The sequence below is a fragment of the Palaemon carinicauda genome, unplaced genomic scaffold (genome assembly GCF_036898095.1).
Source record: "Palaemon carinicauda isolate YSFRI2023 unplaced genomic scaffold, ASM3689809v2 scaffold120, whole genome shotgun sequence".
Lineage (NCBI taxonomy): Eukaryota > Metazoa > Arthropoda > Malacostraca > Decapoda > Palaemonidae > Palaemon > Palaemon carinicauda.
This window is the reverse complement of record NW_027168705.1, coordinates 148828-220916: the sequence shown is the minus strand read 5'-3', so window position 1 is coordinate 220916 and position 72089 is coordinate 148828. Positions and strand designations below refer to the sequence as shown.

Below are 72089 nucleotides of genomic sequence, written 5' to 3'. Positions count from 1 at the left end.
ACCTTCCCATGTCACAACCCCTAGTCGGGGCAAGCCCCCAGACCCCCCTTCCAGGTCACAAACCTTCCCAGGTCACAACCCCTAGTTGGGGGCAAGCCCCCGGACCCCCTTTCCAGGTCACAAACCTTCCCAGGTCACAACTCCTAGTGGGGGGGCAAGCCCCTGGACCCCCATTCCAGGTCACAAACCTTAGCCAAGGTTCTACCTGCAAATATATAAAACATCTAAATGCTAAAAACATTAAAATAATGTATTTTAATAAAAACAACTATTATTTATCGATTTCTAAGGGTTTGCTGTGATATTGTAGGGGATTCCAGTATTTTCCTTGGGATTCCAGTATATACCTGGGAATTCCAGTATTTTCCTTGGGATTCCAGTAATTTTGAAATAAAATCTAAAAGATGGTCAAATAAGTCTTCATAGTTTGTATATTAGGTAAAAATATAGTTGTAAAACCCAACATTATGATATATTTATATACGACAATCTTTTTTTAATGTTATTTCTTGACAATTTCCACTGTTCCCATTAATTAGTATGATCAGAATTAAGGTATATACGCAAAGTCATCAATTTTCAAACTTATTAGGTTCAAAGAAGCTATTTGTAAGTCGTATTTTGTAGAAATTTTGCTTGTGGTGGCCTGGTGGTAGCGTCCTTGCCTGGCGATTGCCAGACTGGGGTTCGAGTCATGCTCAAACTCGTTAGTTCCTCACCGTCCTTGTGAGGTAAGGATGGTGGTTTGGGGGAGCCTCTTAAGTCTATCTGCTGTGTCATCAGCAGCTATTGCCTATCCTTCCTTGGTCTTTGCTTGGGTGGAGAGGGGCTTGATTGCTGATCATACGTAATATGGTCCGTCTCTAGGGCATTGTCCTGCTTGATAGGGCAACGTCACTGTCCCTTTCCTCTGCCATTCATGAGCGACCTTTAAACCTTTATATGTCTGTGTATTATTATTATTATTATTACTTGCTAAGCTACAACCCTAGTTGGAAAAGCAGGATACTGTAAGCTCAGGGGCCCCAACAGGAAAAATAGCTCAGTGAAGAAAGGATAAAAGGAAAAATAAAATATTTTAAGAATAGCAACAACATTAAGATAACTATTTCCTATATAAACTATACAAACTTTAACAAAACAAGAGAAAGAGAAATCAGATAGAATAGCGTGCCCGAGTGTACCCTCAAGCAAGAGAACTCTAACCCTAGGCAGTGGAAGACCATGGTACAGAGGCTATGGCACTATCCAAGACTAGAGAACAATGGTTTGATTTTGGAGTGTCCTCCTAGAAGAGCTGCTTACCATAGCTAAAGAGTCTTCTACCCTTACCAAGAGGGAAGTAGCCACTGAACAATTACAGTGCAGTAGTTAACCCCTCGCGAGAAAAAAAATTGTTTGGTAATCTCAGTGTTGTCAGGTGTATGAGGACAGAGGAGAATCTGTAAACTATATGCCAGACTATTCGGTTTATGTGTAGGTAAAGGGAAAGTGAACCGTAACCAGAGATAAAGATCCAATGTAATACTGTCTGGCCAGTCAAAGGACCCCATAACTCTCTAGTGGTAGTATCTCAATGGGTGGCTGGTGCCATGGCCAACCTACTACCTAGAATATAGGGAGCTATAAATACTGTATATTTGAATACTGAAACATATGAAATTACAAAAAATTTATGTAATGTATAGATTGAACACCTCTCATGGAGAGTCGTCCTCTTGTATCGGACGGAACTGAAACGAGATTGGGCGGGGGAAATGGCTCTTTTAAAACATTAATCCAGGAACTTGCTCATGAATTAGCTGTCATTTAAAAACAGACACAGTTTAAAAAGAAAAATCAAGCTAATGTCATTGTCTGTAAGTATTGATATGGAACTGCATGCTTGAAGCAAGCGATCTTGAATAAATCACTGCTCTAGTGTTAAGATTTGTAAATGACGTCTGGGTAGGCGTGTCGGTAAAATTTCTCCTTGCAGTGTCTAAAGGTCTAAGCCTATGTAATGGCATGCGTTAAAAGGATTTGACCTTATTTTTACCTCTAGAATACCTTATGAATCTGAGTATTTAAAAAAAAAAGGTTTTTACTGTAGGAACAGGCCTTTTAATTATACCTGTTACTAAATATCTGGATATGAAAGATAATTTGTTGCCATGCGGATATAAACCTTCTCCATTTATATGGCTTAGTTCTGAACACAGGTTTGTTACGACCAGATTGAAGAATTATCAAGGGTCTGGTATGGCTGCCTCTTGGGCCCACCATGCACTTCGGTGTCATGATACTAACGGCTGCGTGTTCACTCTGCCTCGCTCTGCTCTTTGTAACGATAACATTTAATCATTCGTTACTGACCTCACAGTGTTATATCAATGTTTTCTTATAACTATTATGAGTGTTAAGCAAGTGCTTATGACAACTTGCCTGGGCCTTGAAGGTCACCCTTTTGGCACCTTCATGAGCAGAGTCGACATAGATGTCTTATGAATTTGCCTCGTGGTTCTTGCAGCGAGTAGTCGCCCTCGCAATGGGAGAAGTTCAGCTGCTGTAGGGATAAGAAGGCTAAGAGGGATCATTCCCCTCCGTCTGCTTCTAATTCTAAGGAAGGCAAGGAGTTGAAGTGTCTTCTTCAAGTCCTGAGCTTCCCTTGTCCGATCCTTCGTTGTTGGAGTTCCGGTACCGAAGGATGGTGACCAAAGCTTTGTGAACGAATTTATTGACGTAGTGTCCCCTGCCCTCTTTAGTGAGGCCAAGGATGCTGCTGTGGATTACGATCCTTCAGCATCAGTGTTTATCCTGATGTAGGATTATTATTATTATTATTATTATTATTATTATTATTATTATTATTATTATTATTATTATTACTTGCTCAGCTACACCCCTAGTTGGAAAAGCAGGATGCTTTAAGCCCAGGAGCTTCAACAGGGAAAATAGCCCAGTGAGGAAAAGAAAAAAAAATATTTTGAGTAACTATAGAAATAAATATCTATATAAACTATAAAAACTAACAAAACAAGAGGAAGATAAATTAGATAGAATAGTGTACTTGAGTGTACCTTCAAGCAAGAGAGAACTAACCCAAGACAGTGGAAGACCATGGTACAGAGGCTATGGCACTACCCAAGACTAGAGAACAATGGTTTGATTTTGGAGTGCCCTTCTCCAAGAAGAGCTGCTTGCCATAACTACAGTCTCTTCTACCCTTACCAAGAGGAAAGTGGCTACTGGACAATTATAGTGCAGTAAAATTCTTTTTCACCCACAGGTTAGCTACTGAACTATAATTGTTCGGTGGCTACTTTCCACTTGGTAAGAGTAGGAGAGATTTTAGCCAATGCAAGCTGCTCCTCTATCGGAAGGACACTTCAAAATCAAACCATTGTTTTCTAGTCATGGGTAGTGCCATAGCCTCTGTGCCATGGTCTTGGGTTAGAGTTCTCTTGCTTGAGGATACACTCAGGTGCACTATTCTATGTTTCCTTATTTCCTTTCCCCACTGGGCTATTTACCCTTTTGGAGCCCCTTGGGGTTATAGCATCCTGTTTTTCCAACTAGGGTTGTGGCTTAGCTATTAATAATATGCTATTGTTTACGTAAAGTACATTCAGAACCCCAGTTTGTTTATCCGACATTAGGCATACACTTTGCTCTTTCCGTGTTTTATCCAAAGCCCAATTATCCTTGAAAAAGGTTAGTTTATTAAGAAATATATTTAATTTGTGTAGAAAACAGTAGCAATTATTTGATAAACTTTTTCATGGCATTATTTAGAGGTTAGTTATAATGCTGGTTGCTTCTGAAAGATGCACTACTTTAGTTTCTCAATTTCATAGCTCATTAAACTTTGAAGTTAGTGTTTAAAAAATCACAGTTAAGGAAATCTTTGTCAATCTATGCTATGTCATTATCTGCGACTAAGTATTACTGTACTTAGTATGAATCTGCATGCCTCAAGTAAGTGATATCGAACAAATCACCCGTGGCCGGGTGGTAGCGTCCTTGCCTGGTGATTGCCAGACTGGGGTAAGCGTCCCTCTTAAACCCGTTAGTTCTTCTGGTCGCTGCAACCTCACCATTCTTGTGAGCTAAGGATGCGGGGTTTAGGGGAGCCTATAGGTCTATCTGCTGAGTCATCAGCAGCCACTGCCTGGCCCTCCTTGGTCCTAGCTTGCGTGGAGAGGGGGCTTAGGTGCTGATCATATGTAATATGGTCAGTCTCTAGGGCATTGTCCTGCTCGATAGGGCCATGTCACTGTCCCTTGCCTCTGCCATTCGTGAGCGACCTTTAAACCTAAACCTAGTGTTATTTAAGTTTGTTAAATGACATATGTGTACAGTAAGTGTATGTTAGTATAGTTTGAGAGCTAAATCAGGTAAAATGTGTCTCTGCAGTATGTTAAATGTTGATAAATATCTCTTATAAATGTCCAAACCTCTTGTTCTCTTGCTTGTGGGTACAGTGGGGCACACTTTTCTTATTTCCTTTCCTCTGTTTTATTCAAGTTTATATAGTCTTTAAATGGAAGATCTATTTTAATGTTACTGTTATTAATATATTTTGTTCAATATTTCTCTTAGATTATTTCTTTATTTCCTTTCTTCACTGAGCTATTTTCCCTGTTGAAGCCCTTGGGCTTATAGCATCCTGCTTTTCCAACTGGTGTTGAAGCTTAGCAAGTAATAATAATAATAATAATGGTGATGATAATGACATGTATAAAAAAAGATTAGTGTTTTTTTTTGGCCACTTTATTCTACATTACTTTATATGTTTGACTGTTGAGTAAAAAGCTTTTACTATTGGGGCAGTCCTTTTAATCATGCCTGATGTTACTCCATATATCTGATGTAGGCAATGAATTTCTACATTTTCTTAGGTTCAAAACTTGACGGCTATGATCAAAGCAGCTACTAGGCTATAGAACGGCCATCACTGTCCTTTATTTATTAGTGTTATCTACATGTAAAGATTTAAAGACTGCTCATGAATAGCAGAGGCAAGGGACAGTGGCATTGCCCTATCAAGCAGGACAATGCCCTAGAGACTGAGCATATGTACTACATATGATCAATGCCCAAGCCCCCTCTCCACCAAGATAGGACCAAAAATGGCCAGGCAATGGCTGCTGATGACTCAGCGGGTAGACCTATAGGCTTCCCCAAACCACCCATCCTTAGCTCTCAAGGGCGATGGGGTTGCAGCGACCAAAGGAAATAACGAGTTTGCGCGGGACTCAAACCCTAGTCTGGCAATCACCAGGCATGTACTCCCGTAGGTGGGAGTGCAGGCATTGCTAGAGGAACATTTCAGTCTTCTACTTAACTTTTGTTCCATCTAGTTCTTTTGAATCTTGCCATCCAACCTCTCCTAGTCTTACTTCAGTCTAACCAGCGGGAGATTCGCCCAGTTGAACCTATTCTGAATTAACTTTCGGACGCCAGTTCAACGTCAAATGCCCCAAATTTATAAATCTGTTTCATATTCAAACGCTAGATGGAAACATAAGGGGTAGATGGAGATGGTTTGGGGAATTAGTCCGCCAAATGTTTAACTGGGCTCCACCAGGTACGAGAGGCAGGAGATCGGGAATGGAGAAGTATTGGTTTTAAAACTCAAGGTAGTGACGACTGGTAAAATCTAATGAGGCCCTTTGTATCAGTAGGCGTAGGAGATGATAAGATGGAAATATATATCTATTGTATGCATATATGTATAAAGATATTTTTGCTGTTATTTTCTTAATACAGAACTGGGCCCAGAACATTCACTGCACTGTATTATACAAGATTATTCTGTGTAGAACATTCTTCTGGTTTTTACTCTGGGACAGTAAATGGAATTAGAAATCTTTATTGTACATTTGTTTATTTTTATTAATATTTTTCCACATTATAATGTATATTTCATCTTTCTACCCACAGGTATCCACAGATACGTTCGTGATGGTATAAGCGCACAGAAACGAAAGGTTAGTTTGGGTGGACTGTTTTATAGTCGCGCAAATTCAAGTCCTGCATCAATCCTCCACCCCGGAAGAGGTTGAAGGCGCAAGAACCCGAGGATTTAGACTTCATTGACTGCGAATATTAAGGTAAACCTCTGTAACTTTATTATTACAATGTGGTTAAGATATCATTTAGAATGCTGCCCATCGCTTTTTTGTGTAGGAGAGAGACCTACGAAGGGGGTCTGGATCTTGCCCCCGGCTAGGGCTTGTGACCCGGGAACTACTAGGTTAGGTTAGGTCGGTTTGTGGTGCTTGTATGATAGCGGCAGTGTTGTATGTCTCTACTTCCCAGAATTAAAGAGGCCTTATGTGTGCTTTTAGTATTTTACTTCAGTTTCATCCAGGCTGATCTACTGAACTATATCTGCCTCAAAGTTACCGAGTTACTGGACCTCGGTTTTGGGCTGGTACTCGAGTTCGGATAAATTATCAAGCAAATTCATGTGGTGTTTTTCTATGGAACCAGAGTTTCTAGATTCATATGCATTTGGTATTTCAGTGAATCTTCCCTAAGTTCGTTGCTGATCCTCTTCTGGAAAAGACAGCTCTGACTCATAAATTTAGAAAGAAAAAAATGTTGTAAGCTCTCCTTATCCAAACAGTTTACTGGCTTGTTTATTTTTCCCCTGCCATGCTATTATTATTATCACTGTTATTATTATTATTATTAGCTAAGCTACAACCCTAGTTGGAAAGCAGGGTGCTTTAAGCCCAAGGGCTCCAACAGGGAAAAATAGCCCAGTGAGGAAAGGAAATAAGGAAATGAATAAACTATGAAAAGATATGAAATATTAAAATGAAATATTTTAAGAACAGTAACAACATCAAAACAGATCTGTCATACATAAACTATAAAAAGAGACTTATGTTAATCTGTTCAACCCAAAAACATTCGCTGCAAGTTTGAACTTCTGAAATTCTACCAATTCAACTACCCGATTAGGGAGATCATTCCACAGCTTGGTCATAGGTGAAATAAAACTTCTAAAATACCGTGTAGTATTGAGCCTCATGATGGAGAAGGCCTAACTGTTAGAGTTAACTGCATACTTAGTATTACGAACAGGGTGGTACCGTCCAAGAAGATCTGAATATAAAGGATAGTCAGAATTATGAAAAATCTTATGCAACATGCATAACGAACTAATTAATCGACAGTGCCAGGGATTAATATCTAGATCAGGAATAAGAAAATTGATAAACCGTAAGTTCCTGTCCAACAAATTAAGATGAGAATCGGTAGCTGAAAACCAAACAGGAGACCAATACTCGAAACAAGGTAGAATTAAAAAAATTAAAACACTTCTTCAGAATAAACTGATCACCGAAAATCATGAAAGACTTTCTCAATAAGCCAATTTTTTTTTGCAATTGAAGGAGATGGACCTAATGTGTTTTTCAAAAGTAAATATGTTGTCGAGAATCATTCCTAGAATTTTAAGTCATACAGGGTTAAAGTAACATCTATGTTGAGATCCAGATGTTGAGTAGCAACTGCCCTTGACCTACTTACAATCATACTTTGAGTTCTGAGGTACAGGACTTTATGGAAATTCATTTCATAGTTGGATAGAAAGTTATGAGAGCTGGGAAGAAAAGCAGGCATAAGGCTGACAAAGGGATTCAGGGGCAAGACCCTTCGGATTTGACGTTAGTGATGGGCTTGGTGTCCCATAATAGTCTTGCCACCCAATCTTGGACCAAGCGTATGTTCACCACCCATCGGGAATATTGCTTCTGCGCCTAGGCTATCTAATGCGGGTCATACCGTCGACAGCCCTAACCGCTCGACTGTGATAGCTAATCTTTCAGAGGAATGAGCAGCTCGCCATTATGGTAAGAATGGGATTCACACCTTGTCAAGAGTTTCTGAATTGCTGGAAACTGACTTAAATCTTTGAGAATTGCATGCTGGAAGGAGAGAGCAAATTACCTCTTCTCTAACCATCCTTTACCTTCAGATCTCCCTGGACAATTCTATCCTGTTTGTAATACTAGGCAGGCAGTTCATTCTAATAGCCAGGCCTTCTCCATCATGAGGCTCAATACTACACAGTATTCTAGAAGTTTTATTCCAGATGTGACCAAGTTGTGGAATGATCTTCCTAATCTGCTGGTTGAATCAGTAGAACTTCAAATGTTCAAAGTTGCAGCAAATGTTTATTTGTTGAACAGGCTGATATAAGTCTTTTTTTATAGTTTATATATGACATATCTGTTTTGACATTACTGTTTTTAGAATGATTTATAGTTTCTGCTACTCAAAGTGTTTACTCCTTGCTTTGCGAGTTCATGGCCACGAACAAATTCATTTCATAGGCTGTGCGGGACCTAGAAATACCTTCATAACAGGTTATTATGCAATATGATCCTGGAGAACTGAGGTCTTTTTGAAACTGAACATTGCATTGAAGGTTTTGGGATCGTACGGAAGTACGTTCTGTGGTGTTGGACTTTCTTTACAACCCTTATATAAAAAAAAGGAGCCTTGGCAGTCTTACTCGGGTCTTCTATCATCACGAGGGTATAAACACTCAAGAGCTTGCATTGCCTAAAGTGGAGGGACCACATTAAATTTCAAGAACTTTTCTTTTGATAAAGCGTCAGAGGTAACTCAGTAAAATGCCTCATATTTTTGCATGCATTATCTGTTTAAGGTAGAGGCAGAATTTTTGGATGGCTGGTCTCTAGTACATATAGTAGTAGGGGAAGACCTATTCAAGTAATGGTTACAAAGTCCAGAGTAGAAAGCGAGTGGTAGGAATAGGAATAATTTAGAGAAAGATATTGGTTTCACTTTGGGCCCACTATGGTGTGGTATGCTGAGGACAGAGAACAATCTTGGAGGTTGCTCACTCAAGGCACTGTTAGCGGTACTTTCTATGACCGTTGGGTGCGTGTGGAACAATTCTCGCATCCACGTCTTTAATAAGAATACTCCAAATGCAGGACTGTGGAAATATTCAATCACTCTAGATTTATCAGCTAAATATGTTGTCTTTGAAAGGTTTCTTGGAAAAAAAACACTGTAGCAATCAAGGGAAGAAAAGTGAGGCTTTATATTGTCAAATCTACACCAGCAAACCAAGGACTATAATAGTCTTTTATTAGTAATGCTGAAGGTATTTCAAGGTGCAACCCTTCTTGGAAAACAGGTTGCTATAGCCCTTATAGTTTTGATAAGCAAGGCAGTATGGATTGGATAAAAACTGAAAATATCTACCAAAATTTCTATACTTACTACAGTATATAGCATTTTGAATGATTTTTTTATTGAATTAAAAATCTATTTTCATCATTTTTTATTAAATTTAATTATGGTAAACATGCTGGCAAGCTTGGAGATGTAAGTCGTACCTCTTATCATATAGGTAGTAATATTCATGACATAAAATCTTTTACGGAATAGTATTGGAATATTTATTCCAAGATGATGTATGATATAGTTGAATAAGAAATGTCATGGGACCTATAGTTCAGGAATCGGAGCCTCCATCTGTAGATAACGTTTTTACATTTCCAATTGACTGGATATGTCTATAACCTCTCGTGATGTGTACCAAAATTCACGAAGTTAACCGTACAGTACATATTTTTCACATGCTGTTATGTAATATAATTCCTAAGTTGATGCAACCATATGCCCTTTGACAACTGTAATGTCTGTTTGTGGTAAAATAGGAAACTTAGAGTATAATTTATAAGGTATTGTATTTTGGTACAAGGACTTCCATTATCAGATACTGTACTCGTGCTTGATAGGTGCATTGCAAATTGCAATAAAAGTACTAGAGAGAATTTATAGAATTGTGTGATTTGTAAATGATGGTTGCGCTAAACATCGTAATTGCTGTGATGAGTAGCAATATGTAAGCAGGGGAGCCCATGAATTTGTAGCAAGCCCTTCACCATCATCATCATCTCCTCCTACGCCTATTGACGCAAAGGGCCTAGGTTAGGTTTTGCCAGTCGTCTCTATTTTGAGCGTTTAGTTCGATGCTTTTCCATTCATCTCCTACTAGGCAGTATATCTTAGCAATCCATGTTTGCCATTGGTTATATAAGCAAGCCATTACAGAAAAAAATTCTGGTAAAAGGGATGGAAAAGATTACAGTAATATAGTAAATAAAATTTTCACTACAATATGACCACGATTGAATAAACCTACTCTACATTGAATGTAGGATTTACAGGAAACCTGCTGATATAATCGTACACAAATTTGTAGCCTGAAACGAGGGCATTGTTCATGTCAGACCATTGGTTTTCAGGAAGCCAGTCGGCAGAGTTATGGTACCTTGGATATCCCAGTAGGTATAAATAGCGACACAGTTACTCCAATTAATTGAGTAAGACATATTCGCAAGAAAAGGAAGTTGAACTGTTCAGCTCTTGGAGGTGTAAATGTTTTAATTCAGTCATAATGTCTTTTTACATTACACAATTTTCTCTCAAATTTCCACCTTCACAAAACCATTTGCTCATTACTCATCCTGTCATTTTGCATTTTCATGCTGCCCGTTAACTACACATAATGGAAATTTCTGAAAATGAGAGTTTTCATTAGGTTTGGACATGTAAGTTTGGCTAAAGTGCACACAGACTTTGTACAGTACTGTATTTACTTTACTGCAATGCACAAGTAACAGTCAGTATTGTAGTACTGCAAGTTTTTATACTGTTTTTTTTCAATATTAAACTTACCCGATAATCATGTAGCTGTCAACTCCGTTGCCCGACAGAATTCTACGGAAGGGATACGCCAGCGATCGCTATACAAGAGGGGGGTGTACTCACAAGCGCCACCTGTGGCCAGGTACTGCAGTACTTCTTGTTGACACCACTTCAATTTTTCCTCTGTCGTGCTTCCGGCAAGACGTTCATGGATACGCTTATAATTTTGGAGTCTTGTTCACGGTTTTTGGTGAAGTATTGCTCTAAGATTTCAGCTTTCGCTATTCAGGAAGTTTTATTATTAGCTTAGCTAACTTTTGGAATTAATTTGATTAATTATGGTGACGAAGAGAGTATGAACTCTCTTTCACCTTTAAATGGCCGACCCTTCCCTTAGACGGAAGTGTTGGTGTCTAAGAGAGTATAGACTCTCTTTCTTAATTTTGCTTAACAAAAGTTATAGATTTATTTTATATCTCTCCGCCTTTTATAGGCCTCTTCGATTAACTTCCTTTTATTATAAACTTATTAAAATTAATTTTTATATTTGTTTATATTCGACCTTTCCTAATAGTAGGCGGTCTTTTCTTGGTACCGAAGTTAATTAACATTGAGCCCGTCATTTCGGTTTTACCTGTTAACATATTATGCTATTTTAATGTTTTTGAAAGAATTTCTTTGATAGTCTCGTACTGTTTTCAAAGTTGAACTAACGTTTTGTTTTGTCTCTGCAGTTGTTGACGTTCAGAACGTTCAACTTGCGCTCTATCGTTACGATAGAGAGAGAATTTTCACGGTGTCACGTTGCAGTAAGAGTAACCGTGTCTAGCGTTTTGTTCATTCTTTCTTAACTTAATGGTTTTAATTCTAATAAAGGAACTTTTCATTTTGGGAAATATTTCAGTTTTTTCCTTTAACAATAATATGTTTTAACGATATATATGATTGGGCTCTTCTCTCAGGTTCTAAGTCAAGAGAGAGAGAGAGAGAGAGAGATAGAGACGGAGGGAGAAAGAGGAGGATAAACGTTTCGTTCAAGCGAGTAACGTTGTTATCGTTTTTGCTCTTCTCCCTAGTCTCTTTAGGGGAAGAAGGTAAACGTTTCTAGAGTTTTTTCTTGTTCTCAAGCTTTATGCGGTGAGAGATTTTAAACGTAGTTTATTTGATCTAGTGTTTAGTCTCTTTCCAGCCACTGAATTATTTATCTTTCATTAGATTTTTCTGTTACATTGTAATTCTGTTTTCGCAATCACTAACTTTTGAGAAAGGATAGAATTGCGTGTTTCAGGTACAAACCACTTAAAGTTTCGAGTTCAGTGAAATAAGTGCAAACAGAAAATCAAAAGTGATAAGTGATTAGCGCAAAGTGTGTCAGTGTTGTGCGTGAGGGTACTTCTGTGCGTGCCAGTCGTCCTCCCAGTCCGGGACCTCTTGCAAGCTCCCAAGCCCAGGGGAGAAGCAATGTCGAAGGGCAAAAGGGTTCGGCAGGCCTTGATCGGCGCACAGAAGTATCCTTGGTGGTTGCGGGCTTGTCTTACAGAGACCGTCACTCCCACCCGCAGACGATTGAGCCCTTATTTTGCTCGTCTGCAGAAGAAATTTCGGGGAGAAAACGCTGGTCTCAGGTCTCAAGACCTCTTAAACGTAAAGTCCAGACCTATGCCAGACGTACGAAGTTAGAGTTCAACAACCCGGATGCAGTCATTGGGTTAGCTCTGACTCTCCTCAGTCATCAGGTGACTGCACACCGCCTAAGAGAGGTAAGGCGATGCCTCAACAGACCTCATCTTCTATTAAGGCTTTGCCTCAACAGACCTTATCGTCTGTTGATCCCAAGACGACTTTGCTGCAGTCCATGCAGTCGCAGCTTGCGGTCTTAATGCGTGAGTTTCAGGCTGAGAAGGTTACACCTCCTCCTGCGAACGCTCCGCCTCTCCGCAGTCCAGTCTGCCAGGCGTACGAAGTTGAGGTTCCTCAGGCTACCTTACCGCGTTCTGAGTTGCCAGTTTCCAGCGGTGTGCAGCAACCTCCGCCTCCTCCTGCGAGAGCTCCGCCTCACCGCAGTCCAGTCTGCCAGGCGTACGAAGTTGAGGTTCCTCAGGCTACCTTACCGCGTTCTGAGTTGCCAGTTACCAGCGTTGTGCAGCAACCTTAACCTTCCTTAAGGCAACCTCAGCAATGGGAGCAGGAGTCTTATGCCTTACTTCCTCCGCTTCCGCTTGCGGTTCCACCAGCGAGGCAACAATCTCTTGAGGTACGACAACCTCTTCCATCAATGAGGCAGCCACCTCATCACTTTGCTGTAGCGACCTCACTCAAGGCAAGAGTCTCAACTCCTTAGGCTAGCACCTCAGGAACCTCAACTCGCGAGACAAGAACTGCGTTCTGCGCAGCCGCTACCTCAACTCTCGCAGCTCACACCTCAGGAACCTTAACTCGTTCCTCAGGAACCTGCTACTGCGCATCCGCAACCCTTACAGCAAGCGCAACTCTTGAGGCAGCAACCTCATGCTATGAGTCAGCCACCTCAACGCATGCATCTGCCACTTTTTCCTCAACTTGAGCTTCTTCCCATTCAACTTGGGAATAACAAATGACAATAATAACACCTCATTACTTTCATAACTTGCATTTGTAATCATATACATGTATGCCTACACAAACATTATGATAATGGAGGTTATTTGTATTACTTATATAAAAATATATATGTATTCCTTGCAATATATTTTTAACAAATCGCAAAATATGGCAAAAATATCTTCTAAACAAAAATGAATCATGAGTTATGAATGTAAGGTAATATTATGTTGATATTAAACCCCATGCAAGCATACATGAAGTAATGCAGTGTTGCCAACAGGGCGAGTTTCCCTTTCCTGAGGTGAAGTAGATTATAGTACATTTAGTGTAGCTTAATTCTACGATTATCATGCCGGCTATCAAATTCATCAACAAAACAGTCTAAATCAATTCCCTCGGCACGTGCACTTTCAATGGACGGTAATGCGATATTACTCACTCTAGCACTAGTCATGGAATTTCTGAGAAATGTTACACGCCATGTAACACGCTCTGCTTACCTTACAGCATGCTCTACATACAGCATGCTCTGCATACAGCATGCTCTGCATACAACATGCTCTGCATACCGCATGCTTCTCAGTCACACATCTTTGGTTGTTGCCAACTCACTAGACTGTCAAGCAGTTTCATAACGTTGCCTTCTAGTCTGCTGCTTTTGCACCAGTGAAACCCTCACTGAGAGAACTTAGCTTTTCTCGGATATGGTCCCTGTAGATGAGAAAGTGCTTTTCTCCCTCATTCTGATATTCCCTTGAGGACTCTGTCATTTGGAGAGGAGCCTTTAGCTGTGTAGCCTCCTATGGACTTTTATTTAAGCATAACATGCTCCCAGGGAAGGTAATGGTTCCACTTCAGTCGCTAACCCCGTCTGTTACCACACCTGCTCCCGTAGACCTTGAGCTGTGTTGCAAGACATGCAGTCCAAGCTTAGTCCTTGTTAGAGGATTTTTTTTGTTTACGGAGTCAGTGTGTCACTGGGAAGACGTTCAACAACCAGCAGAAGTGACTTGTTGTGACGCAGTGCGGCAACCTCAGCAACCCGATAAGGAGTTGTCTGTACGACCCAGACAGTCTAGACAGCTTCGGGTTGTCACTGTACTTCCTCGCTTCCCCATGGTTGACAGTTCACAGACTGTGCAGCAGTACCATGATCTTGTGTCCGGCTCCGTCAGACGACTGGCTTTTAAGAGCTCCCACAAGTCGTCGCTGTCTGGAGATTCTCAGATGGACTATGGATCTGACCAAGGAACTGAGCCTCCTGGTCAATTTTGAGGAGTCTCAGCTCGTCCCATCCCAGACCATTGTCTCCCTGGGTATGGATCTTCAGAGTCGAGCTTTTCGGGCTTTTCCGTCGGCCCCAAGGATCTTCCAAGCCCTAGAATGCATCCAGAGCATGCTGAGAAGGAACCGATGCTCAGTCAGGTAGTGGATGAGTCTAACAGGGACACTTTCATCGCTGGCCCGGTTCATCGTGTTAGGGAGACTCCACCTCCCCCCCTTCAGTATCATCTAGCTGCTCACTGGATAAAGGACATGACGCTAGAGACGGTCTCAGTTCCTGTTTCCGAAGAGAGGAGGTCTTCTCTCGCGTGGTGTAAGAACAGCTTTCTTCTTAAGGAAGTCTATCTTTGGCTGTTCAGAAACCCGACCGCCTTCTCCTCTCGGACGCATCAGACACGGGCTGGGGTGCGACTTTGGACGGACAGGAATGCTCGGGAACATGGAATCAGGAACAAAGGACACTTCACATCAATTGCAAGGAGTTGTTGGCGGTTCTTCTGGCCTTGATAAACTTCAAGTCCCTCCAGCTTAACAAAGTGGTGGAGGTGGACTCTGACAACACCACAGCCCTGGCTTACATCTTCAAGCAGGGAGGGACTCTTTCGTGAAGTTGTTCTAGATCGCAAGGGACCTCCTCATCTGGTCTAAAGATCGAAAGCTCACGCTGGTAACGAGGTTCATTCAGGGCGGTATGAATGTCATGGCAGATCACCTCAGCCGGAAGGGTCAGGTCATCCCCACAGAGTGGACCCTTCACAAGAATGTTTGCAGCAGACTTTGGGCCCTGTGGGGTCAGCCAACCATAGATCTGTTCGCTACCTCGATAACCTAGAGACTCCTGTTGTATTGTTCTCCGATTCCAGACCCAGCAGCAGTTCACGTGGATGCTTTTCTGCTGGATTGGTTCCATCTCGACCTGTATGCATTCCCGCCGTTCAAGATTGTCAACAGGGTACTTCAGAAGTTCTCCTCTCGCAAAGGGACACGGCTGACGTTGGTTGGCTCCGCTCTGGCCCGCGAGAGAATGGTTCTTAGAGGTACTGCAATGGCTGGTCGACATTCCCAGGACTCTTCCTCTAGGAGTGAACCTTCTACGTCTACCTCACGTAAAGAAGGTACACCCAAACCTCCACGCTCTTCGTCTGACTGCCTTCAGACTTTCGAAAGACTCTCAAGAGCTAGGGGCTTTTCGAAGGAGGCAGCCAGAGCGATTGCCAAAGCAAGGAGAACATCCACTCTCAGAATCTATCAGTCTCAAGGGGAAGTCTTCCGTAGCTGGTACAAGACCAATGCAGTTTCCTCAACCAGTACCACTGTAACCCAGATTGCTGACTTCCTGTTATATCTAAGGAAAGTAAGATCCCTTTCAGCTCCTAAGATAAAGGGTTACAGAAGTATGTTGGCAGCGGTTTTCCGCCACAGAGGCTTGGATCTTTCCACCAACAAAGATCTACAGGACCTCCCTAGGTCTTTTGAGACCTCAAAGGAACGTCGGTTGTCCACTCCAGGCTGGAATCTAGACGTGGTCCTAAGGTTCCTTATGTCATCAAGATTTGAACCTCTCCAATCAGCCTCTTTTTAGGACCTCACATTAAAAACTCTTTTCCTCGTGTGCTTGACAACAGCTAAAAGAGTAAGTGAGATCCACACCTTCAGCAGGATCATTGTTTTCACATCTGAAACGGCTACATGTTCCTTGCAGCTCGGTTTTTGCTAAACGAGCTTCCTTCACGTCCTTGGCCTAAGTCGTTCGAGATCCCAAGCCTGTCCAGCTTGGTGGGGAATGAACTGGAGAGAGTACTTTGCCCAGTTAGAGCTCTTAGGTACTATCTAAAAAGGTCTTAACCTTTACGAGGACAATCAGAAGCCTTATGGTGTGCTATCAAGAAACCTTCTTTTCCAAGTTCTAAGAACTCAGTTTCTTACTATTCAGGCTTCTGATTAGAGAAGCACATTCTCATCTGAAGGAAGAAGACCTTGCTTTGCTGAAGGTAAGGACACATGAAGTGAGAGCTGTGGCTACTTCAGTGGCCTTCAAACAGAGCCATTCTCTGCAGAGTGTTATGGATGCAACCTATTGGAGAAGCAAGTCAGTGTTCGCATCATTCTATCTCAAAGATGTCCAGTCTCTTTACGAGTACTGCTACACCCTGGGACCATTCGTAGCAACGAATGCAGTAGTAGGCGAGGGCTCAGCCACTACATTCCCATAATCCCATAACCTTTTAACCTTTCTCTTGAATACTTTTTATGGGTTTTACGGTCGGCTAAGAAGCCTTCCACATCCTTGTTGATTTGGCGGGTGGTCAATTCTTTCTTGAGAAGCGCCGAGGTTAAAGGTTGTGATGAGGTCCTTTAGTATGGGTTGCAGCCCTTGATACTTCAGCACCTTAGAGTTGTTCAGCCTCCTAAGAGGAACGCTGCGCTCAGTAAGGAAGACGAACTTATTTAAGGCAGAGTAATGGCTCAAGTCAACTTCCTTACCAGGTACTTGTAATTTCATTGTTATTTTGAATAACTGATAATATGAAATACGGGATACTTAGCTTCTTGATATACATGTACACTGGTTTTCACCCACCTCCCTGGGTGTGAATCAGCTACATGATTATCGGGTAAGTTTAATATTGAAAAATGTTATTTTCATTAGTAAAATAAATTTTTGAATATACTTACCCGATAATCATGATTTAATTGACCCACCCTTCCTCCCCATAGAACCAGTGGACCGAGGAAAAATTGAAGTGGTGTCAACAAGAAGTACTGCAGTACCTGGCCACAGGTGGCGCTTGTGAGTACACCCCCCTCTTGTATAGCGATCGCTGGCGTATCCCTTCCGTAGAATTCTGTCGGGCAACGGAGTTGACAGCTACATGATTATCGGGTAAGTATATTCAAAAATTTATTTTACTAATGAAAATAACTTTTTTTTTTTTTTTTAAATATATACTGTATTTCAAGCATGCGTTATCTGCTTGTGTCCTCAATACATGGCTAAATAATAACAACTCATCATCTCCTCCTACACCTATTAACGCAAAGGGCCTCGGAGGATTCGTTGGCTAGATTCATCAAATGATAGCCAGTTCCTTTTGATGCACAGTGCCTATCTTCCCAAGACAAGTGACCCCTGCTGGTCCAATACTAATTCCAGTAAGATCATCCGCCAGGCATCAGGAGTAGTAGCCGAAGAGACAGTTTGTACCTCGCCTTAAACCACATTTGTCACCCTGCTGCCAGTGACTTCATCAAGATTAGGGGGTCATTTCCTCCGCAACCAAAGTTTTCTCATCTGCTTATATAACCGTTGGTAAACATGGATTGCTAAGATGTATCGCATCGCACCTTAAACTCAATCAACAAGCCATTCAATTTGGTTGTTGATTAAAAGTATTTTAGATACTTGTTTTTTGTGGGTATGGTACATCTTTCAGCAGCTAGTACAACGTAGACACTGGACTGAGGGAAATTAGTTCTCTGAATGAATTTCATCTTCTGCCTTCCAATCTGTTAATTCACTTGCTTTTGATGGCTCTTATTAACTTATTCCATTTTGGGGGATCTGTTGCGTTTAGTCTCTAGCCCTACTTCATTCTTACCCTTCCGAGGGACAAATATTCCTCGTTTCTTTCTCCCATCTTGCTCTCTTACCTCTGTACTCCATATGGGCCAAGTTTCTTTAATCCAATTTTAATCCTATTGAGGTGTTTGTGGTCATGAATTGTCCTGCAACAAAATTCTCATTTTCATTTTTGGTCGCCTTGATCTTTTTGAGTTTGATGGGATTGTGATCTTGAACGTCTTAATTTTGAATTGCTGATCATTCATTCATTTACTTTTCTTCTGTTTTAATTTAATTTCTATTTTCCTGGTGCTTATACGTGGGAACCTTACGCACTACAAGATTTACAAGATCTGTTTGTCGAATATATTCTTATGGATTTAGAGTATCACACAGTGTCTATCTATCTATATACCAAGGCACTTCCCCCAATTTTGGGGGGTAGCCGACACCAACAATGAAACAAAACAAAAAGGGGACCTCTACTCTCTATGTTCCTTCAGCCTAATCAGGGACCCAACCGAGTTCAGCTGGTACTGCTAGGGTGCCACAGCCCAACCTCCCACATTTCCACCACAGATGAAGCTTCATAATGCTGACTCCCCTACTGCTGCTACCTCCGCGGTCATCTAAGGCCCCGGAGGAAGCAGCAGGGCCTACTGGAACTGCGTCACAATCGCTCGCCATTCATTCCTATTTCTAGCACGCTCTCTTGCCTCTCTCACATCTATCCTCCTATCACCCAGAGCTTTCTTCACACCATCCATCCACCCAAACCTTGGCCTTCCTCTTGTACTTCTCCCATCAACTCTTGCATTCATCACCTTCTTTAGCAGACAACCATTTTCCATTCTCACAACATGGCCAAACCACCTCAACACATTCATATCCACTCTAGCCGCTAACTCATTTCTTACACCCGTTCTCTCCCTCACCACTTCGTTCCTAACCCTATCTACTCGAGATACACCAGCCATACTCCTCAGACACTTCATCTCAAACACATTCAATTTCTGTCTCCATCACTTTCATTCCCCACGACTCCGATCCATACATCACAGTTGGTACAATCACTTTCTCATATAGAACTCTCTTTACATTCATGCCCAACCCTCTATTTTTTACTACTCCCTTAACTGCCCCCAACACTTTGCAACCTTCATTCACTCTCTGACGTACATCTGCTTCCACTCCACCATTTGCTGCAACAATAGACCCCAAGTACTTAAACTGATCCACCTCCTCAAGTAACTCTCCATTCAACATGACATTCAACCTTGCACCACCTTCCCTTCTCGTACATCTCATAACCTTACTCTTACCCACATTAACTCTCAACTTCCTTCTCTCACACACCCTTCCAAATTCTGTCACTAGTCGGTCAAGCTTCTCTTCTGTGTCTGCTACCAGTACAGTATCATCCGCAAACAACAACTGATTTACCTCCCATTCATGGTCATTCTCGCCTACCAGTTTTAATCCTCGTCCAAGCACTCGAGCATTCACCTCTCTCACCACTCCATCAACATACAAGTTAAACAACCACGGCGACATCACACATCCCTGTCTCAGCCCCACTCTCACCGGAAACCAATCACTCACTTCATTTCCTATTCTAACACATGCTTTACTACCTTTGTATAAACTTTTCACTGCTTGCAACAACCTTCCACCAACTTCATATAACCTCATCACATCCCACATTGCTTCCCTATCAACTCTATCATATGCTTTCTCCAGATCCATAAACGCAACATACACCTCCTTACCTTTTGCTAAATATTTCTCGCATATCTGCCTAACTGTAAAAATCTGATTCATACAACCCCTACCTCTTCTAAAACCACCCTGTACTTCCAAGATTGCATTCTCTGTTTTATCCTTAATCCTATTAATCAGTACTCTACCATACACTTTTCCAACTACACTCAACAAACTAATACCTCTTGAATTACAACACTCATGCACATCTCCCTTACCCTTATATAGTGGTACAATACATGCACAAACCCAATCTACTGGTACCATTGACAACACAAAACACATATTAAACAATCTCACCAACCATTCAAGTACAGTCACACCCCCTTCCTTTAACATCTCAGCTTTCACACCGTCCATACCAGATGCTTTTCCTACTCTCGTTTCATCTAGTGCTCTCCTCACTTCCTCTATTGTTATCTCTCTCTCATTCTCACCTCCCATCACTGGCACCTCAACACCTGGAACAGCAATTATATCTGCCTCCCTATTATCCTCAACATTCAGCAAACTTTCAAAATATTCCGCCCACCTTTTCCTTGCCTCCTCTCCTTTTAACAACCTTCCATTTCCATCTTTCACTGTCTCTTCAATTCTTGCACCAGCCTTCCTTACTCTCTTCACTTCTTTCCAAAACTTCTTCTTATTCTCTTCATATGACTGACCCAATCCCTGACCCCACCTCAGGTCAGCTGCCCTCTTTGCCTCACGTACCTTGCGCTTTACTTCCACCTTTTTCTCTCTATATTTTTCATACTTCTCTATACTATTACTCTGCAGCCATTCTTCAAAAGCCCTCTTTTTCTCTTCCACTTTCACCTTCACTCCTTCATTCCACCATTCACTGCCCTTCCTCATGCTGCCTCCAACAACCTTCTTGCCACATACATCACTTGCAATCCCAACAAAATTTTCTTTTACTAACTTCCATTCCTCCTCTAAATTACCAGTTTCTCTTACTCTCACCTCATCATATGCCATTTTCAACCTTTCCTGATATTTACTTTTTACCCCCGGTTTTATTAGCTCTTCAATCCTCACTACCTCCCTTTTACATCCACCTACTCTATTCCCCCACTCTTTTGCTACAACTAATTTTCCTTCCACCAAAAAATGATCAGACATACCGTTAGCCATACCCCTAAACACGTGCACGTCTTTCAATCTTCCAAACATTCTTTTAGTTACCAACACATAATCCATTAATGCCCTTTCTACTACTCTTCCATTTGCCACTCTTACCCACGTATACTTATTCTTATCTTTCTTTTTAAAGAAGCTAGCACCTATTACCATCTCTTGTTCAACACACATGTCTACCAGTCTCTCACCACTCTCATTTTCACCTGGTACGCCATACTTACCAATGACACCTTCTACCTCTCCAGCGCCCACTCTAGCATTTAAGTCACCCATAACAACTACATAATTCCTTCTACCCAGTCCTTCTACACACCTAGTTAAATCATTCCAGAACTCATTCCGATCTTCTTCACTTTTCTCACTACCTGGCCCATACGCACTGACAAACGCCCAACATTCCCTACCCAACCTAACCCTTACCCACATTAACCTAGATGATATCTCCTTCCATTCCACTACTTTACCTGTCATCCATTCACTCAGCAATAACGCCACACCCTCTCTCGCTCTTCCCCTTTCAATCTCAGACACTCTACCAGACATTTCACCAAACATCACTTCACCCTTTCCTTTCATCTTTGTCTCACACAAGGCCAATACATCCATCCTTCTACTTCTAAACATACTTCCAATCTCACATCTTTTACTCTCTATCGTACTACATCCACGCACATTTAAACACCCCAAAACTAGAGTGCGGGGAGCAGTCACTCTCCCCCCAGCTCCATCTCCTTGTCGATGTCTCGCAGGAATTTTTTACAGGAGAGGGGGTTCCCAGCCCCCTCGTCCCGTCCCTTTTAGTCGCCTCTTACGACACGCAGGGATAACGTTGGCGCTATTCTAATTTTTATATGCCCCCCGCGGCCACAGGGGGCATATTGTATTGTATTGTATTTTAATTGTCAAATCCACGTTATCAGAGCACCTAGAAAGCACGAAAGTCTTCCGTTTCTTTTGAAAGCCTTAACCCTTTTACCCCCAAGCTATTTGGAACTTTCCAACCCTTAACCCCCAGGCATTCTTTTTTTCAAGCACATTTTGCAATATATTTTTTTTAAATTGTTCTAACAGCCTTAATTTTTGTCATAGAGAGGTCAGGTTGGTCTCATTCTTTTGGAAAATGCCTGAAGTTTCTCATTAACTTAACAAAAATATGCAAAAAATGTAAATAGCAGTTTTTTGCAAGGACATACCGGTACGTCCATGGGGAGGTAAAGGGATGAGTTTTGTGAGACGTACCAGTACGTCCATTGTGGGTAAAAGGGTTAGTATCTTGTCTTTCGAATGTCTAGTGGAGAGCTTGTTGTATAGTTTTAGGGCTTTATGTTTGAAATTTCTAGAACCTACAGTAGATATACATCTTGGATCCAATAATTTAAAACCATTTGTAACTATTTTTGTATCTACAAAATTTATTGGCTGTACAATGTTTAGAAATTCCTTTGGATTTTTGGTTGTCTGGCTCTGATAATTTGATGGGTTGTTGCACATACAGTATCTAAAAAATTTCTCTAGGTTCAATAGCCAGTGTAATTCAACTAGTATTGGAGTGATCCTTTCTCAGGGTAGGACACCTTTTTATGAGTGTTGCTTCTCTGTTTATCATGTTTTGTAATTCCATAAGTTTCACTTAGGGTAGATTGTAGTGGGTGAAGTTTCAGTAGTTAATTGATTCTTTTGTATGATAGATTTTTTATGGTTATTCTCTCATTTACTCTGTTTTATAAGAATTACTTGTTAGCCTCTTTATTTTGAATTGTTGTGTTTGGCTAATGATAAGTGAAGTTGACTGTGAACGAATAAATACGGCCACTTTTTAAAACCTTTCTTTTTTACAGGTAGCTCTTCAAACAAGCTGCAGGTACGAAATAACTGTCAAGATAGAATAGCTGAGGAAGGCTATTATTCTCTACTAAGAGTTCTTCAAGTGTGTCTTCAAGAAAATCTTCTGTTTTACAAAGTAGTTCTTTCAACACTCCTTTTGTATTGGTGTTTAGAATTTAAGTACTGTAGACATTGCCATAATCTTTTTCAGTCACCTAACGTTTTCACTTCATGGATACAAACTCGTCCTTTGATATGCGTATGATTTCAGTGAAGCTGGAAACTCTGCTGTTAAGAAATTGTATCGAGGTGTCAGTAGTTACTGACGGTAAGCCACTTCTAACTTCAGCCTCAGAGCAGTATAGAAGTACTGTCTTGCTAAGTTGGCTGCTTTAATCTTTTCTCTTTACAGCTTGTTTTTACTCTATGCTAAATGAAGAAACAATGTGTGGGCATATGGTCCTGCCTTGGAAAGTGCAGCACCTTCACAAGCAGAAGTTATGTTCACTCCCATTTTTGTGTTCTTGCCTGTAGGGCATGTGTACTCACTGTCTTCCCCTTAAGAGGAGTGTAATGACAGGTCTTCACTACAAATTGGTTGAATACAGCAAGAGTCGGAAGAAGGCAAAGCGTGACTCTTCATCGTCTGTCTTCTTTGAGGCCAAATAAATCCACTAGGTCTCTTCTCTTGCCCTAATTTACGCTACAGAATGACCCAGATCTTCCCCTAGTGGTGTTTGAGGTGGTTTTGCCTGATGCCTACATGGATCAGGTGAACCCCGTCCTTCACCCCATAGCGAGCCTGACAGTGTCGAGGCCATGTCCTTGGCTCTGAAGATGCTGTGGCCTTTAGGCCTCATTAGGACGTTCCAGTCTCCCATTGCCGCTACATCTGCTGCAGCAGAATCCTTCCTTGACGTGACCCCCTCTAACGTGGTCAAGACTACTTAGGTGCAATTGACAACAGGTCCTCGCCTACAGTAGTCCCGTAACCCCTTGATATGACGATGACTGGGAAAGAGAAGTGGTTACATCCCCCTTCCCCTCTCAAAACTTTCGACCTCTCCTTCGGAAGTAATCTCTCCGATGGCTACCCACCTCCCAGAGGTGAAGAGAGGGTGCTTCTCCTGTGCCCAACAAGTGGTATGCCATTCACACAAATGTGAAAAGGGCACCACGAGTTCCCTGGTGTTTTTAAATTCTCAAACACCTCATTCATTCCTACCTTTGTTTTACCTACAATATGTATTGATTTTTTATTTTCATTCTTCCAAGCTATTTTATTTTTGACAACCATTTCTTTCATACACTATCTTTGCTTCTCATTTTGTTTTTTATTTTATGTTGCGTATCTGGCTTCCTCCACTGATTCTCTCTGTTATTGAGTGATGCTTTCCCAAGTAATTCTTCATCTGTTCTTAATAACATTGAGCTATTTTCTACCCACCAGATGCTCACATCGTCTGCTAGTCTTATGCTGTGCAGGCCTGCTTCCTTAGATCTCTCTCTCTCTCTCTCTCTCTCTCTCTCTCTCTCTCTCTCTCTCTCTCTCTCTCTCTCTCTCTCTCTCTCTCTCTATTTCTTGATCTTTAGTGCCACCACTTTATCTTAGGCTGCACCCTTACTTTCCTTAATTCCACCCTCTGTATCCAATAATCTGAAACAACTAAGCTATGTTGATGGGTTGACGGCTGAAAGTTTCACTTTTTATGATTTTGCACTTCTTTACTTCCACCAAATGGTTACTTTTACACAGCAGAAAATCTATTTCTGTCTCCCTTCACTACTCTTTGTTGTACAATCATTACAGCACTTGCAAAAAAGGTGTTGTTTATTGCCATATCAAATGTTTTTAAGGTATTTTATTTTAATTGTTCATTACTACTAATATCGTTTATTTATTTCCTTATTTCCTTTCCTCAGTGGGCTATTTTTCCCTGTCGAAGCCCTTGGGCTTATAGCATCTTGCTTTTCCACCTAGGATTGTAGCTTAAGCTAATAATAATAATAATAATAATAATAATAATAATAATAATAATAATAATGCAAAATCTACAATTAGTTCATTTAAATTCCCCATACCATGACCTCCATGAAGTCTAATATTTTCCCCGACAACTTCCAATGTGTCCATTCAGGTCACGACATATAACCAGTCTTTCTTCCAGGTCTATTGATGTTACCACTTCAGTCATTTCCTTCCAAAATATATTCTTAATTTCCTCCTCATACACTGGCTACGTTTAGATATGTTCCTTAGAGCACAGTTTTACTTTCATTATTCTACAACTCTTTCTTTCTACTTGAACCACATTTTTCTGTTTCCTTACTAAGGATAACACCCACTCCACATCTTCCTCTCTAAATAATCTTACTTTTACTACCAATCTCTTACCTTGTTTGCTTTCTACCTTGTCTCTAGCACACACAAGATGACAATTTTCATTCTCTCCATTACACCTGCCACATCTCTACTTCTTCTGGTCATGATTTCAATTCTATAATTTTGGACTTTCGCCTTCAACCACGCTCGTCCTTGAGGTGGTAACCCTCGCCCATTTATCGGCTGGGTCAGGTGAGGCCCCCGGCTTCACATGAACAGGGTACATCCCAGTTGCTTTACAAGCGGATGCCTTTCCTGCAGCCAACTCTCGCCATTTATCTGGATTTGGGACCAGCATAGAAGTATGTATCCTTGACACTTTTGAAGCTGTACATTTCAGACGGTGTGTCCTGAAAGGATAAGTTCATGCCTGACTGTCCCCATAAACAGAAACTTAGCTTATCACCTAAGAAAGTTTTCTCTGGTTGATTGCAGTCAACACTAGCACCTCTACAGGCGTGAGTGTTAGACATCTAGGGATGTTAAACCAACAAGTTTGGTTATAGAAACTTCCTCCCTCCTAAGGATAAGTCTCCCGATAATGGATGAGGGTTTTTTTTGTACTTTTGGAAAGTACTGTACACAAACTTGAGTCAAAGTTATAATTCCTGCTTGAACTGCCCTGTAATTCTTGGGTGAGTAGGTCGAATTTGGTGGGCGGGGATTCTCTCTCACCCGCTAGCATCTACCGACACTTCGTTATAATTTTTTTAACAGCCGAGTTTTCAGATTTGCTTAAATTATACTCCTGTTAAAGGACTTGTGTTTGTTGACTTAGGAAAAATAAAAATGACTAAATCATATTGGGATATTTCTGTTGAAACTCGTTTGATCAAAATCAGAAAACATTTGGTTGATTGTCGTAAGTTCTTAACAATAAGATTTTTATGCATCATAGAGGTTTGTTTTCATAGAAAATTATTGTAAAGTCTTATTCGGAAGAAAATAACTAAACATACGACCATTTTTGATATCTTTAAAATTAAATTATTTGAAATGAAAATCTTGTTAAAAATTATTACATACATGACTTTAATTCCATTTTACTTCAAACTTTCTTATACACTTTTTTTTTCAATTCCTTTTTCCAAAGTAATTTCTTTATAGTTATATTTTTTTTCATCTTAAAACATTGTTAACTGAAAAGAAAGTCATACTATTTCAAATGTTCCTTTGCTGAGTGTGGGTGTGATGTTTGTGATAAAATTAACAATGAAAATACCTAAACAACCAGAAATTTACAAAAGTTTTTCCACTGGTTAATTTGTATAAGGATTTGGAAGTTCAGCTTCTTATTACCAGATATTTTGCCTGCAATTTTATGTCTTAAATTGGTGGTGTCATTTTTACAAGTTTGAGACTTTTGTGTTAACCCTTTTACCCCCGGGCTATTTGGAACTTTCCAACCCTTAACCTCAAGGTTTTTTTTTTTTCCAAGCACATTTTGCAATATATATTTTTTAAATTGCTCTAACAGCCTTAATTTTTGTCATAGAGAGATCAGGTTGGTCTCATTCTCTTGGAAAAGGCCTGAAGTTTCTCAAAAAGTTATCAAAAATATGCAAAAAAAAAAATTTCAAATAGCAGTTTTTTGCAAGGACATACCGGTACGTCCATGGGGGTAAAGGGATGAGTTTTGTGAAACTTGCCAGTACATCGTTTGGGGGTAAAAGGGTTAGCATCAAGTCTACTGTACACATTACATGAAATTCAACTTTAGAACATTCAAGTATTTCCTTTGGTTGATTTGTTTAAAGGTTTTGAAGCCGATTGCTTGTACCCAGACATTTTGTCTGCTATTTTATAAAATGATGGTTGTCATTTTTTGTCAATTTTGATGATTATTAAACAATAGGAGCATGTATGTAGACGTAGGTTGTATAGTGTTTGAAGCCTTTAGTGGAGACTTATGCCTAACTAGGTGAAGAAAAATTAAGTCCTTTTTATGGTTAAAACCCAAAGTAGTTGGCGTTTTAAATTAGGAATTTCTTTATCATGCGTTCAGTCTTGGGTAAACCAACCCACTGAGGTATAGCAGTCATGATCACAAAGGTGGTCTTTTCTTACCAAAATTTAACTTGGTTATTTTCACATTTAAAAGTAAAGTTGTCACTTTTTTCATGTTTAAAATGTGTAAAATATTTGCATTTTTATCATAAAAACTTGAATCTTTTTATTATAATTCAGCTCTTCATTTCAAAGCGTGATATTAGTTGCTTTAAATTTGATTTTGTGATATTCAAAATTTCCTTTATTTGAATATTTATTTTTGAACAACATTTTTGTTAGAATGGTGCAAGTGTTCAGATCTCAAAATAGGATGTTACATTTGTTTTGACACTTACAAAAATGTTATTTGTAACTGTTTTATAATATGAGTTTCCATCGACTTTTTTTCGCCAAAATGTGGTGAGTGACTAATTTAATTGGGTTATGTTGTTATGTTCTTAAATATGTAATTTGTAACAAACTTAAAAGTTTTTAGTGTGGTTGAGTGTTGATTAAATATTTTGAATCTTTTTGAGAAATGCCTTATATAATCTGAACCATATCTGTACTGATTTCAACCAGTCATTTTCTTGTATTTATTATCTTCAAATTATAGAAACTCCTCGTTACAAATTTAATAGGTTCTAAGAATTTGTTTGTCTAATTTTGTTAAATTTTTGTCTTAGGGTATGTTTCACCTAACACACGTCTATAATTTTCAGCTGGAAAGGTCAACAAGTATGAAAATAGTCCTGTTTCATATTGCAAAAATTGTCTTGCTTACTGAATTAATTTACATAATTTCAGCTGAATTCTTTTTTTTATCTGAATATTTGTAAGTAGAAGACCTGTATAACATTGTTTCAGACGTATGTCCATCATAAGGTTTTATAATGTTAAAAACTTATTTGTTCTTACGCAAATACAAACACTAGTCGTTTAAATGGGTAAGTTCTTGGCGCACTTTTGTTCCGACCATATAGAAGGAGAACTGGTGGACGTGGTAACAATGTATGGTTGCATCGTGCTTCCGCCCACGCATCGGCGAGGCGATGCTAGCGTTACTTCGCTTTTGGTGGCCGTAGCAATCGCATGTCTGTTTGCTTTGTTCCTAGATCGTGACTTTTTCTAAAGAGTGTCAAACAAGTGCTTGTGAGAATTTGCAATTGTCTTGAGGTCGCCTGTGCGGCACCTTCGTGAGCAGTGCAGAGCTTGATCACCCTCCATTTTATAGGCAGGTGAAAAAGGTGTGATGTGAATTCTATTTGAGGTTCGCAGTATGGAACTTAACCCTTTTACCCCCAGGCTATTTGGAACTTTCCAACCCTTAACCCCCAGGGGTTATAATTTTTTCAAGCACATCTTGCAGTCTATTTTTTTTTAAATTGCTCTGACAGCCTTAATTTTCGTCATAGAGAGGTCAGGTTGGTCTCATTCTCTTGGAAAATGCCTGAAGTTTCTCAAAAAATTATCAAAAATATACAAAAAATAATGTAAATAGCAGTTTTTTGCAAGGACGTAGCGGTACGTCCATGGGGGTAAAGGGATGAGTGTGAAATGTACCAGTACGTCCTTTGAGGGTAAAAGGGATATATAAATGTAGGAGGAGGTTGTATGAGTTCACCTTCCAGCCCAGCCTTTATATAGGTATTATATTTAATGAATATAATATATATTTTTCCTTTTATACAGCTTTTCAACCATAAAGAGAAAGGAAGTAATGCCCTTTTTTCCTAGCCCTGATCCAAATGTATCTGATCCCTTGTCATTGGACGCAAATACCGAGTGTAAGCTCGTGTGATCAGCTCTTTGTTTTAGATATAGCAGATCAGGGAGACTTCTCTATCCAGTAAGGTTTGCCTGTCCAAATGCTACACAACAGTGTATGCCAAAGAGTACACAACGTCAATTTTAAGGCTGGGTAACAAATATTTCCTACAAGTACATTGTCTTTGAGGAAATAATTATTCACAACCCTTCTTATTACCCCACAGGGAGAGAAGTGTTGTCTTGCAGGAAAAAATAGATAATTTTTTTACAGAAAAGTCAATAGGTTATGTCTTATTAACTTAGCGTTAGCTCTAGAGTAACGCTGTGTCCGCAGTTCCACAAACAATCCCCATGCGTCCCAATATATGTGCCACCTGAACCATCTAGTCAAAATAGAGATATCATGATACGCCTAATTAAGCAGTTTTCAAATGCAAAAAATTCTCTCTGAAGTCTAGTGCGTCAGCAAGACTACATACCCTCTTTGGCAGGGGAAGATTTTTGTACATATGGAAGCACTAACTCGCTGTCTATTGAACCGGGTGTAGCGGCCCAAACACCGGGCTTATCTAGTAAGCGACTGGATCATTTAACATCAGCATTTATTGCTGGAGGTAGACACTAGCCATATCAGGGTCGCCGAACTTGTTGGGAGCTGCTCTGACTGTTGTGCATGCTATGTTTCGTCCTGTTCTTTTTCTTTACTCTCAGTACATTTATGATTGAGGGATTCCCAAGTGAATATCATAACCTATCTTGTGGCACCTACATGAGTTGAATGGAGGTACATCCCCATCCTTTGCGTCATGGGTGTTTTGGGTAAGCGATGGTCCTTAATCTCTACTTGTGAATTTTGCCAGGGATTGGCCACCCTCTCAATGGGAGAAATCAAATAGCCGTCAGAAAAAGAAAGCTAAAGAGCGATCGCTCCCCCTTCTGCGTTTTCCTTTGCTGAGAGCAAGAAGCTGAAGCCTTTCTTCCCAACTCCTGACCTTTCTCTTTCAGATCCGTCCTTACCGGAGATTCCTAAAACTCCGATACCCCTAGTAGATGGCCATTTTTTCCCAGACTGTTGATGTGTTATCACCTATCATGCTTAGTGAACCCGAGATCAAACACAGTGATGTAGATCCTGTGTCTTCAGCTCTTTTGGAACCAGAGAAAGAGGCACAACTTACATTGGTCTCACCACCCTTGATGAATCTTATCAGGTCTCTCTCTCTCTCTCTCTCTCTCTCTCTCTCTCTCTCTCTCTCTCTCTCTCTCTCTCTCTCCCCACGACCGTGGTTAACCTGGAAGATCGTGTTTTTATTCAGATTTTACAGGACAGGGAGTATTCTCTTCCATGATGCAAGAACACCTCCAGTGAGAATTTTAAAAAGATCACACAAGTGTTTGCCTAAGTAACATCAAACCGAGAGGTCGCAGATCAGTAACTTCACCACGTACAGAAAGAGCTTACTATCCTCCTAACCCCATTCATGACAATTCTGATCCTTTGATTTCCAGAGGTTGTAAAGATAAGTCTTCTCCCCAAAAGGAAGCAGCCAGCTTCTCTCCAAGGAAGACCACTTCGTTTTCAAGTACACCTCGCCAGGAATTACAAACCTGGTCGTATCATCCTAGAGCCAGTGCAACGTTAGTTCTGCACTTAAACTCGTAAACATGCCCCACATTTGCTTTCAGGTACAAGCACGTGTGCTTTTTGTACGCACCAGTGAGGAAATGCACAATCTGCTGGACGTGCCACCATCCCATCTCGCTCGCAAGTGAGACACGATCAGCAACAGCTTGTATAGATGTATCAAGAACAAGTTTTCCATCCTCTACGAGATATATGGTGTTACCCAGGGTAGTGTTCTTGGCCCATTACTTTTCATACTATATACGAGTACACGTGACATGTGGTTTTGCTTAGAAAACAGGCTTGCTGTAAATGCAGATGATGCTACTCTCTCTCTCTCTCTCTCTCTCTCTCTCTCTCTCTCTCTCTCTCTCTCTCTCTCTCTCTCTCTCTCTCTCTCTCGTGAATGTGGACCTGTGGCTGCTAAATCCATTAGTAGAGATCTAGCTGAAATTAGTACATGGTGCAAATTATGGGGTAAAGTTGAACCCTAACAAAACTCAACGTATGATTGTACTGTAGTTACGTCGAGGACAGTGGCTCCATGACATCCGGATCCCTGCATTGATAATTGTTTCTTTAAATCTGTTTTGACTTAAAATTTTAGATGTGATTCTTGATGGAAAATTTGTTTTTGAGAAAGTCTCTCTGTTTTCTTCAATTTCACAAAAAATTGGCTTATTGAGAAATTTTTTGAGAGTCGATTCTGAAGTATTTTAATTCTTTCAATCGGCCTTGTTTTGTGTGTTCTCCTCTCAGGATTTCAGCTGCTGATTCTCATCTTAATATGTTGGACAGGAACTTATGATCTATTAATTTTCTCATTCCTGATCTAGATATTAATCCGATACTGTCGTTCAGCTAGTTTGTTTTACATGTTGCATAAAATTTTTCATAATTCTGACCATACTCTGCATTCGGATCTTCTCAAACAGTACCATCCTGTTGGTGATACTAGGCAGGCAGTTTATTCTAATAATCATGCCTATTCTACTACACACTATTCTAGATGTTTTATTCCAGCTGTGACCAAGTTGTGGACGTAATCAGGTACAGTAGTTGAATTAGTGAAAGTTCAAAAGTTTAAACTTGCAGCAAATGTTTTTATGTTGAACAGACTGACAGGAGTCTTTTTTTTAATACAAAAGAAAGGTCATATTTTAATGTTATTGTTCTTAGTATTTCATTTTAATTGCTCATTACTACTTTTGTTTATTTACCTCCTTATTTCCTTTCCTCACGAGGCTACGCACTCTGTTGGAGCCCTTTGTCTCATGGTATCCTGTTTTTTTCAACTAGGGTTGTAACTTACCTGGGTATAATAATAACCTATGCCCTTTCAGGTCCATCCAGACATTGAAATCCTAACGTAACTTCTGCTATGCTTGTTATTTTAGACCTAAGCAAAGAGTTTTGAAAAGGAAATAGGCAGCAGACCATACCTGCCATTTTACTTGTTTCACACTAAATAGGGTGCCCATCTTCGGATGGAATAAGGTCAGAGGTAGGAGCGTTGCTCCACATAAACTCTAGAATTGAAACTGGTGTATTTAGCATTGCACCACTCTATGGCAACCATCAATAGTCTTTCAGTAGTGTTGATGAGCAACAACATGACTGTTGGGATGTATGTCTAGAAGCAAGGAGAGCCTGTGTCCCACCTTTGCTAATTGTCAGTGGATATGTAACATCTGACGTAAAGTGAATGTCGTTCACCTCGACCTTCTGCATCCTGGGGAAAAGGAACATATTAGCTAGTCTGAGCCGATTTGTCTTTGAATCATTAGGTGCCAAGAGAAAACCAATCTTCTGGAGTTCCTAGAATATTAATAGGTTTGTTGATGACCTGAATCTCAATTTGGCAGCATATTTTCCCATTCAGTTTCAGATGCCGGCCATCTACCCTCATATGGGATAGATATTTAAGATTTTCCCTTGTTCTGATTAATCTTTCAGATCCTAAACAAGATCTGAATGCTACAAGACCACCTGGTAAGGAATGGCTTCAGGTAGATTGGTACCCGAACTTTCTAGATCTAATCGTAGGAGTTCCAAGGGATCTTCTAGATTGGCCACTTCTGTTATGATAATTGCACATAAAGAAGTTCAACTTAGCAGCTTTGTTACTATCTCCTCAAAGTTGAAAGTTATCCAGAACCTTCTCTAGAAATTGGGTCTTTGAGACCTCTGAAGTAACTTTCAGATCCCTCCGCAAGTTGTCCGTGGATGTCTTCTAGGAAGAATGGTCCCACCTCTGACTAGCGTCATTTACAGAACACCGCACCACTCTAGACTGCTATTCTTATTAGTTGTAAGAGCATGTTCATCATCGGGAAAAGCGTCCACTTGGGGCGGCCCTCCCTAAGCACGATATACGTGGTATTGCGGTAACTATGTTTCCCACAAGAACTGTAATGACACCTTTTGCTCCCCACAGCAAAACTTCAGATTAAGACCTAATACCAGAGTGTCTGCTGTTTAGTTCTAGCCTCATCTAAGAAAGAAGCAAGCTACATGATCTATCCTATCTTGTTTCTAACACCATGGGGGAGGAAAAATTTGTCATTTACTTTCATATCAGAATTTGTTGCCATGGTCCAAAATCCTGCTATTAACAATACCAAATTTGACTCCTTTACAATATGGGCATCAAAGGAGGTAACTGATGATCTGAACAGTTTGTTACTTGTCTCGTAAGGGCACTTCACTTATACCTTAAAAGTGGGCTGTTCCCTGCCGCCTGTCCGTCCTTATCTTGTTTATTGGCTCAGTCAAAACCAGAAGAGAGGGTGCAAGAACAATCCATTTCTGGTTACAAGAAATTATTGAGAGGTTACATCTTTGGGAGAAGCACTGACTGGTGCCCCTCCCAAACCCCGTGGCATTCTTGTTCTTGCCTCAACCTTAGCTTTCTGAAATAGCCATGTTGTAGACATGGACAAATATTATTATGAGAGCTTTCATACCCTTGGGAGAAGTGCCTACCAGTACCCCTTCCAGGGCTTACAATATTCATGGGCTTGCCAGCAACATAGTTTCCCACAAGACCCGAAACCCCGATTTTGTAACAACTAATTTGAAGCTCCTTTTCATCAGTCAAGGGGGTGGATGATGACTAGGAGGATTGACTTCTATGATCTGTTAATGCAGTCCGTCTCTATTTTATGAAGACTGTACCTTGTCAAATCCGTGGACTCCAACCTATTTGTCAACACCAGATGAAAGAAGAAGAATATCCAAATAGATAATTTTTCTTTGACCTCAGGAGACCATCATTAGTTCTACAAACCCTTGGGAGAAGTATCTAACAGGGCCTCTCCCAGGGCTCATGTACAAATACCACCTGGTATCGCAGGACCTTGGAAGAGGAAGACTACCTTTTCTGCTCACTATAAGACTCTATAGACACCTGCTCTCTAGACCCTGTATTGGCTATCCAATAGTTGGTGTAGAAACTATGTTTTGCAACGCAGTTATCCAAGTGTCAACTCATCTGTTACTTATTCTTACCTGAAGTGGGAGCCGAATGCAATTGACCTTTCACCCCATCCCATCCTAAATCTCATGGCTGTGAGAGCATCTGCACTGGTGGACACTCAAGCAGGCGAGTGCTCTTTCAATCATGCATTATAGAATTTAGCAATGGATTTATAAGACATATGATTGTCTGTTACAAAGTACAGTATATTGAATTCCTTGTTGGGCAGGGATAGACACTCATTTTCATGTCACTTTAGGATTTAGGTATGCCCCTACCTCTTATCAGAGCCGGGCATGACCTTTCTGAGCGAAGGGTGAAACATACGCCTTTTTTTGACATTGGGACTTCCTTCCTCCCAAGCTCCCAAGGAACTCTTCCCCCATTAACATGACGACACTAGCATTACTTTGCCGATGTGTGGATGGAATCATGATGCAACCATACACTGTTGCCATGCCCATCAGTTTTCTTCTACATTGTTGGAACAAAAGTGCACCGAGAGCTTACTCCTTTAAAATGACGAGGGCTTGTATAGCTAGGAAAAATACGAATTACTTTATTCTTAAGATTTGCTGCTTTAATGCAGAAAAATAAAATGTGAATGTTAAGCATAAGTTAATTTAGATTGTGAAACTTTTTCTGCTAAAGGGAGAGTTGTCCTAAATTTAACTAGGTTCCAATTTTTCTTTGTACAGTATTTTCAACCAGTTTCAGCTCCTTTGTAAATCAGACATTCCATATAATACTAAAATCAACATAACTAAAACATGTATCAAAAGAGCCCTGACAATGTTTTCTTATAGGGTACGGAGGATGATTACCTAATGGCAGGAGTGTCCATGAAAGGGAACTTCTCAATTTCAAAGAATCTTTAGTTACTATACGAATGTAAACCGGAGTCCTTTAATTAGGAGATGATTCTAGTGCAGCTGGAACTCTACCATCTAACTTTAACGAGGTGTCTATAGTTACCAATCGGTAGAGGGGAAGCCCAGCCCCCTTGCTGGTAAACTGAACAGTCGCTTTTATTCTGGCTCTCGTACAAACTTGGCCTTTTGCTCCTTTTTTTCTTCTCTTTCAGATTGTATGTGTATGCCTGATGCGGCACTTTCGTAAGAGATCGATCCCCCTGAGAGGAATGTAGCGAGTGGTCAACCTCCCAGTGGCAAGTATATGGCAGGAGGTGAAAGAAGAGGGATAAACAATTCTTTCCCCACTGGCTCATCCTCAAGGTCTTAAAGCAATCAAACCTGTTCTTTCAACTCCTGGTAGTGCCTTCTGACCTTCCACCGTTGATCTCCTGTGGAGGCAAGACGGGTAAGAGTGGTGGTAAATTAACTCTCGGTCAAATTGCAGAGCGAAACGGGTAAGCCACTGCTTCAGGAAGAGCCCGCTAATTGTAATTTACATACATTTGTTGACGCTATGCAACGCCTTTGGACTTCCATTGGAATAAAGGGTACCCCATCCAAAGAAGGGCTAAAATAAGCTCCCACGAAACATTCGAATGATTGAAGACATTAAGGCTTTCAAGAGAAAACTGAAGACGCTTATTCAAAAAATCATACAACAGTGATGATTTAACAGTAAATGAACAATACGTGATCTGAAACGATAAATACTCTGAACGAACAAGGTAAAACGACGGCGGAGGTCCTATAGAGAGTAGGGTTCTCCTGCTGTATGGGACCGGAAAAGCAGCCATCAAAGTAAGGAAGGAGTTGTGATAATTTCACGATTTTGACCTTCAACGTGATTTCGGGCAGCCGGCTAATACTCCTCCCTTGAGTCACACTTCACTGTTTTCCCTACACCTTATGTGGTTGACAAGGGACTCTGTATAGAAAGGAACTAGTTCTCCTTCCCAAAAGAGATGCTGTAGCACCTCCAACTATGAGAAGAGCTCTTGATTTTGTAAGTCTAGAGCAGCGCAAGGCTTCAACTAGAGATATGCATAAGCAATATATCTCTGAGCGGGTAAAATGTCTTGACTCGGACTCATCGTTTATCTATGAACAGGCTCCCCAAAAGCTCCTTGAAAGAGGGATCAACGACAACGAGACCATTGCTCGTTGACGGCAAAGAACAAAGTCTTGCATAGAAGACCTGGTTTTTTTCCCCCCCCAATAATTGAGGAAAAACCTTTTAAATTCTGACCCTCCTAGAAGCAGGCCGTGTATGGTGTCTGCACCGGAGGAAAATTTGCAATATGACTCCTCCCAAAACAGAGCTGAATCTTTCCAAAGTGGTGACTCAGAGTCAATACTACCTCAGGCAGCTGTTAAAATGCGTAATGAGAGAGTCAGAATCAAAATCTTCGTTCGTACAGGTTCTAGCATTAAGGGTGGCAATGGGCTCAGGGAAGCCTCCAACTCACCAATCAAATGCATAGATCAGTTACAGTACGTCGCTCATCGCAGGGATCCAGTTATGGCTGAAAATACCTTGGTTAGAACTTGCCAAGAAAGCAGTATGCAGATATCAGCTTTTAAGGCTGGTGTTCTCAGACCTTGCCACCAGCCTTTGCTATGCAGAACCGTCATGTAACACAGGATCCCGACCTTCTCACTTGCGTAGATCAAGCTGTCACTACCCTGACCCTGTCTATGTCAGCTGTAAGGTTGGCAGCTCAACATATCACTTTCACAGCTTCTGAAGCTGCATCTTGGTTGAACCATATGTGAGGAACAATTAGGTTCTTATCCACGAGCAAGGACCTCTCAGATTCTGAGAAGAACCAGTTCAAAGCCTTCTCTCTATCAGGGGCTAAATCTGATGGAGATTTTGGTCCATCAGGTAGCCAATGTATGGGCCAACTAGGTCCTAAAGAAGCGAGATGCCGTGGCCTCAAGTTTGAAAAAATATTTAAATAAAGAGAGATACTAAACCTTCAGAATTCCTCTCTTAAACCATCCATGCTTACTTTGGAACAGGTAAAGCTTACAATTAAGAATGGAGGAAGTTCAACCAGGACTGGCTTCTCCACCAAGCAATATTGCAGAAGAGACCTCAGACCACCACCTCTCCTCCAACTTCCGTACAAAGTCACCTCCCCCTCCTAGGCTAACTTGGACCAAAATTCAAGACCTAAGCCTAGGAACAGTTTTAATCTTCAACTTTGCAGAACTCTTATGGAGTTTGGTCAGCCTTTTCTACATCAGACTCGAAGCCAAAATTGTAGGTGTAAAGGCAGACGAGGCCCTCCCTTACGCTATAGCTGGAAATTTCGCCACTTGGCTGCCACGAGAGTGGGGGATGCATGAGGTGCCAGCTTCACGGGACAGAGCAGTGGACGTTCTTAGGTTAGGTCACCACCTCCCGTTCACCAGCTCTCCTCCTCCTCCTCCTCCCTCCATTCCAACTCCATGGAGTCGGTCCTCATATCACAAAAAATCGGAGAAGTTCCTTCCTATGCTCTCTAAAGGGCATATAGAAGAAGTCAAGGACGGGTACCTGGGCTGCTTCAGCCGTCTGTTTCTGGTCTTGAAAGCCTCAGGTGGATGAAGAGCCGTAATAGGCCTGTCAGCTCCGAACGAATTTATCCACCAGGTTCGATTCAGGATGGAAACAGTCAAAACATGTAAGAAAGAATGATTTTATGATCTCACTAGATCTCCGGGACTTTTACTTCCAAATCCCCATAAATTGCTCTCTACACTTTGTCGTAGGAAGCAAGAATTTCCCCAGTTTAAAGTTCTTTGCTTTGGGCTGTCCACAGCCCCTCAGGTATTCACCCAAGTGTTTACATTGATTTCAGCATGGGGTCATGCCAACAAGATATGTGGATGATTGGCTGGTACTAGCAGAATCAGAGTCACAACTTTTTTATTGTCGAAACAGACTGCTCTCATTTTGTCGCAATCTATTGATTGTGATGAATCTAGAGAAGTCTAAGCTTTCTCCAAAACAAAGAATGATATACCTGAGCATAGTGGTATTTTCACATTGCATTAGGATTCATAATGCTAGGTACTATCCTCATCCAGGAGCATGAACCTTTACTGCCGCAAATAGACAGTACAAAGCTGTATCTACAAGCAGCATCTACAAGGTGTCTTAAACACTGTGCCACATTTGCAAATAAATTCTGGAAAATCATGTGAAAATACACGCTGTTCCTCGAGGATGCTGTCAGTTATCAATGTTATTATCTCTTAACTTTCTCTTAATTATAAAGATAATAATTGAATATATGCAAAATCTTCTGCAGCTAATTTTAATGAGCTGGCTTATTGCTGCCCCGAGTAGGTAGGATCACACACACACTTATTTTGGATAATTTTGTACATGCATGAACAGGACATTTGATGTCTGTCCTCTTCCATGTGTTGTTATTTTGTTGTTCGTTTCCTCTTCGCATCATATAGGAAGAGTCCCAGTTGAAGTGAAATCTTTTATGTTGCATTTATTTAATGGACTATTTGTAGGTTTTGTTTTATATAGACTATGCTGATGTAGCAAGAAAGATTTTCCCATCCAGTGACAGGGTAAACCGTTTCAAAAAGGAGATTCAGCCTTTACGTAAAGTTCAATAGTCACAGCTACCAGCCCTACAATATTAGCAACTTTGAGGCGATTTGATATCCCTAGAGTAACTGGTTCCTCACAGTATGCTCCATCTAAAGTCTGTACAATGGTGCCTAAAATGACTGTCGTAAACTGCAAACCCTCCCCGAACTTTAGTACCAATAGAACAAGATACCAAAGTTGATCTGCTTTGGTGGCTAAACAAGGAAAAGCTCTTCCAGGACTCCAGGAGAGTGGTCTCCTCCAGTTTTTCTGTTTACATATGAGTCGAAGAAAGGGTGGTTGGCTCATCTCAAGGGCCAACTGACATTAAGTTAATGGTCCCGAGAAGACAAAACTCTTCACCTCAATGAGCTAGTTAAAAGCAGCCTATCTGGCTCTTCAATATTTCCAAGTTGTTTAGTATGTCACTCGGTTCTCTTGATGAACGACAATGCAACCCTTAGTGACGCAGTATATCGATAAGAAAAGAAGGTGCACCATCACATACTCTTTGTCAAATGGCAGTGGCAGCACACAAGTGGGCAATCCACAATGCACGAATTCCCTCTGCTTAATTCATTCCCAGGAAAAGGAATTTCAGAATGGCCACGTTGAGTTGAAAATATCAGGTACTGTAGTTGGGTTAGAATGGTTTTTACATTCCCAAGCAGTGACAAAGTTCCCGACTTTGTGGGGTTCCCTGGCAATCAACATGTTTGTTACAAGCTTCGACAGGAAACTGTGCGAGGATGCATTCCAACACCCATGGGACAGCCTTAACCCTTTTACCCCCAAAGGACGTACTGGTACGTTTCACAAAAGCCATCCCTTTACCCCCCATGGACGTACCGGTACGTCCTTGCAAAAAAATGCTATAAAAATTTTTTTTTCATATTTTTGAAAAATTTTTGAGAAAATTCAGGCATTTTCCAAGAGAATGAGACCACCCTGACCCCTCTATGACAAAAATTAAGGCTGTTAGAGCAATTTAAAAGAAATATACTGCAAAATGTGCTGGGAAAAAAATAACCCCCTGGGGGTTAAGGGTTGGAAATTTCCAAATAGCCTGGGGATTAAAGGGTTAATTGCCTTCCTCAAAGGATAATAAACAAAGTGCACTCGTCCAAAGATCTGAAGTTACATTAGTAGCTCCAAAGTGGCATCAAGCAGAATGACATGCCGACCTTCTGCATCTGCTAGTAGAGATTCTGAGAGAACTTCCGCAGTGGCCCAACCTGCTCTGTCAACTCCACTTGCGGATGTTCCGCAAATGAGTGGATTCCCTATCACTTACAGCTAGAAGGTATCCAGCATCTCTTCCGAGAAAGAGGCATTTTGAGCAAGACTGCAATAACGTTTCGCTGCCCCAGGAAATTCTCCACCGACGTTAATTGAAGTGGGCCATCATCTGTGGTTGGTTTTGTCAAAGGAATACATCTCTCAGAGCCTCTATTTCAGTAGTGGCAGACTTTTCAGCTCAACCACAGAAGGAAAAGCACCTCTCAGTATCACAATGAAAGGGTATTGTTCACCCTTTAGCCTGGTACTGAGACTGAGAGGAATAGATATTTCCTTGTCTTAGGAATTATCCATGAAGCAGACCTTTCTTTCATGTGAGTGAACTTTCTGCTTGGATGGAACCAAGGTATTACAGTCTCTAAAATGAGAGCTTCTTACAAACCATTGATGCAAGGCCTCAGATAGGTACTCAACCCTGGCTTCATCAAAGTTAGTAGGCGAGTTACGTGGGCTCTCGTATTTGTTCTCTAACTTGGAACACCAGAGGCAGGTGTTTTTATCGTTTTCTCTTGACTTTGTAACAGACTGAAAATCCATCAATCCTGGATTCGAGAATTTTCCTTTTTAAAAGTATCCTCACTTAGGGATGTAACCAACGATTCAGATCAGTTACTTTTGTGTCTTGTAAGAGCGCTACCTCAAAAGAACCCAGACTGCTGTATGCAGATTACAGAACCTTTTTGTAAGCCCTGGCAGAGGGAAAAAGGTGGTCGCCAAAAATAGTCTCATTTTGGCTGCTGGGGGCTATTATAAAAGCGCTGAGTCTTAGATCCCCCTGGAGCACCAAAACGAGTTATGGTGCCCCTTTCCCCCATAACATCAGTGGAGTCGGTACGAATCGTCTTCAATAAGAATCTATCGATGGCTCAAGTTTTAGACCGTGGAATATGGAAGCGTCAAACCACCACCACTGCGCATTATTTGCGGGAAAGCACTTGCAGGTCGTTAAGACATGTTTTCCCTCGTACTTGTGATTGATGCTCAGAAAAAGATGTAGTGATCATAACTCCTTTACAGAACCAAAAGTATCACATTGAAGATAGCAGTTACAACCTATTTCTAGGTGGAGAGAGAGTGCCTGGCCCCTTTTCCTCTCCTGGGATGTAGCAGTTGGAATCCTAGTTGGCTAGACTGATGATACAAATAATCATCGTATTCACCTTGCATCTTTTCTATTTTACTAAATAGAAGTACAGTATTTGTTCCACCTTCCTCCACACGAGTGGAAGATGGATGTTTATGGGCAAAGCCCTCGTTTGTTCATGCTTAACGTCACAAACTAACTAGTCCAAAGATTTATCCGGTCCCTTGACAGGCCAGACAGTACTGGATTGGATCTCATTCTGATGACGGCTGATTTTTCCTTTGCCCACGCACACGCCTAATAGTCTGCCTAATTCTTTACACAATCAGTCTCCTCATTCATCTGAAAACACTTAAGAAAACCCGAAAATTTCTTGTTCACTCAAGAGGTTAACTGCTTCACTGTAATTTTTCAGTGGCTACTTTCCTCTTAGTAAGGGTAGAAGAGACTGTAGCTGTGGTAAGCAGCTCTTTTAGAAGGACACTTCAAAGTCAAGCCATAGTTCTTTGTACCATTTTTTCCCACTGACGGTTAGAGTTCTCATGCTTGAGGGTACACTCGGGCACACCATTGTTTCCTTATTTGCTTTCTTCTCTGGGCTATTTTTCCTGTTGGAGCCCTTGGGCATATATCATCCTGCTTTTCCAACTAGCACTGGAATAGCTAGTAATAATAAAGATATTTGCTCTGCAACACCCTTGATTTCCTGGGTCGTGAACCTCATGCTAAGCTTAACCCTGGCTCACAAGTTGTCTGGAATGCTATTCTCCGCACTTTATCAGACCTGAGATCGTCAATCTTAGGATGTTAGCCAATTAGTTTGGTAAGTGGACCTCTGTCCTCTTAAGGATGAGTCTGCTAATCAAAGGACAAAATAATTTGTATTTTTTCCTAACTAAAAGCCCGAGTTGTTCAACTTGCTTCCTGCCATCAACCCCTATTGTCTCAGATGCAGTCAAAGTGACCGACTGCTCAGCGTACTGGCAAAGGGGTTGAGGCTTCCCTGCTACCGGCTTGTAATTACTGATGCAGTCAAAGTGACCGACTGCTCAGCGTACTGGCAAAGGGGTTGAGGCTTCCCTGCTACCGGCTTGTAATCACTGATGCAGTCAAAGTGACCGACTGCTCAGCGTACTGGCAAGGGGGTTGAGGCTTCCCTGCTACCGGCTTGTAATCACTGATGCAGTCAAAGTGACCGACTGCTCAGCGTACTGGCAAGGGGGTTGAGGCTTCCCTGCTACCGGCTTGTAATCACTGATGCAGTCAAAGTGACTGACTGCTCAGTGTACTGGCAAGGGGTTGAGGCTTCCCTGCTACCGGCTTGTAATCACTGATGCAGTCAAAGTGACTTGACTGCTCAGCGTACTGGCAAAGGGGTTGAGGCTTCCCTGCTACCGGCTTGTAATCACTGATGCAGTCAAAGTGACTGACTGCTCAGTGTACTGGCAAGGGGGTTGAGGCTTCCCTGCTACCGGCTTGTAATCACTGATGCAGTCAAAGTGACTTGACTGCTCAGTGTACTGGCAAGGGGGTTGAGGCTTCCCTGCTACCGGCTTGTGATTACTGATGCAGTCAAAGTGACTGACTGCTCAGTGTACTGGCAAGGGGTTGAGGCTTCCCTGCTACCGGCTTGTAATCACTGATGCAGTCAAAGTGACTGACTGCTCAGTGTACTGGCAAGGGGTTGAGGCTTCCCTGCTACCGGCTTGTAATCACTGATGCAGTCGAAGTGACTTGACTGCTCAGCGTACTGGCAAAGGGGTTGAGGCTTCCCTGCTACCGGCTTGTAATCACTGATGCAGTCAAAGTGACTGACTGCTCAGTGTACTGGCAAGGGGGTTGAGGCTTCCCTGCTACCGGCTTGTAATCACTGATGCAGTCAAAGTGACTTGACTGCTCAGTGTACTGGCAAGGGGGTTGAGGCTTCCCTGCTACCGGCTTGTGATTACTGATGCAGTCAAAGTGACTGACTGCTCAGTGTACTGGCAAGGGGGTTGAGGCTTCCCTGCTACCGGCTTTTAATTACTGACGCAGTCAAAGTGACTGACTGCTCAGTGTACTGGCAAGGTGGTTGAGGCTTCCCTGCTACCGGCTTGTGATTACTGATGCAGTAAGTGACTGACTGCTCAGTGTACTGGCAAGGGGTTGAGGCTTCCCTGCTACCGGCTTGTAATCACTGATGCAGTCAAAGTGACTTGACTGCTCAGCGTACTGGCAAAGGGGTTGAGGCTTCCCTGCTACCGGCTTGTAATCACTGATGCAGTCAAAGTGACTGACTGCTCAGTGTACTGGCAAGGGGGTTGAGGCTTCCCTGCTACCGGCTTGTAATCACTGATGCAGTCAAAGTGACTTGACTGCTCAGTGTACTGGCAAGGGGGTTGAGGCTTCCCTGCTACCGGCTTGTGATTACTGATGCAGTCAAAGTGACTGACTGCTCAGTGTACTGGCAAGGGGTTGAGGCTTCCCTGCTACCGGCTTGTAATCACTGATGCAGTCAAAGTGACTGACTGCTCAGTGTACTGGCAAGGGGTTGAGGCTTCCCTGCTACCGGCTTGTAATCACTGATGCAGTCGAAGTGACTTGACTGCTCAGCGTACTGGCAAAGGGGTTGAGGCTTCCCTGCTACCGGCTTGTAATCACTGATGCAGTCAAAGTGACTGACTGCTCAGTGTACTGGCAAGGGGGTTGAGGCTTCCCTGCTACCGGCTTGTAATCACTGATGCAGTCAAAGTGACTTGACTGCTCAGTGTACTGGCAAGGGGGTTGAGGCTTCCCTGCTACCGGCTTGTGATTACTGATGCAGTCAAAGTGACTGACTGCTCAGTGTACTGGCAAGGGGGTTGAGGCTTCCCTGCTACCGGCTTTTAATTACTGACGCAGTCAAAGTGACTGACTGCTCAGTGTACTGGCAAGGTGGTTGAGGCTTCCCTGCTACCGGCTTGTGATTACTGATGCAGTAAGTGACTGACTGCTCAGTGTACTGGCAAGGGGGTTGAGGCTTCCCTGCTACCGGCTTTTAATTACTAACACGTTTCGATAAAAGTTAAATGGCCGAGATCCAGCTGTGCTAGAATCATATTAAATATCTCGGGTTTGTTTAAGGAAAAATACAAATTACTTAAAGATTTGTGATTTTGAGTCCTTGAACTAATGATTCTACCGAGTTCATGAACCCTTTTGCCTCAGGGTAAAGCCTCCTCAAACCCCTATGAAAAAAAAAATTGTTGAAGCTCTTTTAAATAGTTTTAGAAATGTTGATTTTAGTGTTCTATGGTAAGCCCAACTTATGGCTGAACTCAAACTGCTTGAAAATGCAAAGAAAATTAGAACGTAGTTTAAATTTAGGACAATTCTGCCCTTAGCAGAAGTGTGTCTTTCTATTTGCTCATGTTTTCTTAAACTTATGATTCACATTTTTTTTTTTTTTTTTATAAGTTTTTAACTGTACAGAACCTTAGATAGATGTCTTAACCATTTTTATACAGTAGTTTAAGGAGAATATATAGAAGAAAATGTATAGGTTCAGGAGTGTGTGACAATCACAAATCATTTTTTGAGATGTACTGTTCACAATTATCAAAATTATCGATGATTCACAGTAATATAAGATTTTAATTTGAACAAATTTAAAAGTTCAGGAGTGTGACGATCTCATATCATTTTGAGATGTACCGTCTCATTGTTGTCGACTTGGTCACTTCGAAGAAGTTTAATTTCTTGAAGTTTGAGAAATGCACTACGTAATCCTTAAACTATAGCTGCGATATTGGTACAGCAGTTCACATGCTGCCGTACCGATATCGCAACTACAGTAAAAGGATTATGTAGTGCATTTCTCGAACTTCAAGAAATTAAACTTCTTCAAAGGATAAAGTCAAAATCAATGAGAACAGTTTATCTCAAAATGATTTGGGATTGTCACACTCATAAACTTTTAAATTTGTTCAAATTATAATTTTATGTTACTGTGATTCATCAATAATTGTCTGAATTATTCATACTTCGTGTCAACAATATTTTATCATGACATCTTTTTAAAGTTTAGTGCTTTTCTATTATGCATCATGTATAAAAAATTAATATTTATATAATACAAATACATAGAGGACCAATAAAATATAATACAAATACATAGAGGACCAATAAAAAATATAATTTGCCAAGAATCTTTTATTTCACATCATACAAAATATTTCTTATAAATATATAAAAAAAAAATATTTTTTTTAATTTTTTTTTATTTTTTCCTATATATGTGTACCCCCAAAATAGGGGCTGACCTTACAAAACTGCTTATATGGCACTTTGAGACCATCCCTTGCTGCCCTGCAGACCAGAGAACTCATACAGTAGTCAAAGGATCCCATTAACAGCTGTGGAGTGTCTTAAGAAAGGAAAATTGAGTATTTGGCAACTCTGTATTTGCTACTGGAAGTATTGCCACTTGGTCATCTTCCAGTTTTGGTTAGCATTCACTGAAATGGAGTAGCTTGAAGTTGATAAGAACGTAATTGTAACTAAGACAATGCTGAGAAGTTTTTTATCCTTAACATAAAGTTTTGACTTAGATGAAATTCTTAAAGGTGATCAAAATGTTCCAGTGAAAAGTAATCTTGAACCCAGAAGTACTTGATAAAATTCTCAAGTCACACTTGTAATTTAGCCAATTGCCCGATTTTTATAAGTACCATTTAACTAACTGAAGCAAATTTGCATTATTTATGACTGGACATTAAATTTATATTTTTTTACCCATTCAATGCCCTAAGACCATCTTTGACTATACAGTTTCATACTCCTTTTGAAAGGGACAGTCTAAGTAACTCCTACTCCACAATGGTCTGAGAGAATACTGTGCTTGGAAAGTATGATGCTCAAGATAAGTACCTGGGTAGCAATACCATATTGAAAAGTGTCCTCTTCATATCCACTTCTAGGGGTGAAATTTCATTGCTGTATAGCCCAATTTCTATAATGGAATGCATACCATAGAATAAAAGTCCAGTTTAAGAAAATATATTCAGAAAGCATTGGCACTAGCCATAACTTCCACGTTTCCCTTAGATCGATACTACTTGGATAAGCGGAATATATTCTGACTCAATAAATGACAATTTTACCAAACTAAGATATATTTTAAATGTGACTTCAAGGTTTGAGCAAAGATTTTCCTTGCATTTACAACCAAATATTTTGATTACAGAGATTATTTCACTACTTTTCATGCAGATGTATCCGTTTACTTTGTCCAGAATAACCAGTGTGTGCATGGTCAAACGCAAGAATTATATCACGCAGTATATTCACGTGAATTACACAATAGTTAACCTGAATTCTACATTCATACCATTGCATCAGTTGAAATAAAAGGCAACTTGAAACTTGAATGTGAATGAATCATCATTAATGTTCAGACATTTTTAATTTACTTGAAAGTGACAAGTCACAGCTGAAGGCACGAGTCATTGTTTCGAGCACAGTTCATTATACGAGGTTTCAAAAACTTCCAAGAAAGCGGTAAGACCGAATACACGTCAGAGAAACACCATTCACACGCTGCTTCTTTGATGAGCGAAAGACTTCAGAAAAGGGGATGACATCTGTGCAGGGTACTACCCTGACGCCCGCTAACTTCACCCCAGCGAGACGGCAGATCGAACTAGTGTTGCATTCCCCTGCACGGACGAGTTAGCACAGGCAGCGTGCCCGCCTAGGCAAGGCTCTGAGACGTGCATATGGCACTAAGGTGGTCTTAGATACCATAAAGCAGCAGTCAAATACCTCCCTTGGCAGGCAACTAACTACCTGACCTTTACATTATACAAAACCATCTGTACATATTAAGTAATTTCCTGCATGTTCTGTAAACCAAAAGGCAAAATTTATTCAGTGTGCCTCTGTAATTATGCGTCTAGGTGCAAATGGCTATCTTCAATCTTTGGTTCTCCTTGATATTGTATCAATTTGAATACCTCACATATCTTCTGACACAACAGCAAAATCCGAACAGATACGACCTACGCCACTTGAGAAAAATATCGTCTACCAATGCAGAAAGTAAACTGTTAGGAATGAACCAAATCATCTATTTGTACTATGTTCATCAAACGTCAACATACAAATGGAGGAAATACTAGCAATTGTACAAAAAGATCAGCATCCAATTTGGCAACGTATGCAAAGCAAAGAGGATAAAAAGTCTCATGAACACAGACTAATCAAATGGTAATAATTGTGCCATGACACAATAACAGATTCACATTCAATCTGTCAATAAGGTAGTATTTTTAAGTCTCTTCTTTTCAAGAGGAAAGGCAAAAGTCCCTGTCCCCAATAGCAGATAAATGTACAAAGATCATCCAAATCAAGTTGATGCCAACAACATGAAGGCAATCAAAATACAACAACCAGCTTAAAAGATCCTTTACTCATACCTTGAAGTAAGAATGAACTTCAGTCTTGCTCCAAAGACTTGGATTTCTGAATTTGGGCCAAACGGCAATGGGTAAAAATGAGGAAGTACTGTATAAAATGCAGAGAATAAACGAAGGAGGTTAACTGCTCTGCAATGCATCACTTTATTTAACAAGCAAAATAACTACTGTGCACTGAAGACCTAGCACACACATAGGAGTGAAGGTATTGGGCAACGAGCATATGCTTGCAAATAGACTTGCTAAAAATATAGCAAACTTGATCCCTTTACATGACGATTTGAAAGACATTAACCTCAAAAGGCTCCAAGCAAGCGAACTGCTTCACAACAGTAGGGAAAGACTAGGGAGTCAAGTAGTGAAGCTGCCACTCTAAAACCTCACCAAGTTTGCAGACCTCACATGACCTTAGAAATGGCTTCACATCACAATTAAATACACAGTACTTCGCCAAAGAAGATATAGTAATAAGTTTCTTTTGGTATATGTAAAGAGCAGCGAAAAAGTTACCAATTGCGCACTATTCACCAAAACCTGCTGAAATGGTTGATCCGCAGGGCTCTGTACTAAGCCCATTAATATTCAACATCTACACAAATGAACTATCACGACTCCAGGACATTTGAGGGTTTATATATACTGACGATCTCTGCATTGCAACACAGACATGGACCTATAAGTCACAAAAGGAAGACTGACGAAGGCATTATCATCTCTCTCAGACTATTACAAAAAAATGGGAATTTAAGTCAGAATGCATGAAAACCCCTGTATGCTCATTCCATCTTAACAACCTCCAAACAGAAAACTGAAACTAAAATGGGAAAACAAAGAACTGCAAAACCACCCACATCCGGTGGACTTGGTGTCATTCTTGATAAAACACCGACTTTTCAGGAGCATGTTAACAAGCTCAAGAAAAAAGTGGCCACCAGAAAGAACCTCCTCAGCTGATGCAAAAACTTTAAAGCGAACAGCCTTAGCGCTAAGTTACTCCACAGCAGAATATTGTGCGCCTGTGTGCGAAAGATTAAGTCACACTAAAAGACTGAATACTAATCTAATGAAAGCTTGTAGACTAATCACTAGTACACTAATAGCAATAACCCTACCAGCTTTGCACAGACTAGCCAACATCACGCCACCTGGCATCCGTCGAGATGCCCTATCTAGATGGGAGAAGACCAAACAAGAAAATGATCACAGGCTCCCACTCTACAACTATCATAAAACAAGACGTCTGAAATCATGGAAGAGTTTCATGACAGTGAAAGAACTCGAGACCTCAGCCCTATCAAAATATAGACTGTATAAATGGAGAGCGAGTGACAGTCAGACCAACTAACAATGCCCTCCCTAACCCTAGTGAAGACGTAGGTTATGGATCCTCCCTTACCATGAAGAACAAAAACTGGTAGGACAAGGAATAACATCAAGAGGGGCCGACCTGTTCGGACATGGATCTAAGAACAGGAAACGATACAGCACTCAATGGGTAGAAGAATGGTGCGATAAGATATAATGTATGATGTTGCAGCAGTTTCTTTCCTTTTAATTCTATGAAACTAAATGGCTGTAGACAAATACGCACCCAGTAACAAGCACGAGACTAATTAGGAATCTTTTATCGAAAAGACACACAACAACCTGGAATTAGTACAATGACTCGCAAACTAAACCTGAGACAGAATTAATGAATAGCATTTTCAGGAAAGAAATTTCTATGGTAGCGGTGTAAGAATACCACCACTGTACGACCTGTGTTCCGTAGAAAATTATCAAAAGGACAGCTGCTGCCCTGCAGTCTTGCTTTTTACCAAAAGGCTATGACCACTGCCAATGAGTGGAAACTACAGGTTTGCAGTTGGACTATTAATTCAAAGACTAGACCCACCGCCTATAACTATGGTTGATGACTGCAAAGGCATGAAGTAAAAACCCTGTGAAACAGCACCCGATGCAACGCAACTGACCCCTCATTGTAGGGGGGTAATGGTGGGAAATGTGATGTCCCCCGAACAGAAAATGAGTATCATACTCAAGGCAGAGAAATTCAATAACTTATTCAGGGAACGTGAAATGAATAGCCTATTCAAAAAAAGGAAATGAATAGCCTATTCAAAAAAAGGAAATGAATAGCCTATTCAAAAAAAGGAAACTGAATAGCCTATTCAAAGAAAAGGAAATGAATAGCCTATTCAAAGAAAAGGAAATTAATAGCCTATTAAAAAAAAAAGGAAACTGAATAGCCTATTCAAAGAAAAGGAAATGAATAGCCTATTCAAAGAAAGGAAATGAATAGCCTATTCAAAGAAAAGGAAATGAATAGCCTACTTAAAATGAGGAAATGAATAGCCTATTCAAAGAAAAGGAAATAAATACCCTATTCAAAGAAAAGGAAATGAATACCCTATTCAAAGAAAAGGGAATGAATACCCTATTCAAAGAAAAGGAAATGAATAGCCTATTCAAAGAAAAGGAAATGAATAGCCTATTCAAAATAAGGCAACTGAATAGCTTTTTCATAGCAGGGAATATGAATAATATATTCACTGAAAAAAAACAGGGCTAAAAAAAACAACATACTTGACAGAAAGGTCAAAAACAGATTCGATTTTAAGTCGTAAAGAAATAACAAGAGGCGATGAACCTTACCTACTCTGGGCATCACTTAATAACAAAGTCAACTTTATCATTGCAAATATATAAAGATCTTTACTTTCATCATTTACTTGAAAGACAAAAGTGTAATATGGCAGTACCTGTTACAATATTTGCCAAGCGTAAAAGAGGCATAAGCTATTCAACTATAGACACTAGAAACATACTTAGATTTCGATCAAAGGTAACCAGCTATGGATTAACTGCAAAACTAGGATAAAATAAATCCATTAAAAACGAGTAAGTAATGGGAAAAATTAACTATATGCCACTCCAGTGACCTGACACCTTTTTTCTTACAGTAGCAGCACCAAAGACAGCATCCTACATCATTCTAAAACTGCATACCAAAGTCAACGCCAACCATTACATTTACAATGACAATCGATAACTGAAAAGGAACTATGTAGAAAATACTTCTATGGAAAAATTTTAGCTTTCCTTCCTCCTGATTGACTCCAAATGAAGAAAGGCTTAACCCATCTACTATTCCTACCACATATGAAACTTCTTGATCAGTTATCCAGAAAAAAATAACTTCTTATCACTTGTATCATTGTGTTATAGAGTATTTCACATCAATGAAAATCCCCTTTCTATATCATCAAACTTCAGCCAGGACTCATAGCTATAAAGTTTATACAAGAATGTACGAGGGAGTTGGAGAACTCAACCAACTACCCACCCAATCCAAAAGCAATGCTTAAGTCGGAGCACATGAGCTACTCAGGAGTCAATACTAATGAAGACAACCTTGACCTTATAACAGAAACCAGTCAGTTCCAAATACTAACCTAAAAAGCCAGCCTTTCATACAGTCAATTACAAATCAAGTACAAACAAACACATTGAAAATTGAGTGCTGCTTCGCTTTGATCCAACACAGGTGGAAAACAGCTAGTGATATGTACAGAAAGGAAAAAGTATTCCCAGATAAGAAAGAAGCACTGGAACTTATGAGAAATAATGAAGGACACTAAAGACATTGGAAATAAGATTTCCTGAGAGTGAAATTAGAAGTTTGTAAAATAATCGCTTCCTTCATTATAGAGAGGGACCAAACATCAAGAAATAACAGCGACTCCCAAACTGGCTTGGGTGAACAGTTAAAAGACGAATGCCCAAAGGAAGTGACATCAGATGGAAGCGAATTAAGCTTTGCTTTCCATTAAAAAAACAAAAAAGGCAACTGACGAGATGAGAAGTTTTAAAAATGACACGTGAGAGGAAAGAAATCTTCCAAAGAAATAAGAAGACCATCCAACACAGGCAGCATTTACATCAGAGCAGACAGACAAGATATGAGTATAGAAAGATTAAACATATCTAAAAAAAAACATATCCGGATACATTTAAGTCATCTTTGGCCACTTTTCTAATGGAAACATAAGGTAAATTTCTTAGACCTGCAAGAAAGAAATTTAGCAAGGATTTATCAATGTGAGGAGCATCCACATATTTTACAGAAGAGTAAAATCCATTATGGATTCATAAGAACCAAAAAATAAATACTTTACAAAAAGAAAGATATGGTGTAATGAACCTTTCATATTGGACTAAGGATCATAGAACACAAAATGAAACCTTTAAAAGAAAATAAATCAAAATTAGCTGTAAGAACTGAATAAAAAATAAATTCCAAAGACCGGAGTGGAATAAGTCCAGGAAATACGTGCAAAGGAAATTAATCAAATAAATGGGAAAGAAGTTTAGAATAGATTTAGCAATACACACATTCTCTTAACTGAAAAAAAAAGCAGTAAAATGAGAGGATAAATACATTTAAGACAGGCCGAAGACAACCTCAGAAAGATATAATACTCGGTGAATTTAGGAATGAACACATACATATAACCAAGGCACTTCCCCCAATTTTGGGGGGTTGCCAACATCAAACAAATGAAACAAAAAAGGGGACCTCTCCTCTCTACGTTCCTCCCAGCCTCACAAGGGACTCAACCGAGTTAGGCTGGTACTGCTAGGGTGGCACAGCCCACCCTCCCCCGTTATTCACCACAGATGAAGCTTCATAATGCTGAATCCCCTACTGCTGCTACCTCCGGGGCTCAATCCAAGGCACCGGAGGAAGCAGCAGGGCCTACCGGAACTGCGTCACTAAATCTTTCAAAGCATTGAACTGAGTTAGGAATGCAATGTAAGGAAGAAACTCCAGGTCGTTGTTGGAGACAGTGAACCCTGCGAAAACAGTTTTATAATTTGTGAAACTAAGAAAATATTCTTGGAAATAAGGAGAGGAATTATTGCCATACAAGCTTTGGATTCTAAAACACAAGACAAGCCAGAAAGGCCAGATGTTAATACAAAATCCCTGAGCAAGGGCTGACATTTGAAATACAGCATCCATGGATAATGTGAAGACATATTTTCCATCACAGTCTCCCAAAAGTAGCCTTAAATATCAGTTTTGATTCTTAATTTAGTGACTAAGAAAATGAATCAACAATGAACTTTCCTAAAGAGGAATAAGTTCAGCATTACCACACAAAACTTCTCAACAAATTACGCAGAGCATTGCACAATTTACAGAATTTTTTTTTAGTTTCAACAATCTTTCATACTCTCAATAGGATCTTCATTTCAATAGTAAAACAATAGGTGTATTTTGGAATCCTTTAGCCATTACGCCATAAGATAAAATTAGCCATTAATGACCTGTGAATTTAATTCTAATCATACTGAAATTTTTTTACAGTTTTATGAAAAGGAAATCAAAATAAATCTACGCTTTTTGGTATGGCCAAACTTACGGGATTCCAAAGTGCAATACGATTTATTATTTGGTAGAACCATGGAACAACCCGATCTCCCAAAGCATCCGACTTTCCCCTTTGCCAATCTCAGGAAACATGGGACGAAAAAATCTCTAATATTGACTACCAAAAAATACAATGCCATATTAAGGATGATCATATTCCCTCCATATTTCATGTAGATGTACGAGCGCATAAAAAATCTACAATCAAAGCAGGCTGGATAAAACCAAACTTTCAGGGAACATTACTATGAAAATGTTCAAGAAAAAACACAAACTGCCTTTTGAAAAGCCCTCACTACACAACAGCAATATATCAAATCCTCTACCGACAGAGATACTCCAGCACATGACAATGATGTCATATTAAGCTTTCGTGGTATTTCACAGGACCACAATTTCTGAGCCGCTTCCAGGAAACGAAAAAACAACCACTTCCTTCGGAACAATGAGTCTACTCAAAATTAGCGTAAACATTAACAGGAAATTACAAAATCTATAAAGATAATTTCATAAATGTAAAGTAATTACATCACCTCGGGATGAAATGACGCAACTAAGATGCTTGTTCACTTTCCCTCACTCGATCGCCCACAGAGGAACAACGCGTGCGGTGAAAAACGCACGTGTACAAGGTGATACCGATCTCCTTTCCAGTTAGTTTTTAAAACCTTATACAGAAAACTGTGCCTGAACTCTTCTGTGTCCTTCGTAAATTATAAAGGCCCTTGAATTAACAACTCTTTAATTCACATCCTTTGTGCTTTTTGTTTCTTCAAATGCAATGGTAAAAAAATTGAATAGGTTAACTATTACGTTTTCGCCTAAAAGTCACACTACATTCCAGAATTATCAAGTTCAATTATGCACACACTGTTTATATCTAGACAATTCTCACAAAAAAAAGCAGTAAAATCCTTTGTAATCAATTCATTTACTTATACATACAGGGCTAATTGCTCGACAAATAAAGTCATATTTGAAACAATGATATTTGAGCAAATCAGCATCTTAATAGCAGAATATCTAAAGTTCATCCAAGTGTTTTCATTCTAAATAGTAACGCGGAAGCCCAAAGGCTAATTCTTTAGCTTTCAGAAGACTATTTTCATAAAAGATGGACTTACAATTATACAATCAATATAGGAATCAGGTTATACAGCAAAACTCAACCACCCCCAGAGGATATTTGATAAGGAAGAACCCCTCACTTCTATGGCAAAGAAACCCAGCTACTGTACTCGAGTTTTAAATACCCTCCAGGTACTGTATTCCTTTAGTCCATCATTATACAAGTATGGAATTAATATGACTGGTCTAAACTTCATAAAGAGTAATACAAAACAGCATTGCCATAGATGGTCTCTGTTCAATGAAAGTCTAAAGAAAATATAAATTCACTTATTCAACCAGTCATAATATTAAAAAGCAACTTTGCTTCATGTTATTGAAAAGGAACTTATAAACTCAGACAGTCGGGCAAATTACAGTTGTGACTCAAAATTATCAAGTCCTCCGGAGTTCAAGATTACCTTTGTTTCTACGACATTTGAAAAACACCTTTTACAATCGTAATTCATCTATGAAAACTTTATAAAAAAGGATAAAAACTTCAGCATAATCTTAAGCTATAACTTTACATTCTTATCAAATCTAATCAAGATAATCCATTTCAACAAATACTAATCAAATGGAAGACGACAAAGTGAAAGAATGCTCCCAGTATACAAGCAGTTGTCAAATAATTTTCCATTCCAAAAAACACATATACCACATCGGCAATGGGAGTAGCTCTGGGACAGTTTGACGACTGCATGGCCTCCGGCAAGCAGGGAGGGACGTCGTAAGTAGTACCGGGACGGCAGTTTTGTAGGTCAGCCCCTTCAGGTGTGGGCACAGTATGCCTTTATTCATTCCAAATTTCATCTACATCTACACCTGAAAGAGAACTTCATCCTTAGTTTCGATACAATGGCAATGTCAGTTACATAAAAGGACTTTCTTTTGACTATAAGACTGGGATCATGTTTAACTCGAACGATGGTAAGAAATTTCATCAATTTGCAAAGAGAACTTATCAAATAGTGGTATGATTAATCCGCTGTACCTTTACTTATCATATTTCAGAACCTTACGCCCTAATTGTCTAAAGCGTTTACAAATGTTCACCTTGGTCTTATTCTATAAACATCCATAAAACCGACCAACAGAAATATTTTCAGAAATGCTTACGCTGAACTAGGAACACAAATTCAACATTGTACAGCTATATTCATAATTCTTACCTAACTAATCATTACCATGACAATTGCATATTGTAAACTAAACCTTCATCAATACAAGTCAAAATGAGCATTTATCAAATAATGTTTTCCTTCCTTCATAATGGAATTTTTACACTAGGTTTCACCTTTATGGAGTTAGATGTGAAAAGATTTAAGTATCCATCTGCTCTCTCAATCCCTATTCTTCTGGGTCTTTTCATTTCTGCTACCTTCATGTCTACTTACTTTTTTAGATACTGTTCCTAAGTCTATCCCATCATAGATGTCCATGAAAAATAATGCTCAATCTAAACTAAATGTAGAAACCCAGTCTTATATCAAAAGAAATTACAATGTCAATTTCAAAACATAATAACTGACTGTAAACATGAAAGTTCTCTTTAACAATAATCAAATCATGTCACAAAATCATTTGATATATACAATAATATACATTTATATATCTCTAAAAACTCAGACAGCAGCAATGACCAAATCTATTTACTGTACAGAGGCTTTCAGACTATACTATACATAATCATCAAACCGCTATCAAGTCTAAGCATTCGCAACATAAACTACAACTAGCCAGTAGGCAAGAAATTCCCTGAAATGGTTTAGAACCTCAGTATTTTACTCAAAAACTCCTAAAAAAATATCTTTTTAAACTCTACACTACTACACAATATCCATTAAAACAAATTGATATGAAAGATTCAGGTAAGTAATACTTTAGCCAAATATATTCAGATCAAACTATTGTACTAATGATGTCGTTTTCTGTCAAAACAGACCGAAATGTTCATAATTTTCAAGCATGGTGACCGAACCTTATCTATACAAAAACATCTTTTTAGTTTAATCAAAATTAAATTATCACCCAAACTAATCTGTCATTCTGATGAATGGCAAAAAATATAAAAAGACTCATTAGCACAGAGTATGCTTCAACAATTAACATGACGTTAAACTGACTTGAGTCTGCTTTAATATCTAGTAAAAATCAAACAAACCTATACGCATCATTAGACTCATTAGGAAAATTCATCGAGACTAAGGGGCTGCTCTCCTTGATGTCATTCCCACTTAGAAATTTAATTGCAAATTGGAATTTCTGACTCTCTTTGTCACCTATCATTTCCTTTTCCGACTAAAAGAAGAAAAAAGTTCCTCTCTTGGTCTGCGTGAAGAAAAACATGCTCACAGCCATGAAACCACCAACATTTCATTTTTCAATAGAATTCAAGGATTTTGCCAATGCTGCAATGGGGTACTACAGAACATTCTATGTATATAAAATTCTATGATTACATTAACAGGCAGAACACATTTGTAATACCTAACAAAGGATGAATAATATTTCTATTCCCATAAAATAAGTAAGGGAACCATGTCAAAAACATTTAAAAAGGATTTTGAAAGTAAAAAATGAAGACTGTGCAAAGTCGCAGATCATTCAAACCGCTAATCAAACTAGACTCAATTTAAACTGGTTAATAATGACACTTTTAGACTTCCCTTCTACAGTACTTGATTATTTATATAACTATTTCCCTACTCTAGACTGAATAATAAATAGCCTAGAGATTTGACTAAGAACTCTGGTTAAGCTATTCATGATAAATATATCCTGCAAAAAAATATTGACTTCCTTCATAGATGCATCTTCCCAAATTGAAGGATTCTTTTTGGTAACTTTAACCCTGGATAGGTACGGTCCTCGGACACCCCTTTAAGGGTATACTCGGACGCGAACGACCCCGACGCCAAAAAAAATTCTTGAAAAATCAGTTTTTGCAGTAACCTCCTTTTTTCTTTTGCCAAAAAAAACTTCAATGAATGCTTAAAACAACTGTAAAGATAAATACTACTCATCTGCAGAAAAACTATTTATTATAAATATTTTAAAAAATTAAGTAGAAAAAAAAAGACCTGACATAAAAATTCATAAAAAAAAAGTTTATACATATATACACAAATCCTTTTAGGAATTGATTCTTGAATGTTTAGGACACATCTTGATGTATTTTGGATGAAGTCAGACCCATGGAGGTGAAGATCTGAAATGAGAAAAAAAGGGTAACTTTTTTTGGCCAAAAAAAATTGTCCAAATTTCATGAATTTTTTTGGGTACCCAAATGAAATAGGAAGTGGCTAATTTTTTTAGGGAATAAACATATGTTATCCTAAAATAGAAATATGTAAAAAAATCTTCATTATTTTGTAAATTACATTTATATCAGGGGCCATATCTAAAGGTAATTTTTTGAGTACTTGGAAATTTCGTAAAAAAATACATATATTTAATATATAATATGATATTTATGCAGGTAAAAATATACCAAAATATCACAAATTCTATAGGGAACAAGAATATATATAGATAGGGCAGCTTACGCTTCGGATATGTCCACAAAATGGCCGCCAACCACACTGACTCAGACTCCCTAATCTGCCACTTGAAATGTAGGAAGGGTATGTCAATTTCAAGGTGTTATTTACTAATCTAATTATTATTGGATATGCATAAAAATTGTATGGTGGGTTGCTGGATAATTGTCGATTATTTTACGTTTATAAAATTAAAATTCTGACCCAAAAAATTTTTTTTGAAGGGAAATAAAATCGAAAAAAAAAATGTAAAACAATATTTTAGCTAAAAAAATTTGATGATATTCAATCAAAAAAAAAGTAAACAAAATTTTCCGACAAATAAACATCTAGAGGAATCATTACTCTGTGATAGTTCCTTAGTACGTAGTAATTTTGAAAGAATTGGGAAAAAACGAAAAAATGGCAATCACCGGAAAATCGAACACATACCTATATATACGCCATATCTGGCTAAAAAAAAGATAGGCATGGGTAGCCAGATCATCTAGAAACACTTTCCAACACTATAAAAATATAAGTTTTGCGACACTACTTGCCAATTCCTTACGGTAACGTGACTAAGCAAAAAAATGCAAAACAAATAAAAAGGGGCACTCGTGGAAAAATGGCCATTCTAATATACGGCATTTCAGAAAAAAAAAAATTTCAGCCACGTGCTAGGCAAACCATCAAGGCATATTTTCCGACAAATAAACATATAAATGAAATATTACTCTGTGATAGTTCCTTAGTACGTAGTAATTTTGAAAGAAATGGGAAAAAACGAAAAAATGGCAATCACAGGAAAATCGAACACATACTTATATATACGCCATATCTGGCTAAAAAAAAAATAGGCATGGGTAGCCAGATCATCTAGAAACACTTTCCAACACTATAAAAATATAAGTTTTGCGACACTACTTGCCAATTCCTTACGGTAACATGACTAAGCAAAAAAATGCAAAACAAATAAAAGGGGCACTCGCGGAAAAATGCCCAACATTCTAATATACGGCATCTCAGATAAAAAAAAAAGACATGCACGTGTTAGCCCAACCATCAAGGCACACTTTCTAACACATAAACATGAAAAAAAAATGAATAATATACGGCAATTCCTTACTACGTAGTAAATTTTTACAAATATTGAAAAAAAAACAGAAATTGGCAACCGCAGTTAAATACCCAATATACCAATAACTACGTCGTATCTGACAAAAACAAAATCACGCATGGGTAGCCAGATCATCTAGACACACTTTCCAACATTAAAAAAGCAAAAGTTTTACGACACTATTTCGCAATATCTTACGGAAAAATGACTTGGCAAAAAAATTAAAAAAAATTAAAAAGGGACACTCGCGGTAAAATGCCCGACATTCTAATATACGACATCTCAGATAAAAAAAAAGACATGCACGTGTTAGCCCAACCATCAAGGCACACTTTCTAACACATAAACATGAAAAAAAAATGAATAATATACGGCAATTCCTTACTACGTAGTAATTTTTACAAATATTGAAAAAAAAACAGAAATTGGTAACCGCAGTTAAATACCCAATATACCAATAACTACGTCGTATCTGACAAAAACAAAGTCATGCATGGGTAGCCAGATCATCTAGACACACTTTCCAACACTAAACAAGCAAAATTTCTACGACACTATTTGGCAATATCTTACGGAAAAATGACTTGGCAAAAAAATGAAAAAAAATGAAAAAGGGGCACTCGCGGTAAAATGGTCCTCGTGGTGATGAACGACATTTTAACTAAAAAAAAAAACATGCACATGGTAGCCAAACAATCCACCAAGATTTTCCACAACTGATAACCTATACAAGTTGCACCATTCTACGACAATTTCATAATACGTAATAACTTTGATAATTATGCAAACTACCTCAGAAGGGTAAACTCGGACGCGAACGACCCCGATGCGTCTCAGAAATCGGGGAAGGAGTACAGCTACAGCAATGCACATCTGGACACTACTAGAGCGTGTAGGGGAGACACCTCCTGCAGGTCGATCACCCACAAATTCAGTCACAGGGGTGAGTCACGTGAGAAAAACCTGTTTTTTTTTTACGCTCGGGGTCGCAAACGACCCACCGTACCTATCCAGGGTTAAAGAAATCAAATGTAATTTAAAATTGAATCTATGCTTCATAAACAAACAAACCCTTTGGCAAAGCAAAATGTGCTCTGTCTGCTAATAATAAAAAAGCTAAACATAAAAAAAAACAACAGACGTAAAATGTACAGAAAATGCCAGTGAGCTTCTTAGAGTGGCCCAAAGAAATCTAGTTTACATGAGACCTACACCATAAGGGATTACAACCTTAAATTTTGCACTCATAATAATGTTCCCTATTAACTTAGCTTTTATAAAACATCATTAAAAATGGTAAAATAATAAAAGTGTCATTAAAAAAAATCATGAGTATAAACATACCTTGAAATTCTCAACACACAGAGGTGCTTTTGAAATCCAGATTGACAATGAAGAAAAGGAAATAAACTGTGTTTTAAACAAGAAATGAACTGTAATGGGGTGTGCTCTAAATGCAGAATGTAAAAAAAATAAGTAAACTTATTAAATTTGTAGTAAAGAACACTGGAGTTATGAAATCCTAACTTCCTATATCATATGACATTCTTTAATACAAAATACTTTCTGCCTGTGTTTTGCTGGTTGTGTTATTACAAAAGTGTTCCGACACAAAATACAAAACCTGGTGATTTACTACGAATAGATACAGCACGAACTGACTCTACTCCTAGTAAAGAACTTCAGGTCTGTTTAGTTAGGCAAAATACAAACTTCCATATTTGTCATATTTGAAGGTTTAAAGGCCGCTGATGAATGGCACAGGCAAGGGACAGTGACATTACCCTAGCAATCAGGACAATGCCCTAGAGACTGACCATATATGATCAGCGCCCAAGCCTCCTCTCCACCCAAGCTAGGACCAGGGATGGCCAAGCAGTGGCTGCTGATGACTCAGCAGATAGACCTATAGGCTCCCACAAACCCCCCAACCTTAGCTCACAAGGATGGTAAGGTTGCAGAGACTAATGGCACTAACGAGTCTGAGCGGGACTCGAACCCCCGACTGGCAAACACCAGGAAGAGACGTTACAAATCAGGCCACAGCAACCTCTACAATTGATTTTGCTAAGTGCTTACGAGTGTTTCTTCGAGGCAAACCTAAGTCTTATGAAATTTATTAACCTAATTTTGAAAGAGAAACAAGTTGAATGAACAAAGGTTTCTAAAATTACTTTAAAATCAAAACTAAGAATGTGCTCCTTCCCTTTCCAGGAACTACAAAACTGCAAGAATAGTGTGAAATTATTTGTGACCTGCTGATCTTAAAAATCAAATTTTATGGTATCCTGATTGCTTTTTCTATGAGAGCACACAAAAAATAATTGTCTGTATCTATCCCAAATGAATCAAAACATTCCCTAATTCAATATAAATTAATATACTGTACTTTGAATAATTTTCAGTAACTTATAAATAGGAAATATTCATAATGGGAAACGTACAATTAACATGAAAAATTACTTAATCCATTCAAATCAGCAAAAATCTTTGATTAAGGTCGCTGGCATCTCTAAACCTTTGAAATATTACAATTACTCAACCAGTAATATTATCACCAAATGGAAAAATTATGAAACAAGAACCACATAAATTTTGCAAAACTTCTAACGAATTACACGGATTCTATCATTCCAATGTTCCACAAGACATTCTACCACAGATATAATCGTAAGTACAATCTCAGCTTACTGGCACTAAAGAATTCCTTTCCTCTTACATTTTTCTTTATTCAATTCTTTGTAACAGCTCCTTGCCTATCCTCCTCCTTAGATTCCTAGACTAGGTTAAGTCTGTTTGTGGTGCTGATATCTACGGTTATCTACGGATACGTCCCTGATTATACACGATATCTTAGGATAGTCGTTCCGGGGTTAGAACCCTGTGATACCCGACGGTATTTCTCTTGTAATATCACTCGCAGAAATATTATACAGTAGGAAGCTGCCAGAAGGAACTTCCATCAGGACGACATGGCTCGAGTCTAAAAAGATTTTTCCGAAGTCAAAATACGTTTTATGACCTAAAATACTTTCAGCCAAATCTGCCTCTTCTTATTCTATAAAAAACCTATTTCACTACTAATAAAACAAGATTGGTGTGAAACTAAGTAAATAGACATTAAGCTCATTGAAAAATAATCTAATACCTGTATGCCTTAGAAATTAAAATTGTTTAATTAGATGAGTGTACTCTACACAAAATAGCATTCTAAGGTAACTGATTGGGAATAACAAGTACTGTTTATAGCTCAGGATATTGTTAAAGAAAATAGCTAATTGGTACTGCAGAACTTTTTAACTGGCAACTTCTACAGTATAATATTTCTGCGATTGATATTACAAGAGAATTACCATCAGGTATCACAGGGTTCCATCCAGAAACGACTATCCGAAGATATCGTGTATAATCAGGGACGTATCCTAAGATAACCATAGATATCTGCACCTGCTTCCCATTCCTTCGGACGCAGCTGATGGCTACAGTTCGGTTGATTTTTGGGGGCACTTTTAATCTTATATTGGTCCTTCAACTAAGCCTTGAACTCAAACTCTAATGAAAGTGTATATGACCAAGCAAAATAACTAAATGGACCTGGGAAGACATTTGTAAAATCTTATAATGTTCCTTCAACTGAGCCTTGAACACAAAAAACTAATAAAAGTGTACAGATACTCGTCGACATATGACTGTGTTTGGTTCCGACAAACAGGTCACAATTTGATCTGCTTGTAATTCAACATTTGTTAAATTACCATAAGTACGTTATACTGTGTCATGATGCTGTAATCATCTTATAGTAAATGGTTTATCAAAAAAAAATCTGTTTCCTTAAAAAAAAAGTCAATTATATGACACAAAATAAATTTAGATCTATAAATGCATTATGGTTATGATCAGCTGATCCTAAGCCAACAATACTGTATTGAGAACATAGGCACATACCAATAACAAAAAGTCTCTCTCTCTCTCTCTCTCTCTCTCTCTCTATTGTTGTTTCCTTACAAAGTATCTATTTAATACTACACATAAAATAAACTTATACTTTGCATAAATCTTTGTTCGATCGTAGGCTGGGCTTAAAACATGTCATTCAATTTCGTCAGCTAATCTCTAGTTTTAGCCAAGAACATTGTCACGTTCTTAAAAATCATGATTTTTAAAATGTTAACTGTTCTTTATCAAAGTCTTTTTGTCTTCTTTTTTTACTATTGGTTGTGATCAGCGATCTCAAGCTATACTACCGTATCGAGGATATGCGCAAATACGAATAACAAAGAGTAACATTTATATAATTCCTAAACTTATTTAAAAATCTTCATAATGAGTATTATATCAATACAAATATGTTCTCGCAAATCACGGATACCAACGCTGAAGAGTTATTGGGTCCTCCGACTGGCCAGACAGTACGACATTAAATCCCTCTCTCTGGTCATGGCTCATTTTTTCTTTGCCTACACATACAACGAATAGCCAGGCCTATTCTTTCCACATTCTCCTCTATCCTTATACATCTGACATTGTGATCACCAAACTATACGTCTTCACTCAAGGGGTCAACAACTGCACTGTCATTGTTCAGTGGCTACTTTCCTCTTAGAAAGGGAAGAAAAGACTCTTGATCATAGCTTCCACTGTTTTCCTCTTCAAGGGTACGCTCAGGCACACTATTCTATGTTTCCTCTTCCTCTTTTCTTTGAAATAGTGTGTTGGGTAGGCTTGATAGGAGAGCCACGGATGAGGCAAAGAGAGCCTCTTGATAAACTATCAAGAGGTTGTCTTTGCCTCATCTGTTTCTTTATCTACCTCACAAGTATTCATTATGTAAAACCATCCTTAGTGTCCTCCCTTCAGCTGAAGTGCCTATGCTGGAGGGTAATTAGCCTTGCGTGGTGTGTTGGCTCGGCCAAGTTGACCCTATTTTATCCAACTTTTTATCTCAACTCTATGGATGGTATCAATCACTTTACATATATTCCAGTATATTGTTTTTGTTATCATTATTAAGTTAGTTTTTATGTATGATGAATCTTTTTTATTGCGTTTAATTCTTATCCTTTCTGGAGACATCGAGCAAAATCCAGAACCAATACATCCTAAACTTCTCCAGTGTCGTCTATTGCATTGCAATATTTGAGGTCTGCATGCCAATATGCAAAACCTTACAGTTGCATCCAAACAGTATATTCTTTTATGCTCATAAACTGTCTCAAAGGAAGCACTCATCTGAGCTCCTTATAACTGGTTTTAAGAAGCTAATAATTTTGAAACGGGATGTCATTCCTAGGGCAAGGGAAATGGTAGTGTATACTACGACTGAGTACCCTGCTTCACATAAATCCTTCTATAAATGCGATTGTCATATTCAAGTAATGAAAGTTTGTGGCAGGCATAACAACTTTTACTTGTGTTAATCTACCGGAATCCACACATGATTCTATCTTCAATTGTCTTTTCATACCATTATGGCTAAGATAAAGATGATAAAAATGCCTATGTTGCTTTTGTTGGTACTTTCAATGCTCACCATAGGGAGTGGTCAAATCATGTTTCTCCTACTGATCACCATGGCTTTAGAGCATTGGACTTTCCCTCTGAATCAGGCTGTTGGAAAACCATAAGTAGAGCTATTCATAGGTCTGATAACTACTTAGACCTAGTATACACTGACTCCCTTGACGTTATACCAAGTACGGTTGGTTCTCCAGTTGGGACATCTGATCATGCCTTAATTTCACTAGTAGTAAAGACTGAGCAGCCTATCTCTGATGTATCATATTCATGTAAGATTGATATAGAATCTCAAGCAGAATGGAATGGCATTTATTATTTCTAACTTGAATTGGTCACAGTTGCATAACAATGCTGAGCCTGCTGTTCTTTTGAATGACTATCTGGTCAACATAATTGATAAGCATATCCCTCTTCGTGTAAAAGACAAACCCTGGTCACTTTACTTTACTTCAAAGGCTGCTTTTCTGGTCCTATACAGCAGGGGAACCCTACTCTCTACAGAACTTTACGGTCATTATATCACGCGCATTCCAAGGCATTCAGCATTTCACACCACATATTGCTTGCTTATTATCAAATCCACACTATCGAAGCACTTAGAGAGAAAAGGAAAGTCTTCCGTTTCCTCTCAAAGCCTTAATATCTTCAGTCTTTCGGATGTCTAGTGGAAGCTTACTGTATAGTCTCGAGGCTGCATATTTAAAGGCTCTAGAGCCTACAGTAGACACTCCAATAATTTAAAACCATCAGTAACTTTTCTCCCGTTAACACGATTTGTTGGCTGCACAATATGTAGCAATTCTCTTAGATATTTAGGATGTCTGGTTCTGAGAACTTGGCGAGTTATTATACATATCTTAAACTCAATTCTTGCTTTAATCGGCAGTCCGTGTAAATCAATTAGTGTAGGAGTGATCCTTTCTCGGGGTGGGGCACTTTTTATCCGTTTTCCTCCTCTACTTATTATGTTTTGTAATTTCTTAAGTTGCACTTTTGGTAAATTGCAGTAAATGGAGTTACAATAGTCAATCCTGGTAATAACACAGTTTAACTAGTTTCCTTACAGAAAGTTCATCCAGGTACTTCTTTATAAAAGCAATTTTTCTAAGATGAGAGCCAGCAGTTTTTACTACATTATCTATTTAGTTCAATGATGATTATCGGCGTGTTTATTTGGAGAAGCAGGAGGCCTATCATCTTTAGAAAGGTAACAGATCAGATTTGACTTGGAATAACTATACTAACTTTAGAGCTTTTCCTCAGAGAGTTTATGCTTCAACTGAAAAGGAATACAATTTAGCCCTAAAAGAAATACTTTCCTGTACAACGCAGGAACATGAGCGGTGGGGTACCCTTAAATCTGCAATATTTGGTCTAGACATAGCAATTCCTCCTTTACTGAAACCAGATGGCTGACACTCACTCTCCAAAGGAAAACTCAACCCTTTTGACTGACGTGTTTGACAGTAAGCAGAGTAATTTGAAACTTGATCTTCCTCATTCTTATTTTCCAGAGGATAAACTAACTAGTTTAACTTCATTTATCATTTTCTGCAAGTTAGCAAGATGTTCTTTCTTTCAACACTTGTTGGAGAATTGGTAATGTTATGCCATTATGTAAATGTGTTTGTGGTAGCTCAAGACCAGCTGATTACTGCCCAATTTCCATAACTCCCATATTATCTAAAGATCTTGAACGTCTTTTGGTAAAACATAAAAAGGTTTGCTGAAGGTAATCATCTGTTCCCTAGTTTGCTATTTGGCTTCCGTAAATGTCTTGGAGTACGCGATGCCCTTCTTACAATCCACAATGCTGTGAAGAAATATCTTGATTGTGGTCAGAACGTTCATATGATTGGCCTTGATTCTAATGCTGCCTTTGACCATATTAATCATGAAGCCCTTGTTTTCAAACTCAAACAGTTGGGAGACGGTGGGTCTTTTCTTAGCATCATTATTGAACCTTTAAGTGATAGATTGTAAAGTTTTTTTGTTGATGGACACCATAGCAGGTACAGGAATGTAATATCTGGTGTTCCTCAGGGTAGTGTTCTTGGTCCATAACTTTTCATACTATATACACATGACATGTTTGGCCTACAAGACAAGCTTATTGCATATGCAGATGATGCTACTCTCTTTGTATCAATTCCATCTCAAGAATGTAGATCTGGGGTTTTTGAATCGCTTAATAGAGTTATAGCCAAAATTAGTTCAAGGTGCAAATTATGGGACATGAAGTTGAACCGTAACAAAACTCAAAGTATGATTGTAAGTAGGTCTAGGACAGTGGCTCCTCAACCTCTCGATCTCAGCACTGTTAATGAGTTTTTTAATTCTGTAAGACTTAAACTTTTAGGTGATTCTTAATAGCAAATTTACATCTGAGAAACACATTGGGTCTGTCTCTTCTTCAGTTACACAAAAAATTAGCTTACTGAGGAAGTCTTTCAAGATTTTCGGTGATCAATCTATTCTGAATCCTGTTTTAATTCTTTCACTTTAAATGTTTCAAGTATTATTTTCCTATCTGGTCTTCAGGTGCTGAATCTCATCTGAACTTAATGGAGAGGAACTTACAATCTATCAAATTCTTTTTTTCTTATCTATATATTAATCTCTGGCACCATCGTTGCATAAGATTTTTCATAATTCTGACCATCCTTTGCATTCAGATCTTCCGGACAGCACCATCCTGTAAGTAACACTAGATATGAAGTAAATTCTAATCGTGATGCCTTCTCCATCATAAGGCTCAATATACACAGTGTTGTCAAAGTTTTATTCCAGCTGTGACCATGTTGTGGAATGGTCTTCCTAATCGGGTACTGTTCTCGAATCGGTGGAACTTCAAAAGTTCAAACTTGCAGGATAAGTTGACATAAGTCTCTTTTTACAGTTTCTTTATGAAAGATCTATTTTTCAATGTTGTTACTGTTCTTAAAATATTTCATTTCAATTGTTCATTACTTCTCTTGTAGTTTATTTATTTCCTTTCTAGGCTATTTTCCCTTGAGCTTATAACTTCGTGCTTCTCCAACTATGATTGTAGCTTAGCTCGTAATGACGACAACAATAATAATACAGTTTGTTTGTAGTTATAATAGACTAAAGGTTTAAAATACAGCACTGCGATTTCGTCAGCTGATTTCCAATTTTAGCAGACAACATTATCGCATTCTTAAAAATGCGCACATCCGAATAACAGAGTATTGTTTATATAATTTCTTAACGTATTCAAAATATCTTCATAATGAATATTACTTTAGCATCAATATGTTATAGCATACCATAGTTTTCATAAAGTTCCTTTATAACTACTATTTTAAGTTATTATATGACACATAGGGGACCTCTGAGAGAGAGAGAGAGAGAGAGAGAGAGAGAGAGAGAGAGAGATAAAATGTATCTCTCTCTCTCTCTCTCTCTCTCTCTCTCTCTCTCTCTCTCTCTCTCTCTCTCTCTCTCAGAGGTGCCTTACAATACATATTTGGCAATTTAAAGCTCTAAAATGTTATTTTTATTAGTAAAATAAATTTTTGAATATACTTACCCGATAATCATGTAGCTGTCAACTCCGTTGCCCGACAGAATTCTATGGAGGGATACGCCAGCTATCACAATACTAGAAGGGGGTGTACTTACCAGCGCCACCTGTGGCCAGGTACTATAGTACTTCTTGTTGACACCTCCTCAATTTTTCCTCGGTCCACTGGTTCTCTATGGGGAGGAAGGGAGGGTCGATTAAATCATGATTATCGGGTAAGTATATTCAAAAATTTATTTTACTAATAAAAATAACATTTTTCAATATTAAACTTACCCGATAATCATGTAGCTGATTCACACCCAGGGGGGTGGGTGAAAACCAGTGTACAAGATTAAAGGATAGCTAAGTATCCCATATTTCATATAACAGTTATCTCAAATAACAATGAAATAATAAGTACCTGGTAAGGAAGTCGAATTGAACCGTTACTCTGCCTCTTTTTTAAGTTCGTCTTCCTTACTGAGCGCAGCGTTCCTCTTGGAGGCTGAATCAACTCAAAGGTGCTAAAGTATATAGGGCTGCAACCCCTACTAAAGGACCTCTACATAACCTCTAACCCAGGCGCTTCTCAAGAATGAATTGACCACCCGCCAAATCAAAAGGATGCGGAAGGCTTCTTAGCCTACCGTAACAACCATAAAAACAACAATAAAAGCATTCAAGAGAAAGGTTAAAAAAGGTTATGGGATTAAGGGAATGTAGTGGCTGAGCCCTCACCTACTACTGCACTCGCTGCTACGAATGGTCCCAGGGTGTAGCAGTTCTCGTAAAGAGACTGGACATCTTTAAGATAAAATGATGCAAACACTGACTTGCTCCTCCAATAGGTTGCATCCATTATGCTCTGCAGAGAACGGTTTTTATTAAAGGCCATCGAAGTAGCTACGGCTCTTACTTCGTGGGTCCTTACCTTCAGCAATGCAAGGTCTTCCTCCTTTAAGTGAGAATGGGCTTCTCTAATCAGAAGCCTTATATAATACGAAACCCCGTTCTTGGACATGGGCCTCGAAGGTTTCTTGATGGCACACCATAAGGCTTCTGACTGTCCTCGAATAGGTTTAGACCTATTAAGATAATACTTGAGAGCTCTGACAGGGCAAAGAACTCTCTCTAGTTCGTTACCTACCATGTTGGAGAGGCTAGGTATTTCAAACGATCTAGGCCAAGGACGTGAAGGAAGTTCGTTCTTTGCTAGGAATCCGAGCTGAAAAGAACATGTTGCAGATTCGGTCGTGAAACGAATGTTCTTGCTGAAGGCATGAACCTCACTGACTCTCTTAGCTGTTGCAAGGCAGACGAGAAAAAGAGTCTTGAGGGTAAGGTCCTTGAAGGAAGCTGACTGGAGAGGTTCGAACCTAGGTGACATAAGGAACCTTAAGACTACGTCTAGGTTCCAGCCTGGAGTGGATAGACGACGCTCTTTAGACGTCTCAAAAGACTTAAGGATGTCTTGAAGGTCCTTGTTGGAAGAAAGGTCCAAACCTCTGTGGCGGAGAACTGAAGCCAACATACTCCTATACCCTTTAATCGTAGGGGCTGAAAGGGATCTCTCATTCCTAAGATGTAAAAGGAAGTCAGCTATTTGGGTCACAGAGGTATTGGTAGAGGATACTGAATTGGCTCTACACCAGCTCCGGAAGACTTCCCACTTAGATTGGTAGACTCTACGAGTGGAAACCCTTCTTGCTCTGGCAATCGCACTGGCTGCCTCCTTCGAAAAGCCTCTAGCTCTAGCGAATCTTTCGACAGTCTGAAGGCAGTCAGCCGAAGAGCGTGGAGGTTTGGGTGCAACCTGTCTACGTGAGGTTGACGTAGAAGGTCCACTCTTAGAGGTAGAGTCCTGGGGATGTCGACTAGCCATTGAAGTACCTCTGTGAACCATTCTCTTGCAGGCCAAAGGGGAGCAACCAGCGTCAGCCGTGTCCCTTCGTGCGAGATGAATTTCTGCAGAACTTTGTTTATTATCTTGAACGGTGGGAATGCGTAAAGGTCGAGATGGGACCAGTTCAGTAGAAAAGCATCCACATGAACTGCTGCAGGGTCTGGAACTGGGGAACAGTACAGCGGAAGTCTCTTGGTTATGGAGGTGGCAAACAGATCTATGGTAGGTTGACCCCACAAGGTCCAAAGTCTGTTGCACACACTCTTGTGGAGGGTCCATTCCGTGGGAATGACCTGATTCCTTCTGCTTAGGCGATCTGCTGAGACGTTCATATTGCCCTGAATGAACCTCGTGACTAAAGTGAGGTTTTGACTTCTTGACCAAATGAGGAGGTCCCTTGCGATCTCGTATAGGCTCCTCGAATGGGTCCCTCCTTGCTTGGAGATGTAAGCCAAGGCTGTGGTGTTGTCTGAGTTCCACCACTTTGCCTAGCAGGAGGGACTTGAAGTTCAGCAGGGCTAAATGAACTGCTAGTAGCTCCTTGCAGTTGATGTGGAGCGTTCCCTGTTCCTCGTTCCACGTTCCCGAGCATTCCCGTCCGTTCAAGGTTGCACCCCAGCCCGAGTCCGATGCATCTGAGAAGAGATGAAGATTGGGGGTCTGAATAGCCAACGATAGGCCCTCCCTGAGAAGGAGATTGTGCTTCCACCACAAGAGAGTGGTCTTCATCTCTTTGGTGACTGGGATAGAGACTGCTTCGAGAGTCAAACCCTTGTCCCAATGAGCTGCAAGATGGAATTGAAGAGGGCGGAGGTGGAGTCTCCCTAGCTCGACGAACAGGGCCAGTGATGAAAGGGTCCCTGTGAGACTCATCCACTGTCTCACCGAGCAACTGCTCCTCTTCAGCATGCTCATGATGCACTCTAGGGCTTGGCTTATCCTGGGGGCCGATGGAAAAGCCCGAAAATCCTGACTCCGAATCTCCATTCCCAGGTACACAATGGATTGGGAGGGAATGAGCTGAGACTTTTCGGTGTTGACTAACAGACCCAGTTCTCTGATTAAGTCCAAAGTCCAGTTGAGACTCTCCAGACAGCGACGACTCGTGGAGGCTCTCAACAGCCAGTCGTCTAAGTAGAGGGAGGCTCTGATGTCCGATAAGTGGAGGAATTTTGCTATATTCCTCATCAGATGCGTGAACACCATAGGAGCTGTGCTTAGGCCAAAACACAGGGCTTGGAACTGGTAGACAACCTTTCCAAAAACGAATCTCAGGAAAGGTTGGGAGTCTGGATGAATAGGAACGTGAAAGTAGGCATCTTTCAAGTCCAACGAGACCATCCAGTCCTCCTGCCTGACCGCTGCTAGGACCGACTTCGTCGTCTCCATCGTGAACGTCTGCTTGGTGACATACGCATTGAGCGCGCTGACGTCCAGCACCGGTCTCCAACCTCCTGTCTTCTTGGCCACCAGAAAGAGACGGTTGTAGAAGCCCGGGGATTGATGGTCCCGGACTATAACCACTGCCTTCTTCTGCACAAGTAGCGACACCTCCTGGTGCAACGCTAGCCTCTTGTCCTCTTCTTTGTAGTTGGGAGAGAGGTTGATGGGAGATGTGGTCAGAGGGGGTTTGAGGCAGAATGGAATCCTGTAACCCTCCCTCAGCCAACTGACAGACTGGGCGTCTGCACCTCTCTTTTCCCAGGCTTGCCAGAAGCTCTTGAGTCTGGCTCCTACTGCTGTCTGGAGATGCGGAGAGTCAGTTTTTTCCTTTAGAGGCCTTGGAGCCTTTCCTAGACTTGCTCCTGGAAGAGTCTGGACGGGAGCTTCCTCGGCTGGGGGCTCTACCACGAAAGGGCGGTATGAACCTCGTAGCCGGAGTATCAGCCACTGGGGTGCGATAAGTCCTGGGGACAGAGGTAGCAACCTTAGACTTACGAGCCGATGAGGCTACAAGATCATGTGTGTCCTTTTGTATCAGGGCAGCAGACAAGTCCTTAACCAGCTCTTCGGGGAAGAGGAACTTCGAGAGCGGAGCGAAAAGGAGTTGTGACCTTTGACAAGGTGTAATGCTGGAGGAAAGGAAGGTACAAAGCTGTTCCCTTTTCTTAAGAACCCCTGATACAAACATCGACGCAAGCTCGCCAGATCCATCTCTAATGGCCTTATCCATGCAGGACATTAATAGCATGGCAGAATCCTTGTCCGCAGGGGAGGTCTTCTTGCTGAGGGCCCCCAGGCACCAGTCTAGAAAGTTGAACATCTCAAATGCTCTAAAAACACCCTTCAGGAAGTGATCAAGGTCTGAGAAGGTCCAGCAAACCTTAGAGCGCCTCATTGCAGTTCTACGAGGCGAGTCTACCAGACTTGAGAAGTCAGCCTGGGCAGAGGCAGGTACTCCCAAGCATGGTTCCCCTCCTGTGGCATACCAAACGCTCGCTTTAGAAGTGAGCTTAGTCGGAGGAAACATGAAAGAAGTCTTGCCAAGGTGTTGCTTAGTCTGCAGCCACTCCCCTAAGATCCTTAACGCTCTCTT

At 39.9% G+C, this 72089-nt stretch overlaps 2 long non-coding RNA genes across 2 annotated transcripts in view; both read left to right on the top strand.

Moving 5' to 3' along the window:
- Positions 1 to 6048, top strand: part of LOC137635405 (uncharacterized) — a 6968-nt gene extending 920 nt beyond the window's left edge. The window contains exon 2 of the long non-coding RNA XR_011042664.1: positions 5926 to 6048. This is a non-coding gene — a long non-coding RNA (uncharacterized lncRNA). The remainder of the gene's footprint in view (positions 1 to 5925) is intronic.
- A 16813-nt stretch (positions 6049 to 22861) lies between these two features.
- Positions 22862 to 44387, top strand: LOC137635404 (uncharacterized). The gene is made up of 2 exons (XR_011042663.1): positions 22862 to 28492; positions 39645 to 44387. It is a non-coding gene; the product is annotated as an uncharacterized lncRNA (long non-coding RNA).
- Positions 44388 to 72089: the final 27702 nt, after the last annotated feature.